General features: G+C 35.9%; 4 protein-coding genes, 1 non-coding gene and 2 pseudogenes across 10 annotated transcripts in view; 3 read left to right on the forward strand and 4 right to left on the reverse strand.

The window, feature by feature from the left end:
- Positions 1-19,557: 19,557 nt before the first annotated feature.
- Positions 19,558-19,935, reverse strand: LOC110267246 (uncharacterized; annotated as a pseudogene).
- Positions 19,936-26,280: 6,345 nt separating this feature from the next.
- LOC148563476 (uncharacterized) lies at positions 26,281-26,658 on the reverse strand. Its single transcript, XM_088486646.1, has one exon. It carries the CDS (start codon positions 26,656-26,658, stop codon positions 26,281-26,283), a length of 378 nt encoding a protein of 125 aa, XP_088342772.1.
- Positions 26,659-33,005: 6,347 nt separating this feature from the next.
- LOC148563477 (small nucleolar RNA R71) lies at positions 33,006-33,113 on the reverse strand. The gene has a single exon (XR_015885051.1). It is a non-coding gene; the product is annotated as a small nucleolar RNA R71 (small nucleolar RNA).
- Positions 33,114-41,851: 8,738 nt separating this feature from the next.
- On the forward strand, positions 41,852-44,169 carry LOC148563478 (protein FAR1-RELATED SEQUENCE 5-like; annotated as a pseudogene).
- A 1,853-nt stretch (positions 44,170-46,022) lies between these two features.
- On the reverse strand, positions 46,023-47,180 carry LOC110271932 (uncharacterized). The gene is made up of 4 exons (XM_021123635.2): positions 47,074-47,180; positions 46,904-46,982; positions 46,370-46,813; positions 46,023-46,262 (listed from the first exon to the last, which is right to left on the reverse strand). Exons 1-4 carry the CDS (start codon positions 47,178-47,180, stop codon positions 46,023-46,025), a joined length of 870 nt encoding a protein of 289 aa, XP_020979294.2.
- A 5,942-nt stretch (positions 47,181-53,122) lies between these two features.
- Positions 53,123-53,530, forward strand: LOC148563479 (uncharacterized). Its single transcript, XM_088486823.1, has one exon. It carries the CDS (start codon positions 53,123-53,125, stop codon positions 53,528-53,530), a length of 408 nt encoding a protein of 135 aa, XP_088342949.1.
- Positions 53,531-60,516: 6,986 nt separating this feature from the next.
- Positions 60,517-72,089, forward strand: part of LOC107643113 (myosin heavy chain-like protein) — a 14,300-nt gene continuing 2,727 nt past the window's right edge. The window contains exons 1-5 of one of the 6 annotated variants that reach the window (XM_088488021.1): positions 60,517-60,778; positions 61,258-61,337; positions 61,783-61,921; positions 62,069-63,723; positions 65,879-67,034. In XM_088488021.1, coding sequence (XP_088344147.1) covers positions 61,828-61,921; positions 62,069-63,702 — 1,728 coding nt within the window. In that variant the 5' untranslated portion in view covers positions 60,517-60,778; positions 61,258-61,337; positions 61,783-61,827 and the 3' untranslated portion in view covers positions 63,703-63,723; positions 65,879-67,034. Of the gene's footprint in view, positions 60,779-61,257; positions 61,338-61,782; positions 61,922-62,068; positions 63,803-65,878; positions 67,035-72,089 lie in introns of those variants that run through there. The other 5 variants (XM_088488022.1, XM_088488023.1, XM_088488024.1 and 2 more) reach the window with 5 other exon arrangements.

The raw sequence follows: 72,089 nt of genomic DNA on the forward strand, positions 1-72,089 counted from the left end.
TGACATAATTCTGAATAATGAAACCATCAGTGATTCTCTGAAATACACTAATGTTGGTACATGTGCCTATAAATCTGATAAGTGGGATGAAGGGGTAGGTCTCTCTTTCAATGATACTCTGGCCTATATATGTAAACATATTTTTTTGATTGATGGCATCACTCCAACTCACAAAGTCTTAGATTACACTCGTGCTCAGTTGCACCGCATAGTGAACCATATCATCCTTTCTCGGAGTGGCTTATATCAAAGGGTGTCTTACACGGATACTCTAGTTTTGTATGCTATTCTCACAAAATAGAAATCTCTTTTGCATATTTAATGGTAAGATATATGTTTGATTGTGTTAGAAGTGAGAAGAAGGATAAAGCTCTTCCTTATGGCTTGTTCTTAACCTGTATTTTTGAACATTTTGGTGTTGACTTGTCAAATGAGTCATATGAAAATAGACACTCTTATCTAAAAGGAGGTGGTTTAGTGAAATAGCAGAAAAAGGGATCCACTCGTTCTGAAAGGGTGGTTTTTGATGATGATGATGATGATGATGATGATGATGACTATGAATCAGAAGACACTCCTTCTCCTTCTACCACGGGTACTTCAGCCTCCATTGGACACAAATCTGCTTTATATGAGGTTGTTAAAGATGTGGTGCAAGAGTTTGTCTCTCAGTTAAACCATCTGATTGCTATAAGTAAGGAGCAAAGGAAACTAGCCACCAAGCATGTGAACTTCCTCAGGAAATCTAGAGATAGAGTGGTCATTTTCTTGAAATTTATTGATAATCTCCAAGAGGATGACAATGCTGCCACTGATTCTGAAGAAGATGCTGATTCTGATGAGGATGGTTCGGATGCCTGAATTTGTCTCATGTTGCTGCAGCCTTTTGTTCACTTTTGTCTCTTAAAACTATTGTTGTTTACTTTTGAACTATTCTATGTCTATTTCGGATGACTGTAATACTCTTAACAACTGATGCACTTCATTTTAGTTACTTACTTGTTTTGGACTTTCAACTAACATTTGTTGTAGGTTTTTAGTTCATTTTTATTCTACGCTTGATGAGAAAAAGGGGGAGTAGTAGCATATGAAAAATGTTGAACTTTTGTGAACTTTTGTTGCTGCTGTGTTTTGTTTGGCATGTGAATGTGAATTTGCCTTACATGATCTGTTGATGTTTTACCATTATTAGTCGTGATGCTCTGTTTTGTTTAAGATTGAGCAGTTTTGAACTGAATATTAGCATTATTGCTGATATGGTTTATTCAGTTTTGGGATGCACATTTAGGTGTTTGCACACTCCCTTGATTCAGCTTCATTAAATGATAAACTGTTTGAAAACCTTGCTGATTGATTCATCCATGGATAACATATTGTATATAGTCCATTATTGTGTTTTCTATGAGAATATGCAAACAGGAAAGAAGAGAAGAGCATAAATCTAGGGGGAGCAACTTTTGAAAAGGAAAGGGGGAGCAACACAAAAGCAAGTAACATCACTCAAAGGGAAGTTCTTTAACTATATTCAAATTCAATTCCTTTAATCAATGTTATAATTATGTTTGTCATCAAGGGGAAGATTGTTGAGTTAAGAAATTAACAAAGTTTAATTTGATGCTGACAAACATGATTTTGTTGGGTAAATCACCCAATTAGTTTTGATTGTGTTTGGTTAAGTGTTGCAGGCCAAAGAATCAGCAGCCCAATTTAGAAGAAAAAAAACAATTCTTTCCAGTAGATCTACAACCAACAAAGCCCATTGAAAGTAAGCAAAGAAATCAAACGGGCTAAATAGAAATAAGCCAACCCAAGCCCGAGTTGCTTACCCAAGTTGATTCCTCCAAGATGGTACTATCCAAAGCCAACGTTCACTTTTTTTCCTCGGTCAAACTCAGAGAAAGGAGAGAGATAGCTTCGTTCCTTGCTCATTTCACCATAGAAGAAAGAAAGAGAAAGCTTAATCCAAAAGGCAAAGGTCTAATCACCCAAACCAAACCATTTCAAGCTAAGTCAGAAGTTAAAGGTGATTTATTTCCATTTGCATGTATTTTACTTTCTTCACTCCTTCTCCAACTCTCTACTACTCCAATTTGGGATAAATGGAGAAAGTGATTTCTGATAATCACTGCTGTAAATCAAAGACCAAAATTATTTTTTGGAGACAAAACTGTAGCTCAAGGGTTCAGATCTGGGTTTACCATTAAACAACTTTTTCATTGCTTCTCTGAGGCCCTCGGTCAAGCAAAAAGGCTCAAATTCAAAGTTCCTAATTTAATGATTAATTGAAAATAGTGAAATGATAAGTTGGTAGCACACAGCTCGAGGAGTTGACTTGGAAGAAAGCAACTCAGCAACATGGAAGGAGATACACAAAAAGAAAATGTTTTTTCCTTCTGAAGACAAGGAGAAAGAACTAGAGTTAGAGTTTCATTGAGAGTTTCCTGAGAAGGTTCAACGTTTTGGACAGTGCTATCTAAAGAAAGAAGCATTCCGCCAAGATGAAGAACTTGATTCGTGTTTGCTCAACCCAGTTCAACTCATAGCAAAAGAGACTGTTGAAGCATCAATCTCCTTCAAGTTTTACATATTGTAATTTTCTTTTAATATATATCTTTCTGTCATTTCTAGAGTGGTAAAAGACTGAATGAGAGAATTCAAGAAAAAGCAAAGAGTGACAAAAGGTTGAGTGATACACTTAAGAGAAAAGTCTAGAGAAATTTCAGATTTCTTTAAGTTGTGTCAAATGTCTTGTTTCTTGTACCAGTGAGGTACCCCTTTCTAAGTTGGGTTAGCACTTAGAGTGAAGAGTTAGGTATTAGCATAACTAAGTCAAGTTAGGTTAGAACTTGAGAGGGAAAGGATTATGTCAATCCTTTGGAATTTGTGTATGTAATATTTTAACTATAGTAGAAATTCCACCACTGTTGTGGAAGAGACTGGATGTAGGTTGCATTACACAAGGCAACTGAACCAGGATACATGATGGTGTCAGCTTCTCTCTTCCCTTCTCTATTCTGTTTTCTGACATTCATGAGACAAAACGAAATTGTCTCATAAATTTTTCACTGCTAAGTTCAAACAGATTCAGATTGAAAGTTTGTAATTAAAGAGTTATTTCATTAAAGCAAAAGAAGGCCATAGATTCAACTCTCCTTCTCTAAGTCTTCTACAATCTTCAAATAATAAATTAAAAAAAATAATAATTATAAATATTTTCTATAAATTATTAAAAAATCTCATTATAAATGTTACCTTAAGTTAAACTTATTGAAAGTACTTAAAAAGAATACTAAAATATATTATTTTATATGTTATTTTTAATTTAATAAATAAATATTAATTTTTTTTATAAAAAGAGTATTCAAAAAATTGTTAAATTTTTATATGTTATTAAAATTTAATAAAAATGAGTAAATTTTTATATGTTATTTTTAATTTAATTTACTAATAGGAGTTGAAATTAATTTATATTTGACAATTTTATACTAAATTTAATTTTAATAAAATAAATATTATTTGAATAATATTAGTTAAAATTAATTTTAGTACAAAATTATCAAATATAAATTAATTTCAATTCCTATTAGTAAATTGAATAAAAAATAACATATAAAAATTTACTCATATTTATTAAATTTTAATAACATCTAAAAATTTAATAACTTTTTGAATACTCTTTTTATAATAAAAATTAATATTTATTTATTAAATTAAAAATAACATATAAAATAACATATTTTAGTACTCTTTTTAAGTATTCTCAATAAGTTTAATGTAAGGTGACATTCATAATGAGATTTTTTAATAATTTATAGGAAATATTTATAATTATTATATTTTTAATTTATTATTGAAGGTACTCTTTATTGTATTTATTTTATAATTATTATATTTTTAATTTATTATTGAATGTACTCTTTATTGTATTCATTATTGTATTTAGCCTCCAATTGGTTTATATATGCATTTTGTCCTAATTTTTATATACAAGTAATATTTTTTATTATAAAAATTATTATTATTATGTTATATATATTGTTTCTATTGTCAAAATTTTTTGAGTTCGTCGTTAATTTCTATTATTCATACATTCTATCTTAGTTAAATGGTTGAGGTTTTTTGAACAAGAGATTATGACCTTTTAAAATAATAATATGAAAGCTTGGAAATTGGGTGATGTTGCCTTAGTCTAGTCTATGCTGCCCAGAAAACTCAAGAAGTGAAGACAAGTTACTACCGAAGATGGTTCTGCCAAGTTTATACTTTATTTTTGTCAATGTTATATTTGTCATTCTAGTTATAAAAAACCTTAAAGTATATTTCATATTAATTCCATCGATAACCTAGGTCATTTCTCATGTACAACAGTAGCCATAGTTGGTAATTACCATTAGTTAGTTAGACAGCTTATCATAACTAATTCTATTAGTCAGTTCTTCTATTAGCAATTAGGAGAAGTAGTTAGAAGTTTCCAGAACAAGTAAAGTTGGTTAGGACAGTTATTTAAGTCTTGTAAACTATCTTCACTTTAGTAATTTAAAATTTTCTCATCTGGTGTTATGAGAAGTTAATCAAACTCTTTGATCCACTCCATTCATTGCTAACTCTCTTATTCATGGATGTTCAGATCATGATTTTTTACATGGTGCGGTGAACGTAGAGGAAGAACCTCACCACAAGTCCACAAGGAAGTCATGGAAAAGGAGCTCACATGATGTGCACCTTTTGTGGCAAGTAAGGACACGCTGAAGAAACCTGCTACAAAAAGCATGGTTATCCTCCCAATTTAAGGCAGAAGCAACAGCAATATAATTCAACCATCAAAAAGACTCTGGATTGTAAGGGGATTGTTTGAGTCAAATTTAATCCAGACAGGTCTATAGAGAATATATATATATAAGGCATGTTTGGTGGCAAAGGACTTTACACAAGTCCAAGGTGTTGATTATGGTGATATCTTCAGTCCCGTGGTCAAAATAACAATCATGAGGCTAATATTAGCAATTGCAGCAGCCAAAATTTGGCATCTCAAACAATTAGATGTAAATACTACATTTTTACATGGCAACTTGGATAAAGAAGTTTAAATGAAGGTTCCACCGGGTTTAGCAACTCACAAGTCAGGCCTTGTTTGCAAATTGCAAAAATTCATCTATGGATTAAAGTAAGTTAGTAGACAATGGAACATCAAGTTATCTCAAACGCTAGTTGAAGCTGGTTACAAGCAGTGTGTTGATAACCACTCTTTATTTATCAAACAAACGGATAAAGGCTTCAGTGCCATACTTGTGTATGTATATGACCTTGTGCTCACTGGTGATGACATTGAAGAAATCAACTCAATTCAACAGATTCTGGATGACAAATTTAAGATCAAAGACCTTGGAAATTTGAAATACCTTTTGGGTATGGAAGTGGTACGATCCAAGGTTGGGATTCACATTTACCAAAAGAAGTATGCTATTGACTTGCTTAAGAATTTTGGATACTTAGACTGCAAGCCACTCTCCACCCTAATTGACTACACTCAAAAGCTGACAAAGGAATCTGGCACTCCCTTAGAAGACTGCTCCCTCTATAGGCGACTCATAGGACCCCTCCTCTATCTCACAAATACCTGAACTGATATTTCTTATGTTGTGGGTCGCTTGAGTCAGTTTCTAAGATACATCAAAAGTCAACCCACCATAGGTCTCTTCTTCTCTTTTTCCTCCAACCTGCACATTTCAGGTTTCGTTCATGTTGATTGAGCTACGTGTGCCAATACCAAATGCTTGATTTCAGACTATTATTTCATACTTGGTGACTCCTTCATTAGTTGGAAGAGCAAGAAACAGACGACTGTGATCTTCCACACAGGTAGAATATAGGGCACTTGCCTTTGCTACTTGTGAAGCTAGATGGCTCTCATTTTTCATGTCATTCATTGGCTTTTCCTTGCAAAAGCCTATCACCATTTTCTGTGACAATCAGTCAGCAATCCATATAGACAATAATCTCATATTCCATGAATGAACCAAACATATTGAAGTGGACTGTCATACTGTAGGGGAGAAGCTACTCTCAGGCGTGATTCACTTAATGCCAGATTTTTCCAAAGACCTGCCGATTTTTTCACCAAGTCTCTACCACCAGGACCATTTTCTACTATCTTAACAAGCTTGGATTGTTAGCAGTAGCCATAGTTAGTAATTAGCATTAGTTAGTTAGACTGTTCATCATAACTAATTATGTTAGTTAGTTCTTAATTCTGTTAGCAATTTGGAGTAGTAGTTAGAAGCTTCCAGAACAAGTAAAGTTGGTTAGGACGGTTATTTAAGCCTTGTAAACTATCTTCACTTTAGTAATTCTGAATTTTCTCATTTGCTGTTATGAGAAGTTAATCAATCCACTCCATTCATTGCTAACTCTCTGATTCATGGATGTTTAGACGCCTTAGATCATGATTTTCTACACCAACTATGTTGATTTGGTAGAAATGAATAATTCATCAACTATTTTTTCCTGAAGAAACTCAGACAACTAATCTTAAGACCTTAGAAGCTGCTTACCAGGGAAGAAGAAGCAAAAATTGTCTTCTGGCGAGTGCGAGATTAGATTTTCGTATATAAATAAGAGCTGCAACAACTAAGTCATTTTTTTATCTTTGAAAATTCAGAACATAAGATATACTGTCACTATAGAATTGATGAATTGAACGTTAATGAATGTTATATTGAAATGAAGTTAGTTTACTTGTTACAAAGGCTGAAAAATACTGATGATGAAGAGAACAACTACACAGCACTAACCAATAACAGATTGACTTGCTAACTGATATAAAAATAATAACAATAATAACTAATTTAATTTCCTATAACAATCATAACTACCATAACTAACTCAACCTTCTATGCTCACATGTGATTATGGATGGGTTATTGTTAAACCCAAAACTGTTGGGTACAATTATTATGACTATAACTTAGTTCAGTAACGTCCTTAGAACATTTACTGCTATATCTAAGGCCCACAAATGTGAATATAAAAAAACAAATTTGCTTTTACCTGGTTTGGCAGATTATGCACTTATTATGTGCAATCATAGGAGGTATCATGTTTGAGGTTAAATGTGTGGAACTTAGAAGCAACAGTAAACAAAGGAGGAGGAAAATTGAACCTAACGAGTAGTTTGCAAGCTTGAAAAGAAAGTGGGAAGATTGGAAAAGAGTGTGAAATGAAGAAAAGGATGAAGAGTTGGTTGTGCTTAGAGAGAAGAGGAAAGTAATAAGACAGCTTTGTTTTCTAATTGAGTTTCAACAACATTGCTATTACGACTGTTTGGAAGATTTTGTCACAAAGGCAATAAGGGAAACTAATATTATACAAGTTGAGAATGTTCTGCTTCTTGTTGTCTACAATTCTTTTTGTCCATTATATATGGTTATGTTAGGTAATTAATGATTTTCTTGAACAATATGAACAAGAATTTTAAAATTGGCTCAATTCAAGTAAAACACACTACATTCCAAATTACTCACCTAAATCTTAATATTAGAATAACCATTTGCACACTTAGTGAATTGAACATCCGAACACCTAGTGAATTAAACATCCGATATATCCATTGTTCATATTGTTTAATATTTTTATTGTCTACTTATACTTTTCCTATCGTAAATTTGTAATCTTCTCTCCTATTTAAACTCTTATTATTTTTGCCCTTTAACTTTAGGTGTAAGATTATCGTCAACTAGTAGTCATACTGATGCAAACCCAAATCCAAACCAACAAGGCCCAGCTGAAGAGGAACCAATTGAAGATGAAAAAGAAGAGAGTCATGGGCCAGAGATGTTGGGTCCTAGAAGAAAGAAACGCCCGACTTGGCACCAAGATTATGTGATGTAACAAATTGCTTCTGGAATGCCTACGTGGCAAAGTTAGTTACGTTTGAGTATGAGAATTATTGATATGGGATAAAAGTAGCATCAGGAGAGAGTAGAGAATTATCATTTGGTCATTAGAGAATTGGCTCTGGAGTATAACCCTCACTCAAAGTAGGGAAACGTTTGTGTTCGTACTCCTTTTCATTCATGCTATTCACTAGTAATACAACACTAATTCATTATACTTTCTTTCCATTATACAAATTCATTACAAATCCTATTGCACATTTTCTAATCTATCATTGGTGCTCTCGTTGAGAGATGGTGGATACCGATGAACTCCGACAATTCCAAGCAGAAATTGTAGTCTTACAGTGGGGTCAGATTGAGATTAACAGCAAGGTCTCGGACACTAATGACCGCTTACATTCCATGGAAGAATTCCTGAAACAAATCAAAGGAATGTTAGCGGATTCCAAGAAGAAAAAGAAAATAATTAGAGAATAGGACTCTAATTCTGACGTTGAGAACAACAACAAGCATCATCATCATCATTCTAATCACTTCCACTCGGGAAATAGAGGTATGCGTGTTGAACTACCTATTTTTTATGGTGAAAGGGTTGAGGAGTGGGTTTTCAAGGTGCAAGAATATTTTGAATGGTTTAGTGTGCCTGAGGAGATGAGAATCATGATGCTTTCTTTCCATTTAACTGGTCCTGCCTATTCCTGGTATCGTTGGTTAGTAAAAAATGATATTTGACATACTTGTGACTCATTCTTGAATTCATTGTTAATTCGTTTTGGCCAGAATTATTTCTATGACCCAAAGGCAGCTCTTAAGGAGCTAAAACAAACTGATTCTACGGCAGAATATCATACCCAGTTTGAGGAATTATCAACCCAAGTGATTGGGTTGAGTGAGGATTAGTTGGTATCCATGTTTATTGCTGGCTTGCAGAAGTATCTCAAATACGAGTTGATGATAGCTAAACCTCAAGAGTATGATACCGCGGTAGCCTTAGCCAAATTGCATGAACAAAAGCATGCTGCGAACCCTACATACTCAATTAAAAGCCTGAAACCATACACAAACCCTAACAGTTGAAACACCACCATATACTTCAGCACCCCAACTCCACCAACTAACCGAATCCCAACAACAAAACACACACACAATCCTACAACAACCTTAGCAGCATCCAGCCCAACCACAACCCAAACACAACCTAAGCACATCCCAAACACCCCTTACAAACACTTATCAGCAGAGGAGGTTAAGCTAAAGAGGTCTAAAGGATTATGCTATTATTATGAGGATAAATGGTCACCTTCCCATCGCTGTAAAACCACACTGCATCTGTTAATTGGAGAGGATGCAATGCAGGAACTGTTGAGGGAACCACCAGCAGAGGAGGTAATTACTGAAGGACCAAAACAACCGATAATTATTGAACCGGTGCAACCTGAGATTAGCTTTAACGCTATGGTGGGGCAGTACTAGCCCACTACATTCAGGTTGAAGGGAACATATAATGGCCAGCCACTGATGGTGCTTATTGATGGGGGCAGTACCCATAATTTTATTAAAACCAGTGTGGCTCAGAGACTTGCAATTCCTATGCGTGATGTGACTCCTTTACAAGTACTAGTGGGAAATGGAGATAGTATTGGCTGTTAGGCACAGTGTGAGGAAATTGCCTTGATTCTCTAAGGCTACAAGTTTAACATCAGCACGTATGTGTTGGACTTGCAAGGTGCAGATTTGGTTCTAGGTGTCCAATGGCTTATGGGTCTTGGTTATGTCACCATTCATTATGGGTTGTTGACTATGGAGTTTGTAGTGCATAATTTAAAGGTAAAGTTACAAGGGGAAAGGCTATTGCAATCAGAAGGGCTCAGTAATAGAATGCTGCAGAAATTGGTGACAAATAAGGTAATTACTACGTTCTATCACCTGAGAATGATTGAAGGAGAGACCAACAGCAAACCAACAGTCCCTGTAGATATTTAGCAGCTTTTGGAAGAATTCCAACAGGTTTTTGAGGAACCTACATAGCTCCCTCCCACTAGGAAGATTGACCATAAAATTGAGCTCATACCGGGTGCCCAGCCGGTTAAGGTACGACCCTACAAGTATCCTTAATTTCAGAAAGATGAGATGGAGCGTTTGATCGTGGAAATGCTTGAAACTGGTGTGATTAGAGAAAGCCATAGTGCATTTTCTAGCTTGGTGCTTTTGGTAAGAAAGAAGGATGGTGGTTGGCACTTTTGCGTTGATTATAGGGCTCTCAACGCAATTACGGTTAAGGAAAAATTTCCTATACCAACTATAGAAGAGATACTTGATGAACTCTTTGGTGCCGAATATTTTTCTAAGATTGATCTGCGGTCGGGCTACCACCAAATCAGAATGAATGAAAATTCAGTGCACATCACAGCCTTTCAAACTCATTTGGGTCACTATGAGTTTGTGGTAATTCTATTCGGCCTTACTAATGCCCCTTCTACATTCCAAGCTACCATGAATCGGATTTTTCAACCTTACCTACGAAAATTCATTGCAGTTTTCTTTGATGACATTCTCATCTACAGCCGTACATGGGCGGATTATTTGGAGCATCTCAAAACTACTCTTGCTGTCCTACGTACTCATGATCTATATGCTAAAGCTTCTAAATGTTCTTTTGGTCAAAATCAGGTTGATTATTTGGGACATGTTGTGTGCTCTATGGGAATCAAGGTTGACTCTTCTAAAATTGAGGCAATACAAGCTTGGCCGAAGCCAACTTCCCTTAAGCAATTGAGGGGTTTCCTTGGGTTAACAGGCTATTATCGAAAATTTGTTTTGGCCTATGCCCAACTAGCTCATCCACTCACTGAATTGCTGAAGAAAAATAATTTTCATTGGGGTGCTGAAGCGGACATGGCATTTGACAAATTGAAGACAACCATGACTCACACACCTGTGCTATCCCTTCCGGATTTTTCTCAGAGGTTTACTGTTGAGACCGATGCATCTAACACCGGGATAGGTGCTGTCCAATCCCAGAATGGGCACCCTTTAGCCTACTTTAGCAAGAAGCTAAATCCGAAGTTGGCTATGTCTTCTGCCTATATTCGAGAGTTGTATGCCATTACTCAGGTGGTTGCCAAATGGCGTCATTATCTACTAGGCAAAAAATTCACCGTAAAAACTGATCATCGGGGTTTAAAAGAGCTGTTGACATAGGTGGTGTTGACCTCTGAACAACAATTTTATTTGCACAAATTATTGGGATATGATTTTGACATAGAATACCGACCGGGAAAACAAAATCAGGTGGCAGACGCACTGTCCAGGCATCCAGAGACAACTATGGCTCATGAATTCCTGGCTTTCACCTCAATCCATCTCACACTGATGCAGGATTTATTGGAAGGGAATCAGACTGATCCAGCCATGCTGCGCCTCCATGATAAGTTGAAAACAGGGGAATTGGGGCTAGATTATACAGTCAAGGAGGGTCTTTTGATGTATCAAGGGCGATTTTGGGTTCCCGATTTCAAAGGGTTGAGGGAATTATTATTGCAAGAGTTTCACTCATCACTTAGAGGCGGTCACGGGGGAATTCTCAAGACTTACAAGGCCCTTGGGGAGTCATTTTTTTGGCCTGGAATGCGAGGCCAAGTTCACAGGTTTGTTGAGCACTCTCAAGAGTGCCAAGTCACTAAGTACATTCCTGCCAAGTCCCAAGATTTTCTATAGCCCTTACCAATTCCGGTTAGACCATGGGCCGATATTTCCATGGATTTTATTGTGCAACTTCTTAAGTCGACTGGGTTTACAGGGATCTTAGTGGTGGTGGACCGTTTCAGCAAAGTGGGTCATTTCAGTGCTCTGAAACCTGGGTTTACAGCCAAGGATGTGGCACAGGTATTCATTAATTTATTAGTACGGTTACATGGCTTTCCTGTTACTATTATTTCAGATCGAGATCTGATTTTATTGAGTCGGTTTTGGAAGAGTTTTGTTTGAATTAAGTGGGACTAAGTTACTTTATAGCTCTGCATATTACCCTCAGAGTGATGGCCAAACAGAGGTGGTTAATCGAACACTTGAGCAATACCTACGCGTATTCACACACACCTATCCAAAATAATGGACCACCAATTTATCATGGGCAGATTTCTGTAATAATGGCTCCTACCATTCTACTATTAACATGACTCCACATAAAGCTTTATTTGGATTTCCCATGAATGTACTCCCTGGGTACTCCTCAGGTACTACGAGTGTTATAGAGGTGGATGAGATGTTAAAGGTGAGGGAAGTTCTGAATAAGGAACTGACTTACTTTATTCAAAGGCTCAAAATAAAATGAAGAAGCAAGCTGATTCACATAGAAGGGACATGGAATTTAATCTTGGGGATATGGTTTTACTCAAGATTAAACCCTATAGGCAGCACTCCCTATCCTTGGAGCCACATAATAAACTACGGAAGAGATATTATGGTCCCTACAAAGTCATTCAGAAGGTAGGGAAGGTGGCTTACCGGTTGGAGTTGCTGGAGTCGTGTGCCCTTCGTCCGGTCTTCCATGTATCAGTGCTGAAACCCTTCCACGGTCCTCCGCAAGTGTCAGTGCCATCTGCAGCTGAATTACAGTCTTCCCTGCAGCCACGCCCAGCAGCCATCATAGCAAGTCGTGTTGTCTCCACTCCGACAGGACCTCGAACTGAACTCCTTGTTGATTGGGAAGGAGTTCCTCGCCATGAGACCACATGAGTAGATATGGTTGAACTTAGCAGGGAGTTTCTAGATGTGGACCTTGAGGACAAGGTCATAGTGGAGAGGGGGATAATTGATGCAAACCCAAATCTAAACCAACAAGGCCCAGCTGAAGAGGAATCAATTGAAGATGAAAAAGAAGAGAGTCATGGGCCAGAGATGTTGGGTCCTAGAAGAAAGAAACGCCCAACTTGGCACCAAGATTATGTGATGTAACAAATTGCTTCTGGAATGCCTATGTGGCAAAGTTAGTTACGTTTGAGTATGAGAATGATTGATATGGGGTAAAAGTAGTATCAGGAGAGAGTAGAGAATTATCATTTGGTCATTAGAGAATTGGCTCTGGAGTATAACCCTCACTCGAAGCAGGGAAACGTTTGTGTTCATACTCCTTTTCATTCATGCTATTCACTAGTAATACAACACTAATTCAGTATACTTTCTTCCCATTATACAAATTCATTACAAATCTTATTGCATGTTTTCTAATCTATCACATACTCATACATATAACAAAAGAGGTGTCTTTCATCCCTCTGGTTTTCTTTTGGCTATGTGTGTGTATTGATCATATGAATAAATAACTAATTTAAAAAAATGATGATAGATTTATACATAATAGGATACTAAAAAGGCTCATAGATAGATTCAAAATTGATAAATTAAATCAAAATAGGCTTGCAATATATATTACACAAATATAAGCCACATCTTTTCACATGTGAATAACAACTTTATATAATGACACGTTATGAAAAATGGTACGCATTTTTTTTTGCAACACATGGTTGCTTTTTTCTTGCATACCACACATATTTCTGCATGTCACTTCGGCTACTATTTTGGTAAATTATACCAATTAAAAATTTATTTAAAAATATCATTTCTTTACTCAAAAGAAGGTGTGAAAATGATTTTCTAATTCAATTCGCTAAAAGAATTTAATTTCTTCTTCTCTTTTGAGTGTATGACAAACTCTCTTTTTCTGGTCAAATATATTCAAAGTGAATTGTGATGCAAATTTAAGGACTATGAACCATCTTAAAATTTTTAGATATTTAATTTGAGATATTAGTTGTTAAATTTTTGAGACTTCATTTCTAGTGATAACATTTTTAGATGTGAATTTTTTATTATTTAGCAATGACTCTTGTTGCCTTAAGAGTATGATTACAGATATGTTATTAAATGAATAGTTCAATTTTTTTTTCTAATTCAATAGGAAGCATCATTGATGTTTAGAGAAGATAAGGACTTTCTTATTAAGATTAAGATATTACTTAGAGAAATTAGACTGTCATTGTTACGTTTATGTAATGTTCCGCAAATATCGTTGCAGATTTTATGGCAAAGTAAGCTGTTGGGATGGTCTTCCTCAAATGAAATGACTTTATTCTTGGGATGAATTAGACTTAATTATCCAGCAAGAAATAATTTTGTCTCAGTTTTAACTCTATTATTCTGTTCTTGTGAGACAAAAAAATATCGAGTATCAGAATTATTAAGGTAAAATAACGCAACTAAAATTTATGAACAAAAAATGGATGAAATTAAACAAAAATTCAGACAATAATAAAAATAATATAACTAAATGGTGAGATTACAATTTCTCAAAATATACAGAGAAATCTATATACTCTCTTATATATTTTGAAAATAACATTCATACAAGGGGCTTATATACATGAGAAAAACCTTACTATTTTTGTCCTTAATTTTCACTCGCTAAAATTTTCCAAACTTGCATACCCAATATCACAACCAAACATTCCTATTTATAATGAGTACATGGAAGTTAAAGAGAGTTAACACTCAAATTGACTTCTAAAAAATACCTCAAATCTTAAATTGTCTCAATTTAGATCTTGAATTTTCACTTTTTAATTCACATTATCTCTTCAAATAATTTTCGTTAACATCAAGTTGACGTGGCATGCTGACGTCAATGCCACGTATCAGAACAACATTCGATCACAGAGAATGAAGTGATGACGTATTTATTAGTGACACGAAACATGCTAATATGGATGATAATGTCACGTGTCATATCGCAATTTGTTCACGTATTAGTTATGTGTGATGTGTTACACCATAATTTTTTTATGTATCATTAATATGTTATCATTCTAAGTAATTTAAATTAGTCTCTGAATTTTCAATCATAACTCATTTTAGTTCCTAAAATAAAAAACGCAAATCAAATTAGTCGATAAAATAAATTTTTTATTTTTTATTTTATAAATTAAAAAATATTAATATCTTTTAAATCTTCTAATTTTTCGTATATTTTTCACAGGCAAATTAAATAAAATTTTTATTACACAATAAAAAAATTTATTTTGAAAAGCATACAATACAACACATTATTTTATAAAAAGGGATAAGTACTGTTTTGGTCCCTAACATTGAGGGTCAGAATCGAAACCGTCCCTGATGTAATTTTTGACTTAAAATCGTCCTTAATGTTGCATTTCATTTTAAAATCGTCCTTTCTAAAAAAATTTTAATTTATTCCTAAATTACCCCTACTTTAATAAAAAAGTTATAAAATTTAAAAAAAAATAAAAGAAAACTCGTTGGGAGAGGAGTAGGAAAAGGGTATACGAAGGGGAGGGGGAAAAGGGGGAAGGGGGAAAAGGGAGGGGGCGGGGGGATGGCTCCAGCAGCAAAGTTTGGAGCCGTCGTCGCCGTCAGGAAACCCAGCGCCAACCCATTACCCCATTTCTCCCTGAACCGCTGGCACCCCACCAGATCGGTGAATGGCTCCTATGCGGCAGTGGTGGGAGTGAATCGAGCGCTTCTACTGGTGGTGGTGGTGATGGAGGAGAAGGAGGGGAAGTGGAAGAAGCTGGAGAAGAAGAGGAAGAAAATGAAGAGGGGAGGGAGAAGGGGAGGGGGAAGGGGAAAGGACGCGTGGGTGGGGGTGGGGGGAAAGGGAGAGGGGGAGGGGGAAGGGGAAAGGGGGGAGGCGACGGCGGCGGCGGCGAAGCTTGGAGCCACCGTCGCCGTCGTCGTGGCCGTCGTCCTTGGGGATCGCGAGGGAGAGAGGAGACGCGAGTCACTGCCGCCGCCTCGCAACCTCGCCGCCTCATCTGCATCGCTTTCTGCTTCTGCATCTTGCTTCTATTTTCTTGTTTTCTGTTTTCTTGCTTTTGCTTTCTTGCTTTCTGTTTTTTTGCTTTCTGTTTCTGCTTCTTAGTTTGGTGTTGTCTGGTGTTGTTGCTATTGTTTGGTATTCCTAGTGTTAGTGTTGGTTGGTGTTGGTGGTGGTGGTGGTGGTGTTGGTGTTGGTGTTAGTGTTGGTGGTGGTGGTGCAGCTGGTGGTGGTGGTGGTGGTGGTGTTGCTGGTTGTGGTGGTGGTGTTGGTGTTGGTGGTGGTGGTGGTGGTGGAGGAGAAAATTGTGCTGGTAGTGGTGAGGGTATTTTTGTCCAAAAAAATTAAAAAGACGATTTTAATACGAAAAAAAAAAGTTAAAGATTATTCTAAATCGGAAATTACGTTGGGGACGGTTTCGATTCTGACCCTTAACGTTAGGGACCAAAACAATACTTATCCCTTATAAAAACAATAACTACCTAACTTATATATTAATTAGAAAATTCTCATTTATCTTCAATAAAATATAATACATAATCATCGATTGAATCCAACTAAACTTAAAATATAAAACTAGGAGTTCATGATAAAAGATTATTTAGCATTTTGTTTGTTTTGTTTGTTTGTTTCAATCGTTTTTCAATTCCGACAACATATAGTTTTTTAAAGAAGGCATGTGAGGAAAATTGAGAAAAAGCATAAGGTTATTAATATTTATATAAAAGATAAATTTAACCATTCACTTTATATATTTTTCAAACAAAATATCTTGTGATAATTTTTATATAAGTAATATTTTTTATTAATTAATTAATTTTAATGGTAACAAGCATAATTTAGACCAAAATAAAAAATATATATTTTAGTCAATCATACATTTATTTTATTAAAATAATATAATTGTATATTATACAGTTTATCAATATTAAATTATTATAAAAAATAAAAAATATTTATAAGAAGTTTTATATTATGCAATATGCAAAAATATAGAAAAAAAATTAATGAATTCAAGCAATATTAATAATTTTGAATTTATAAAATAAAAATGAGAAAAATTATTTAAAAGACTAATTTGATTTGCATTCTTTAATTTCAAGAGTTAACATGAGTTATTAATAAAAATTCAGAGGCCAATTTGAATCATTTAAAAGATAATATACTAGTGATACATAGATAACAAATATGGAAGCGAATTGCGTTATGTCATACAATACTACAATCTATATTATTATGTCATTGACAGATATGTCATCACTTTATTCCACATAGTTGATTAGTGTTCTGACACATCAGCATACCACGTCAATACGGTATTAACAAAAATCATTTGAGGAACTAATGTGAGTAATTGGAATTGAGGCAATTTATATTTCAAGAGTCAATTTAAAGTTCAAAATAAAATTTAAGTATTAACTCAGGTTAAAAAAGAGAAGAATTTTTTATATATGGTTATAAAAAGAGGTAAATACTAAATTAGTATTTGAAAGATTCTAGTGCTGATAAAATGGTACATAGTCTTTGTGTAACACCCTCACTATCAGAAGTCACGCTTCCGGCTGCGCTACTCTGATAGTAAGAAGTATTAAAACTACTTTACATATTAAATACTAAAATAGGAACCTGTGACTCGACACTGTATCGCTGATTTTTTAGAAAACCGAAAATAAATACTTTATCTTAAGAAAAAATACAAGCAGGCATAGATTCATATACAAGACTCCTTACATAATAACTCAATATATTATACATATAAAACATACAATTCCTATCCCTCTTACAAAATTTTAATAACAAATACGAGGAAAGAAAATAATCTAATTAATACAACAACATATAAACCAAACGCAGTATAACTCTTCTTAATGCTTCATCCGGTTCCTGAAAAGATAAAGCTGTAGAGGGGTGAGAACCTAACCACACGGTCTCACCACGCAGTTTCAAAGTTGTCATAAGAAGATATTTAATAAGAAAATTGTTTTCAAGCTCAGTGATTATCATTGCCTTATGAATCTTTTAAAAAAACAGTAGGTAATCGTTCAAAACCTTTTTAAAGAAACGTGTAATTATTCAAAAATCCGAAACATTTCCTTCCTTATAAGAAAAATCTCAATTAGAAACCAACCATGCAATCAAACAACACAATCATTAATTCAGCACCAAAGTTTATTCTCAAATGTAGCACGCCAGGACAAACACAGGCAAGACAAACAAGGAAAGCACAAGTAGGTAGCAGTTACAGTAAATAGTTCAAGTAGCAGTTAAGAACAGTTTAGCAATTAGGCAAACCAAAACAAGTTCAAACCCAAATAAAGCATACAAATGCATATGATGCATGCCTGTCCTATGGCTGATGAGGCTCATCTGTCGGTTATCCAGCCAACACGACAAGTCTGAATTGTCCTTAGACTGTCCCCCGACGTGCATCCCCAAGAGTCTATGCATAGTTTTTTCTCAAATAATCAATATTGCTCAATGGGGGTAACATTTCCGGGAATTTATATAGTGCCCGGTCACACTTACGTCGTAGGGTCAACAGAGTATCGAGTTTTCAACCTGGTACACGTGGTGGCAAGCCACGGCACTTAATCCAGGGAACCTCGTATCTCGGATATTTTAAATTCATAAGCCACAAATAATTCATTCATCATTCATCAATATCTAAGCCATTCTCAATATCATCATCATTCGTCAATCCATATCCTTCCAAATTCATTCAAAAATCATACTTCAAATCAATCCTCATCATCCTTCTTTCTGTTAATCAACAATCTCAATTCAAAACATAATTCTTACTTTTCTAAATAAATCAATCCAAAACAAATAACGTTTAAGAACTAAATCTTTTTAAACAATTACTTCAAACAAAACTTCCAGTTTTATAAAATTTCGGCAGCATCTCCTCTAAAACTCGGATTCTGCCACCCTGTTCGGGTCCCAACCAAACCAAACCAAACACCCGTTAATCAGTCAAATCACTTCCAACAGCCATTATCATAACAACAGTACTCAACCCAAAGAAATTACAAAATCCAGAATTCAATCAACCAATCCTATAAATCACAATTTAAACCGACTTCAACCAACAGCATCAATCAATAGTTAAGAATTCTCGGTCTTCTCAAACAGTTTCAAACCAAACCATTCCCTCAAACACTTTTCGAATCATTTCCAAAAATAGCAAATCATTCTCAATAAATAACCCGTTTTCAAATATCAAGTCTTTTTCCAAGTTTATTTTAAAATCAAATTCCAATATCAAATCGGGTTTAATATCAAATCAAATTAATGATCTCATTCAACCAAAACAAGTCAATTCAATTCATAAGACTCACGAAATCACAAAAATGTATTTTACGCGTTAATATCGATTTATAACAACCCTGTAATGTAAAATATATTTAAGAAAAACCCCTACCTCGATTGCGATCTAACTACGAGACTAAACTCTTTTTCTTTTGGCTCGCATTCAGCGGCAGCTGCATCCGCAGTTCCGTTTACTTTCACAACAAAAAAAACGGCTTTTACTCCAACCATGTGATTACCGAAACTCGACCCTAGAACGTCAATATCACGAAATTCTCAATAATTCATAGGAAAACAATAGCAATAAGGATATCAAGGTTAAAATAACTTACTGCAGCTATAGAAAACAGAACGACAGAGCAGCAAAGAACATAATCAGGGACCTATGCATCTGTCCTGATGGCAGTAACATATTCCAATTGGTAAGGCAGCAGGGATATCAATAAAATCAGAATAGCGGAGCAAAATAGAAATAGAACAGATTCAAGAAAGGAGGAAGCAGTTACCGGTAAATCTGGCCTAGTTCCGACAACAACGTAGAGCCGAGTAACTTGCAACAACCAAAACCCAAGAAGATAGAGGCTTCAGATACGGTCTCCGACGGCCACGGACACGGTTGCGTGACTCAAAACAGAACCAGGTAGAGCGGCGGTAGCCTCCAGCAGCTCCGGTGAGCTTCTTCAACGACGGTGATGGCAGGAGCTTCGGCGGTGCTAACTGAGGCTGGACGGCGGCAGGAACGGCGGCGGAAGCTTCACGCAGCATGGCGGCGCCTATCCTTTCCCCCACCGCGAGCTCTCTGTCTCTCTCTCACCCTCTGTTCCGATGACAGCGACGATGGCTCCCTTCGGCGACGACGACAGCGCGAACAGTAACGGCTGCGGCGACGAACTTCATCTGCGGCGGCGAGCTTCATCTACAGCGAGGAACAGCGTAATAGTATCGTTCTTCTTCTCCTCTGGCTCGTGGTCGGCGGCGACGGGCGCGAGGTCACTGGCGATCCGCGATGGTGGCGACGAGCTGGAGGACGAACGGCGGCAACTGTGGCAGCGGTCTTCCTCTCCCACCAACGCACTCTCTCTCTCTTTCTTGGATCTCCCCTTCTCTCGATTAGCAGCGGCGGCGGCGGTGGCAGTGACACCCACCGCGCCGCCTCCCTCTTCTCCCCCCTCTCCCTCCTTCCTCGGTCCCCCTTCCTTCTTTCCTTTTCTTTTCTTTCTTTCTTCGATGAGTGGGGTTATTGAAGTGAAAGTAATTGGCGGCTGAAGGAGGTAAGGGGCAGCTAGGGTTTCATTTGGGATAAAGGGAAAATTATGTGTTAATTAAGATTAGGGTTTTGTGTGTTTGATTTTAGGATTAGGGTTCAATTTGGGGCAAATGTGAAATTAGGGATTTTTGGACAATTTGGAATTTTGTTAAATTTTAATAAAATTAAGAGATATTATATTAAATTAAATATAAAATATCCATCTTGAAAATACCTTTCAATTACAAATTTATAAATTAGTTTCGATTAAATGCTAATTAAATAAAAATTGGAGACAAATAAATTAATTCTCCTTCATTTATAAAATAAGGTTAAAAATATAAATATTTAAAATTAAGGCATATAAAATATTCCCTATTTTTCAATTATAAGAACTCTAAATCAAAAATAAGAGTTTACTCAACTTTTATATAAAAATCTCCAAAATACAGTCTTAAAAAAATATAATGCATCGTAAATGATTAATTAATAACTTTTAAAAAATTAGAGGTCTTACATCCTACCCCACTTATAAAAATTTTCGTCCTCGAAAATTAACTTAATACACATCATTCTAAAATAGTTTTGAATACTTTAGAAAAGCAGAGATCTTAGCAGATATATGTATTAATTTTCCAAATATCGAATAGTTTGTAAAACTTAGGCGTATGGAAAAAGTGTGGTCTGAAGCAAAAGTTACACGGGGGTTTAAAACAAGAATGTCACATGGGTCTGAAGCAACAGTACTTTACTTTCTAAATGCGTTTTAGATAAGCAAGAAAGTTTAGCATATTTATGTATATAGATGTTCAAATACTGAATAACTATAAGATTTATATATAAGGGTAAAGTATGGTATAAGGCAGGAGATACAAGATAGGCGTTCACAATGCAAAGTTATAGTTAATGTGGCAAAATGGCTACAAAGCAAGCTGGTATTTAAACAACAGGTAAAACGTTCATTCACCAACGTTGTATTCACTTCAGAACTTCAATTTGCAACTCCATCAATTACTTCGCAACCCAAAAAAAGTTGGTTACAAGCCTATCATCCACAAATTTTCACATGGAAATAAAACTACCACAGCCCCTTATTACGTCACACACTTACTACTTCATCTTTTCACGCTCACGAGCAGCATTCTAAGGAGACTAACGTTTCATTTGATATGCCCAAAGGTCATACGTGCCTCTAAAGCAATTCCCGAGTTATTTAGAAGGTTACAAGGCATGAGATAAGGTCAGGTGACAAGGACGATGTTCACAAGAATTTAAAAGACAACCTTGAGGATTAGACAACAACACAACGGTTTGAAATGAATTCAAGGTCAAGGAGTATGAGGTTTATAAAAAAAGAAAATCTAAGGCCAAAGATAATTCACAAGATTCGAGTATCAATGAAACTCTTTCGAATGCATCATTTACCAAAATCGAAACTTAAGAAAATCATTTTTCCTTTCAAAAGAAAAGTATACAACAACATATTTGAAAAAGAATAACGAAAACATAGATGTGACATTTCTTGAATACAATTTCAGGTTGTAAGAGATTATGTAAAGTTTGAAAAGGTATGAGTAAAAGTATTTAAGCGCTTCACTAACCAAACGCATGCATAAAACTGACATATAGTCAAAAGAAAATCCAGTTATACTTCATCAAAACATTTTCCAAGTTTAAAAACGGAATGGGAGAGTTTCAAGAAGTGAAAGCCATAACCAATCCCCAGTATTCCAAGGTCTAGTTCAATCTCAATCAAGGTTTTAAACTCATTCATTGTTATGCGACAATCTAAACAATCGGTCTTAGTTCGAAAACTTAGCGACCTGACACGTGCTCAAACACACCAGTACAAAATTAAATGCCATAACCTGCGACATTTTCAAACTCACCAAATTTACTTCCTGCATCAATAAGCTGTGTACTAAAAAACTAGCATATTGTTACCCATGTCTAGGGGTTGCACATGACACCGAAGCACTCGAGTTTACTTAGAGGGATAAAATACCTAGGAAGAGCAAATCAAATGACAAGGGCAACGTTTGCATGAAGTCAAAAGGATGAATAGAGTCGCAATTTAACAAGAATGCGCAATAACAATGAAATATTCCAGAAGGAGAGTCAATTTACATTTTTTTTCCTAGGAGATCTGAATCAAAGAACTTCAATAGGAATCATCAGAAAAGTTAACATATTTAGCCGAAACAAATTTAGGCCGAATAAAGGACATACAAAGTTTGCAAAAGAGAAGATAACATGATTTAAGACAATGTTTACAAGTATTTGAAGAAATGGTTTGAGTCACCAACAAACAAGAATGGTCAAAAATCATAAAGTGTGCCGGACAGAAAAATCGAAGTACAAATAGAAAAAAATTTTGATTTCAAAGATCTTCAATAGAAACCATAGAGTAGAATAGGGTAATTGTTTACAAAATTCAAGAAAGTCAATTAAAAACGTAAATATTGCGTCTTGTTAAAACAAATTCAAGTCGAGCTAGATTATGCGAGATTTATGAAATAAAAATTAGTTAGGCTAAGGATAAAACATTTTCCTGAAAATCTTGGTAGAAAATCAAATTGTAGTCCTAAGAAGAAACTTGAATTTAAGAACTCCTGTAGGAACGATCAAGAAGAAGAACAGTGCATTTATTTAAATCGGATTTGAGCTAAGTCGAAAATAATACTAAAAGTCATTGGTAGCGTTAACAAAGAATGGATAATCTCAAAAAGGAACGAATTCACTTTCTCAAAAGAAACATGAAATGTTTAAATAAGATTTTGCATTAAAACAACTCAGATTAAAATAAAATATGCAAAATTTATAAAATAAACTTAATTAAGCTATGAGCAAAAATATTCTTTCAAGAATCTTGAAAAATATTCAAGAGGAGAATCAAACCAGAATTACTTTGAAGACCCAAAACAAAAATTACAAGAGGGCTTTATAAGATAGGATGTATTACGGCAAAACAGGTTCAGATTTCATCGATAAATTACATCGTTTAAGTAGAAGAATACAGAACCTAAAGCTGTGATGTCAAGAATCTATAGAGTAAGTAGGTGCATGTTAAGAGAAGAATACGCATATGGTGCAAAGCATAGAGGCAAGATATCAAATCATAACTTAAGGAGAGAATCTAAATCAGAAAATTTTGCTATGAACAACAAGAAGAAAGATAATATATTGATCGAAGCAAATTCCAATTAAATTAGAGTACAAAGTTCTTATAAGAGAACGTCAAATTGAGGACCATAACATTAAGAATCCAGGGGATAGTCAGAAATATAATTTGACAAAGAATCAAACCGTATCTCAAGAAAGGCATTGAATCAAGGATTTCCAATGCAAATGATAAAGGTAAAAGTAACACCTATCACAGATAAGGATCACATGTCAACCAACTTCAAGAATTAATTTCTAACGCTCCCAAAACCCGCAACTCGCGTTATCTATGACTTGCATATTGTCTATCATAACCCATTGGTGCTTCCATATACATAATTTACTAGTGTTAAGCCGGCCAAACTTAATACCAGGAATTATGCAATGCAAGACTAATGGCATTAATCAATAGACCGTCATGTGTATAAAACTCTAATTCTCATTATCTGAACGAGACCTATTACATGACAGACGCTCAGAGTATGCAATTGAAGCATAATCAGTCCATTCCTCAGGCTCTACAGGAAGGACCGCTCTGATACCATAATGTAACACCCTCACTATCAGAAGTCACGCTTCCGGCTGCGCTACTCTGATAGTAAGAAGTATTAAAACTACTTTACATATTAAATACTAAAATAGGAACCTGTGACTCGACACTGTATCGCTGATTTTTTAGAAAACCGAAAATAAATACTTTATACAAGCAGGCATAGATTCATATACAAGACTCCTTACATAATAACTCAATATATTATACATATAAAACATACAATTCCTATCCCTCTTACAAAATTTTAATAACAAAGACGAGGGAAGAAAATAATCTAATTAATACAACAACATATAAACCGAACGCAGTATAACTCTTCTTAATGCTTCATCCGGTTCCTGAAAAGATAAAGCTGTAGGGGGTGAGAACCTAACCACACGGTCTCACCACGCAGTTTCAAAGTTGTCATAAGAAGATATTTAATAAGAAAATTGTTTTCAAGCTCAGTGATTATCATTGCCTTATGAATCTTTTAAAAAAACAGTAGGTAATCGTTCAAAACCTTTTTAAAGAAACGTGTAATTATTCAAAAATCTGAAACATTTCCTTCTTTATAAGAAAAATCTCAATTAGAAACCAATCATGCAATCAAACAACACAATCATTAATTCAGCACCAAAGTTTATTCTCAAATGTAGCACGCCAGGACAAACACAGGCAAGACAAACAAGGAAAGCACAAGTAGGTAGCAGTTACAGCAAATAGTTCAAGTAGCAGTTAAGAACAGTTTAGCAATTAGGCAAACCAAAACAAGTTCAAACCCAAACAAAGCATACAAATGCATATGATGCATGCCTGTCCTATGGCTGATGAGGCTCATCTGTCGGTTATCCAGCCAACCCGACAAGTCTGAATTGTCCTTAGACTGTCCCCCGACGTGCATCCCTAAGAGTCTATGCATAGTTTTTTCTCAAATAATCAATATTGCTCAATGGGGGTAACATTCCCGGGAATTTATATAGTTCCCGGTCACACTTACGTCGTAGGGTCAACAGAGTATCGAGTTTTCAACCTGGTACACGTGGTGGCAAGCCACGGCACTTAATCCAGGGAACCTCGTATCTCGGATATTTTAAATTCATAAGCCACAAATAATTCATTCATCATTCATCAATATCTAAGCCATTCTCAATATCATCATCATTCGTCAATCCATATCCTTCCAAATTCATTCAAAAATCATACTTCAAATCAATCCTCATCATCCTTCTTTCTGTTAATCAACAATCTCAATTCAAAACATAATTCTTACTTTTCTAAATAAATCAATCCAAAACAAATAATGTTTAAGAACTAAATCTTTTTAAACAATTACTTCAAACAAAACTTCCAGTTTTATAAAATTTCGGCAGCATCTCCTCTAAAACTCAGATTCTGCCACTCTGTTCGGGTCCCAACCAAACCAAACCAAACACCCGTTAATCAGTCAAATCACTTCCAACAGCCATTATCATAACAACAGTACTCAACCCAAAGAAATTACAAAATCCAGAATTCAATCAACCAATCCTATAAATCACAATTTAAACCGACTTCAACCAACAGCATCAATCAATAGTTAAGAATTCTCGGTCTTCTCAAACAGTTTCAAACCAAACCATTCCCTCAAACACTTTTCGAATCATTTCCAAAAATAGCAAATCATTCTCAATAAATAACCCGTTTTCAAATATCAAGTCTTTTTCCAAGTTTATTTTAAAATCAAATTCCAATATCAAATCGGGTTTAATATCAAATCAAATTAATGATCTCATTCAACCAAAACAAGTCAATTCAATTCATAAGACTCACGAAATCACAAAAATGTATTTTACGCGTTAATATCGATTTATAACAACCCTGTAATGTAAAATATATTTAAGAAAAACCCCTACCTCGATTGCGATCTAACTACGAGACTAAACTCTTTTTCTTTTGGCTCGCATTTAGCGGCAGCTGCATCCGCAGTTCCGTTTACTTTCACAACAAAAAAAACGGCTTTTACTCCAACCATGTGATTACCGAAACTCGACCCTAGAACGTCAATTTCACCAAATTCTCAATAATTCATAGGAAAACAATAGCAATAAGGATATCAAGGTTAAAATAACTTACTGCAGCTATAGAAAACAGAACGACAGAGCAGCAAAGAACATAATCAGGGACCTATGCATCTGTCCTGATGGCAGTAACATATTCCAATTGGTAAGGCAGCAGGGATATCAATAAAATCAGAATAGCGGAGCAAAATAGAAATAGAACAGATTCAAGAAAGGAGGAAGCAGTTACCGGTAAATCTGACCTAGTTCCGACAACAACGTAGAGCCGAGTAACTTGCAACAACCAAAACCCAAGAAGATAGAGGCTTCAGATACGGTCTCCGACGGCCACGGACACGGTTGCGCGACTCAAAACAGAACCAGGTAGAGCGGCGGTAGCCTCCAGCAGCTCCGGTGAGCTTCTTTAACGACGGTGATGGCAGGAGCTTCGGCGGTGCTAACTGAGGCTGGACGGCGGCAGGAACGGCGGCGGAAGCTTCACGCAGCACGGCGGCGCCTATCCTTTCCCCCACCGCGAGCTCTCTGTCTCTCTCTCGCCCTCTGTTCCGATGACAGCGACGATGGCTCCCTTCGGCGACGACGACAGCGCGAACAGTAACGGCTGCGGCGGCGAACTTCATCTGCGGCGGCGAGCTTCATCTACAGCGAGGAACAGCGTAATAGTATCGTTCTTCTTCTCCTCTGGCTCGTGGTTGGCGGCGACGGGCGCGAGGTCACTGGCGATCCGCGATGGTGGCGACGAGCTGGAGGACGAACGGCGGCAACTGTGGCAGCGGTCTTCCTCTCCCACCAACGCACACTCTCTCTCTTTCTTGGATCTCCCCTTCTCTCGATTAGCAGCGGCGGCGGCGGTGGCAGTGACACCCACCGCGCCGCCTCCCTCTTCTCCCCCCTCTCCCTCCTTCCTCGGTCCCCCTTCCTTCTTTCCTTTTCTTTTCTTTCTTTCTTCGATGAGTGGGGTTATTGAAGTGAAAGTAATTGGCGGCTGAAGGAGGTAAGGGGCAGCTAGGGTTTCATTTGGGATAAAGGGAAAATTATGTGTTAATTAAGATTAGGGTTTTGTGTGTTTGATTTTAGGATTAGGGTTCAATTTGGGGCAAATGTGAAATTAGGGATTTTTGGACAATTTGGAATTTTGTTAAATTTTAATAAAATTAAGAGATATTATATTAAATTAAATATAAAATATCCATCTTGAAAATACCTTTCAATTACAAATTTATAAATTAGTTTCGATTAAATGCTAATTAAATAAAAATTGGAGACAAATAAATTAATTCTCCTTCATTTATAAAATAAGGTTAAAAATATAAATATTTAAAATTAAGGCATATAAAATATTCCCTATTTTTCAATTATAAGAACTCTAAATCAAAAATAAGAGTTTACTCAACTTTTATATAAAAATCTCCGAAATATAGTCTTAAAAAAATATAATGCATCGTAAATGATTAATTAATAACTTTTAAAAAGTTAGAGGTCTTACACTTTGTTATTGATAAAATAATCTCTAAAAGATTTTAAAATTTAACAAAAGTTACCAACCGTCAATTGAGTTACTTGGAGTTAAAATTTAGGGATAACATATCAGTTAACAATTATCATAATTACAAAAAGTTGCCCACTTTTAGTTTTTATAATTTTAAAAATATAATTTCACTTTTCTAAAACCTTAATTCTTTTTTTCTCTTCTTCTTCCCTAAGCATCTTCATACACCCCACTCTACTTTCAAATATCAGAAGGATCTCATAATAGAAAACCGAAAAAATCTTCTGTCCAAACTCTTTCTTGCATTGAGCTATGGTAGCCATTTCATTGAGGCACCATGTGGAGGCAGCATAATCACTTGAGAGACAACGATAGAAATGGAAGAATTTTCTGGTGGCCTGCATGAGTTAGAATGAGATAGATTTTTCTTTTTGAAGCCTCTTGTTGTCCTTGAAGGCAAAAACTCCTTTCCTGATAAGGTTATAATAAAGATGATCGGTGAAATTGTTGTGGGTGTCACTGCCTCTGAAACTCAGAAACACATCATGCTTGTATAGTTGTCCATTCTTGTTGGGATCTATTGACTAATGAGTGAAACTGAAAGCTAAATCTTGCGACTTCGAATTCATGGGAGGAAGAGGAGGTGGAGAAGGAGAAAGAAGAGGAGTAGGAGTAGCTATAGCTTATGAATCTTGCAAGATTGCAAATGTTGTCAGCTCTAGAGAAAAAAGTTCAGAGCATAAGAAAAGAACAATCGAAATTGAAACCCACACTACTCGATTCACAGTAAGGGAAAGGAAGGAACCGATAGAAATGGAGATAGAGATAAACCTAAAAGATTCGAAGGAAAGAGATCTGGGACGAGTAACGAAGGGAAAAGAAAAGGGGATTAGACTTTTTTAGAAAATTGAAATTGAGGTGTTTTTAAAATTATAAGAATTAAAAGTGGGTAATTTTTGTAATTATTATAATTGTTAATTGACACGTCACTCCTAAATCTTAACTCCAGATAACTCAACTAACGGTGGGTCATCACTTTTGTCAAATTTTTAAAGCTTTTAGGAATCATCTTGTCAATAACAAAAATTAGACATCATTTTATCAATGCCATAATTTTTCTGGTAAGTATATCAAATTATGACTTTCTTATCCATTTGTATTTATTCTTGTTTTGATTTTTGTCAAAAATTTCAATTACATATTTTTTATGTTCTTTTTTCTTTTTCATTTTTCTTTTGTTTTATTCCACTTAAAGTTGAGATGTACTTATATATTTAATGTTTTGACAAGCTAAATAAATAATAACAGTAACTTGACAATTCTGACTAAGTCAAAATTATAACTTTATCTTAGCTTGCATGCATGGTGATGATCGGATAATTTATACGCTTTTTGACATTGTTTTTAGTATGTTTTTAGTAGGATCTAGTTACTTTTAGGGATGTTTTCATTAGTTTTTATGTTAAATTCACATTTCTGGACTTTACTATGAGTTTGTGTGTTTTTCTGTGATTTCAGGTATTTTCTGGCTGAAATTGAGGGACTTGAGCAGAAATCAGATTCAGAGGATGAAGAAGGACTGCTGATGCTGTTGGATTCTGACCTCCCTGCACTTAAAGTGGATTTTCTGGAGCTACAAAACTCGAAATGGCGCGCTTCCAATTGCGTTGGAAAGTAGACATCCAGGGCTTTCAAGCAATATATAATAGTTCATACTTTGGCCAAGAATAGATGACGTAAACTGGCGTTCAACGCCAGCTTTCTACCCAAATCTGGCGTCCAGCGCCAGAAAAGGAGCCAAAACCAGAGTTGAACGCCCAAACTGGCACAAAAGTTGGCGTTCAACTCCAAGAAGGACCTCTACACGTGCAACACTCAAGCTCAGCCCAAACACACACCAAGTGGGCCCAGGAAGTGGATTTATGCATCAATTACTTACTCATGTAAACCCTAGTAGCTAGTTTATTATAAATAGGACCTTTTACTATTGTATTAGGCATCTATGGTCTCAGTTGTAATCCATTGTTCATCTTAGGAGACTATTGATCACGTTTTAGGGGGCTGGCCATCTTGGCCATGCCTGGACCTTCACTTATGTATTTTCATACGGTAGAGTTTCTACACTCCATAGATTAAGGTGTGGAGCTCTGCTGTATCTCAAAGATTAATGCAAAGTACTTCTGTTTTCTATTCAATTCATCTTATTTCGCTTCTAAGATATCCATTCGCACCCAAGAACGTGATGAAGGTGATGATTATGTGTGACGCTCATCACGTGCCTGACAAACACTTCCGTTCTACATGAAATAAGCTAAAATGAATATCTCTTAGATCTCCTAACCAGAATCTTCGTGGCGTAAGCTAGAATGATGGCGGCATTCAAGAGAATCCGGAAAGTCTAAACCTTGTCTGTGGTATTCCGAGTAGGATTCAATGATTGAATGACTGTGACGAGCTTCAAACTCGCGAGTGCTGGGCGTTAGTGACAGACGCAAAAGGAGGGTGAATCCTATTCCAGCATGATCGGGAACCGACAGATGAATAGCCGTGCCGTGACAGGGTGCGTGAGCATATTATTCACTGAGAGGAGGGGATGTAGCCACTGACAACGGTGATGCCCTTGCATAAAGCCAGCCATGGAAAGGAGTAAGACTGATTGGATGAAGATAGCAGGAAAGCAGAGGTTCAGAGGAACAAAAGCATCTCCATTCGCTTATCTGAAATTCCTACCAATGATTTACATAAGTATCTCTATCCCTATTTTATTATATAATATTCTAAAACACTATTATCACTTTATATCCGCCTGACTGAGATTTGCAAGGTGACCATAGCTTGCTTCATACCAACAATCTCCGTGGGATTCGACCCTTACTCACGTAAGGTATTACTTGGACGACCCAGTGCACTTGCTGGTTAGTTGTATCGAAGTTGTGACAAATTATGAATGTGTAATCACGATTACGCGTACCAAATTGCTCACGTACCAAAGCCTGGACATCACAACTTCTTGCACCAAGTTTTTGGCGCCGTTGCCGGGGATTGTTTGAGTTTGGACAACTTATGGCTCATCTTGTTGCTCAGATTAGGTAATTTTCTTTTCGTTTTGTTTTCAAAAAAATCTTTCAAAAAATTTTTTTTTCAAAAATCTCTCATCTGTTTTCGAAAAAAAAAATAAAAATGTTTTCAAAAATTTTATTCGAGATTTTTAAGAATGAATTCTAGTGTTTCATGAAGCATGTGAAGCCTGGCTGGCTGTAAAGCCATGTCTAAATTCTTTTGGACTGAGGCTTCCAAACCATCAGAGGTAAGTTACATACTTGATAAATGATGAGCAGCAATTTGTTATCAAGAGCAATATACTCTGGTGTTAAATGCTGAAGCTTGGCTGGCCATTGGCCATGTCTAGTGTTTTGGAATGGAGCTTTCTTTGAAAGCTTGGCTGGCTAGTGAGCCATGTCTAATTCCTGGACTGAAGCTTTAGACTAACATGGCAAGATTCCTGGAATTCATATTAAAAATTTTGGAACCCTTATTTTTCTTTTTCATATAATTTTCGAAAAAAATCCAAAAAAATTTAGAAAATCATAAAAAACAAAAAAAATATTTTGTGTTTCTTGTTTGAGTCTTGAGTCATATCATAAGTTTGGTGTCACTTGCATATGCATTTTGCATTTTTCGAAAATATCATGCATTCATAGTGTTCTTCATGATCTTCAAGTTGTTCTTGGTAAGTCTTCTTGTTTGATCTTGATGATTTTTTATTTTGTGTCTTTTTTTATCATATGCATTCTTGAATTCTTAGTGTCTAAGCATTAAAGAATTCTAAGTTTGGTGTCTTGCATGTTTTCTTTGCATTAAAATTTTTTCAAAAATGTGTTCTTGATATTCATCATGATCTTCATAATGTTCTTGGTGTTCATCTTGACATTCATAGCATTATTGCATGCATTCATTGTTTTGATCTAAAAATTTCATGCATTGCATAATTTTCATGTTTTTCATAAAAATTTCAAAAAAAATAAAAAAAAATATCTTTCCCTTTTTCTCTCATCAAATTCGAAAATTTGAGTTGACTTTTTCAAAATTTTTTTAAAATCAAGTTGTTTCTTATGAGTCAAATCAAATTTTCAATTTGAAAATCTTATCTTTTTCAAAATCTTTTTCAAAAATCAAATCTTTTTCAAAATTCTTAGTTATTTTCGAAAATTCCAAAAATATTTTTCAAAAATCTTTTTCTTATTTTTATATCAAATTTTCGAAAATAACATAATCAATTAATGTTTTGATTCAAAAATTTGAAGTTTGTTACTTGCTTGTTAAGAAAGATTCAAACTTTAAGTTCTAGAATCATATCTTGTGATTTCTTGTGAATCAAGTCATTAATTGAGATTTTAAAAATCAAATCTTTTTCAAAATTAATTTCCAAAATATCTTCTTATCTTATCTTTTTCAAAAAGTTGGTTTCAAAATATCTTCTCTAACTTCCTAACTTCCTATCTTTTCAAAATTTGTTTCAACTAACTAACTAACTTTTTGTTTGTTTCTTAACTTTTTCAAAACTACCTAACTAACTCTCTCTCTCTCATTTTCGAAAATATCTTCCCCCTTTTTCAAAATTTCTTTTTTAATTTATTAATTATTTTATCTTTTAAATCTTAATTTTTCGAAAAAATACTAACAATTTTCAAAAACCATTTTCGAAAATCACTAACTCTTTTTCAAAATAATTTTCGAAAATTATCCCTCCCCCATCTTATTCTATTTATTCATTTATATCCTAACATCTCATCTCACATCTCTGCCATCCTCACAGTTGTGTTTCTTCCATTATATTACATTCTTTGTCTCCCCCTCTTCTTCTACTCACACAGGGATCCCTATACTGTGGTATAAAGGATCTCTATTATTATTATTATTTTTCTGTGCCTTCTTCTTTGTCATATGAGCAGGAGCAAGGATAAGAACATTCTTGTGGAAGCAGATCCAGAACCTGAAAGGACTCTGAAGAAAAAATTAAGAGAAGCTAAAATTCAACAATCCAGAGATAACCTTTCAGAAATTTTCGAACAGGAGAAGGAGATGGCAGCCAAAAATAATAATAATGTAAGGAAGATGCTTGGTGACTTCACTGCACCTAATTCCAATTTACATGGAAGAAGCATCTCCATTCCTGCCATTGGAGCAAACAACTTTGAGCTGAAACCTCAATTAGTTTCTCTGATGCAGCAGAACTGCAAGTTTCATGGACTTCCATCTGAAGATCCTTTTCAGTTCTTAACTGAATTCTTGCAGATATGTGATACTGTTAAGACTAATGGAGTAGATCCTGAAGTCTACAGGCTCATGCTTTTCCCTTTTGCTGTAAGAGACAGAGCTAGAATATGGTTGGACTCTCAACCTAAAGATAGCCTGAACTCTTGGGATAAGCTGGTCACGGCTTTCTTAGCCAAGTACTTTCCTCCTCAAAAGTTGAGCAAGCTTAGAGCTAATGTTCAAACCTTCAGACAGAAAGAAGGCGAATCCCTCTATGAAGCTTGGGAAAGATACAAACAATTGACCAAAAAGTGTCCTTCTGACATGCTTTCAGAATGGACCATCCTGGATATATTCTATGATGGTTTATCTGAGCTATCAAAGATGTCACTGGACACTTCTGCAGGTGGATCCATTCACCTAAAGAAAACGCCTGCAGAAGCTCAAGAACTCATTGACATGGTTGCTAATAACCAGTTCATGTACACTTCTGAAAGGAATCCTGTGAGTAATGGGACGCCTATGAAGAAGGGAGTTCTTGAAGTTGATACTCTGAATGCCATATTGGCTCAGAATAAAATATTGACTCAGCAAGTCAATATGATCTCTCAGAGTCTGCATGGAAGGCAAGCTGCATCCAACAGTACTCAAGAGGCTTCTCATGAAGAAGAAGCTTATGATCCTGAGAACCCTGCAATAGCAGAGGTGAATTACTTAGGTGAACCTTATGGAAACACCTATAACTCATCATGGAGAAATCATCCAAATTTCTCATGGAAGGATCAAAAGCCTCAACAAGGCTTTAACAATGGTGGACGAAACAGGTTTAACAATAATAAACCTTTTCCATCATCCACTCAGCAACAGACAGAGAACTCTGAACAAAATACTTCTAATTTAGCAAACTTAGTCTCTGATCTGTCTAAAGCCACTGTAAGTTTCATGAATAAAACAAGATCTTCCATTAGAAATCTGGAAGCACAAGTGGGCCAGCTGAGTAAAAGGATCACTGAAATCCCTCCCAGTACTCTCCCAAGCAATACAGAAAAGAATCCAAAAGGAGAGTGCAAGGCCATTGACATAAGCACCATGGCCGAACCCAAAGAGGGAGAGGAAGACGCAAATCCCAAGGAGGAAGACCTCCTGGGACGTCCAGTGATCAATAAGGAGCTTCCCTCTGAGGAACCAAAGGACTCTGAGGCTCATCTAGAGACCATAGAGATCCCATTGAACCTCCTTATGCCCTTCATGAGCTCTGATGAGTATTCCTCTTCTGAGGAGAATGAGGATGTTACTGAACAGCAAACTGCCAAGTTTCTTGGTGCAATCATGAAGTTGAATGCCAAATTATTTGGCATTGATACTTGGAAAGTTGAACCTCCCTTGTTCATCAATGAACTAAGTGATCTGGATCAACTGACATTGCCTCAGAAGAGACAGGATCCTGAAAAGTTCATAATACCCTGTACCATAGGCACCATGATCTTTAAGGCTCTGTGTGACCTTGGTTCAGGAATAAACCTCATGCCCCTCTCTGTGATAGAGAAACTGGGAATCTATGGGGTGCAAGCTGCTAAAATCTCATTAGAGATGGCAGACAGTTCAAGAAAACAGGCTTATGGACAAGTAGAGGACGTGTTAGTAAAGGTTGAAGGCCTTTACATCCCTACTGATTTCATAGTCCTGGATACTGGAAAGGAAGAGGATGAATCCATCATCCTAGGAAGACCTTTCCTGGCCACAGCAAGAGCTGTGATTGATGTTGACAGAGGAGAAATAATCCTTCAATGGAATAAGAACTCCCTTGTGTTTAAAACTCAAGGATCTCCCTCTGCAACCATGGAGAGGAAGCAGAAAAAGCTTCTCTCAAAGCAGAGTCAACCAGAGCCCCCACAGTCAAACTCTAAGTTTGGTGTTGGGAGGCCACAACCAAACTCTAAGTTTGGTGTTGAACTCCCATATCCAAACTCTAAGTTTGGTGTTGGAGAGTCTCAACAAAGCTCTGCACATCTGTGAGGCTCCATGAGAGCCCACTGTCAAGCTATTAACATTAAAGAAGCGCTTGTTGGGAGGCAACCCAATGTTTATCTAATTCTTATTTTTATTGTTTTTCATGTTTTCTTAGGTTCATGATCATGTGGAGTCACAAAATAAATATAAAAATTGAAAATGGAATCAAAAACAGCAGAAGAAAAATCACACCCTGGAGGAGTATCTGTCTGGCGTTCAGCGCCAGAACAGAGCATGGTTCTGGCGCTGAACGCCCAAAATGGGCAGCTTCTGGGCGCTGAACGCCAGAACAGGCATGGTTCTGGCGTTCAACGCCAGAAATGGCACACAAATGGGCGTTGAACGCCCAAAATGGCCACCAACCTGGCGCTGAACGCCCAGAGTTGGGCACAAAGGCATTTTTACATGCCTAATGGGTGCAGGGATGTAAATCCTTGAACACTTCAGGATCTGTGGACCCCACAGGATCCCCACCTACCTCCACTCACTTCTTCTCACCCCTCTTTCACACAACCCCATAAACACTCTTCCCCAAAAACCCTTCACCAATCACCTCAATCTCTCTTCTCCATCACCTCTTCACCACTCACATCCATCTACTCTTCCCCATAAACCTACCTCATAAACTCCACCTACCTTCAAAATTCAAAACCAATTTCCCACCCAAACCCACCCATATGGCCGAACCAATACCCCCCTCCCTTCCCTATATAAAGACCTCCATTCTTCATCAAATTCACACAACACATCCCTCTACACTCCTCTTGGCCGAAACCACATCTCCCTCTCCCTCTCCATATTTCTTCTTCTTCTTCTATTCTTTTGTTTATTGCTCGAGGGCGAGCAATATTCTAAGTTTGGTGTGGTAAAAGCATAGCTTTTTTGTTTTTCCATTACCATTGATGGCATCTAAGACCGGAGAATCCTCTAGAAGAGGGAAAGGGAAGACAAAAGCTTCCACATCCGAGTCATGGGAGATGGAAAGGTTCATCTCCAAAGCCCATCAAGACCACTTCTATGATGTTGTGGCCAAGAAGAAGGTGATCCCTGAGGTCCCTTTAAAACTCAAAAGAAATGAGTATCCGGAGATCCGACATGAAATTCAAAGAAGAGGTTGGGAAGTTCTAACAAATCCCATCCAACAAGTCGGTATCCTAATGGTTCAAGAGTTCTATGCCAATGCATGGATCACCAAGAACCATGATCAAAGTAAGAACCCGGATCCAAAGAACTATGTTACAATGGTTCGGGGGAAATACTTAGATTTTAGTCCGGAGAATGTGAGGTTGGCGTTCAACTTGCCATACATGGAAGAGAACGCACGCCCCTACACAAGGAGAGTCAACTTTGATCAAAGGTTGGACCAAGTCCTTATGGACATATGTGTAGAAGGAGCTCAATGGAAGATTGACTCCAAAGGCAAGCCGGTTCAACTAAGAAGATTGGACCTCAAGCTTATAGCTAGAGGATGGTTGGAGTTTATTCAATGCTCAATCATTCCCACTAGCAACCGGTCTGAAGTCACTATAGACCGGGCCATCATGATCCATAGCATCATGATTGGAGAAGAGGTGGAAGTTCATGAAATTATACCTCAAGAACTCTACAAGGTGGCTGACAAGTCCTCCACTATGGCAAGGTTAGCCTTCCCTCACCTCATTTGCCATCTATGTTACTCAGCTGGAGCTTTCATAGAAGGAGACATTCCTATTAAGGAAGAGAAGCCCATCACTAAGAAAAAGATGGAGCAAGCAAGAGAGCCCATTCATGGAGCTCAAGAGGCGCAGGAAGCTCATCACCATGAGATCCCGGAGATGCCTCAAATGCACTTTCCTCCACAAAACTATTGGGAGCAAATCAACACCTCCCTAGGAGAATTGAGTTCCAATATGGGACAACTAAGGGTGGAACATCAAGAGCACTCCATCATGCTTCATGAAATAAGAGAAGATCAAAAACCAATGAGGGAGGAGCAACAAAGACAAGGAAGAGACATAGAAGAGCTCAAGGACATCATTGGTTCCTCAAGAAGGAAACGCCACCATCACTAAGGTGGATTCATTCCTTGTTCTTATTTCTTCTGTTTTTCGTTTTCTATGTTATGTGCCTATCTATGTTTGTGTCTTCATTACATGATCATTAGTAGTTAGTAACTTTGTCTTAAAGTTATGAATGTCCTATGAATCCATCACCTCTCTTAAATGAAAAATGTTTTAGTTCAAAAGAACAAGAAGTACATGAGTTTCGAATTTATCCTTGAACTTAGCTTAATTATATTGATGTGGTGACAATGCTTCTTGTTTTCTGAATGTATGCTTGAACAGTGCATATGTCTTTTGAAGTTGTTGTTTAAGAATGTTAAATATGTTGGCTCTTGAAAGAATGATGACTAGGAAATATGTTATTTGATAATCTGAAAAATCATAAAAATGATTCTTGAAGCAAGAAAAAGCAGCAAAGAACAAAGCTTGCAGAAAAAAAAAAGGGGCGAAAAAAATAGAAAAAAAAATAGAAAGAAAAAGAAAAAGCAAGCAGAAAAAGCCAATAACCCTTAAAACCAAAAGGCAAGGGAAAATAAAAAGGGTCCCAAGGCTTTGAGCATCAGTGGATAGGAGGGCCTAAAGGAATAAAATCCTGGTCTAAGCGGCTAAACCAAGCTGTCCCTAACCATGTGCTTGTGGCGTGTAGGTGTCAAGTGAAAACTTGAGACTGAGCGGTTAAAGTCAAGGTCCAAAGCAAAAGAAGAGTGTGCTTAAGAACCCTGGACACCTCTAATTGGGGACTTTAGCAAAGCTAAGTCACAATCTGAAAAGGTCCACCCAATTATGTGTCTGTGGCATTTATGTATCCGGTGGTAATACTGGAAAACAAAGTGCTTAGGGCCACGGCCAAGACTCATAAAGAAGCTGTGTTCAAGAATCATCATACTGAACTAGGAGAGTCAATAACACTATTCGAAATCTGAAGTTCCCATAGATGCCAATCATTCTGAACCTCAAATGGATAAAGTGAGATGCCAAAACTATTCAAGAGGCAAAAAGCTATAAGTCCCGCTCATATGATTGAAGCTCTGTTTCATTGATAGTTTGGAATTTATAGTATATTCTCTTCTTTTTATCCTATTTGATTTTCAGTTGCTTGGGGACAAGCAACAATTTAAGTTTGGTGTTGTGATGAGCGGATAATTTATACGCTTTTTGACATTGTTTTTAGTATGTTTTTAGTAGGATCTAGTTACTTTTAGGGATGTTTTCATTAGTTTTTACGTTAAATTCACATTTCTAGACTTTACTATGAGTTTGTGTGTTTTTCTGTAATTTCAGGTATTTTCTGGCTGAAATTTAGGGACTTGAGCAGAAATCAGATTCAGAGGATGAAGAAGGACTGCTGATGTTGTTGGATTCTGACCTCCCTGCACTCAAAGTGGATTTTCTGGAGCTACAGAACTCGAAATGGCACGCTTCCAATTGCGTTGGAAAGTAGACATCCAGGGATTTCCAGCAATATATAATAGTCCATACTTTGGCCAAGAATAGATGACATAAACTGGCGTTCAACGCCAGCTTTCTACCCAAATCTGGCGTCCAGCGCCAGAAAAGGAGCCAAAACCAGAGTTGAACGCCCAAACTGGCACAAAAGCTGGCGTTCAACTCCAAGAAGGACCTCTACACGTGCAACACTCAGGCTCAGCCCAAACACACACCAAGTGGGCCCAGGAAGTGGATTTATGCATCAATTACTTACTCATGTAAACCCTAGTAGCTAGTTTATTATAAATAGGACCTTTTACTATTGTATTAGGCATCTTTGGTCTCAGTTTTAATCCATTGTTCATCTTAGGAGACTATTGATCACATTTTAGGGGGCTGGCCATCTCGGCCATGCCTGGACCTTCACTTATGTATTTTCATACGGTAGAGTTTCTACACTCCATAGATTAAGGTGTGGAGCTCTGCTGTTCCTCAAAGATTAATGCAAGTACTACTGTTTTCTATTCAATTCATCTTATTTCGCTTCTAAGATATCCATTCGCACCCAAGAACGTGATGAAGGTGATGATTATGTGTGACGCTCATCACCATTCTCCCCTATGAACACGTGCCTGACAAACACTTCTGTTCTACATGAAATAAGCTAGAATGAATATCTCTTAGATCTCCTAACCGGAATCTTCGTGGCGTAAGCTAGAATGATGGCGGCATTCAAGAGAATCCGGAAGGTCTAAACCTTGTCTGTGGTATTCCGAGTAAGATTCAATGATTGAATGACTGTGACGAGCTCCTAACTCGCGATTGCAGGGCGTTAGTGACAGACGCAAAAGGATAGTAAATCCTATTCCAGCATGATCGAGAACCGACAGATGAATAGCCGTGCCGTGACAGGGTGCGTGAGCATATTATTCACTGAGAGGATAAGATGAAGCCATTGGCAAGGGTGATGCCTCCAGACGATTAGCCGTGCCGTGACAGGGCATTGGATCATTTTCCCGAGAGATGACCAAAAGTAGCCATTGACAGTGGTGATGTATCACATAAAGCCAGCCATGGAAAGGAGTAAGACTGATTGGATGAGGATAGCAGGAAAGCAGAGGTTCAGAGGAACGAAAAGCATCTCCATTCGCTTATCTGAAATTCCTACCAATGATTTACATAAGTACCTCTATCCCTATTCTATTATTTATTATTCGAAAACTCCATAATTATTTTATATCCGCCTGACTGAGATTTACAAGGTGACCATAGCTTGCTTCATACCAACAATCTCCGTGGGATTCGACCCTTACTCACGTAAGGTATTACTTGGACGACCCAGTGCACTTGCTGGTCAGTTGTATCGAAGTTGTGACAAATTATGAATGTGTAATCACGATTACGCGTACCAAGTTGCTCACGTGCCAGGAATAGTTTGAGCATGGACATCACAATTTCGTGCACCGCATGGTTCTTAATTGTTCTATAATTTTTTTAAAACTTCTACATGATATAATTAGGGGTGTTCATGGATCGGATCGTATCCGCAAATTTACGGTAAATATTTGCATCCGATTCAAAAATTGCGGATACGATCCAATCCAAAAATTGCGGATATATGATCGGATCGGATCGCGGATATCAGCTCTACATCCACGTATCTAATCTGCGGATCCGCAGATCCGCACAATACTAATTAAAAAAAGTAAATATATATAATATTTACTTGTTTGTATGTTTTAGTTAGTAGTTATTATTCATATATTATTTTATTTTATTTTTTTTATTTAGAAAAAAATTGATTAAAAATATTTTAAGAATAAATAGGTTTAAAAGTGTGAAAGAAACATTTTTATTGAATTTCTTTTACATAGAAATATGATTAAAAAGAAAATATTCAATTATGCAGGTATACCCGATATCCGATCCGATCCGCAAATTTGCAGATCGGATCGGATCTGACACTAAAAAATATGGATATCATATCCGATTCGATCCGATGGAAATTGTGCGGATCGGATCGAATTTTCAGCCATATCCGATCCGATCCGCGTACACCCCTAGATACGATTGATAGCTTTTGCAACACCCATAGTCAATGTTGTTGAATTTTTTTCCCAAGGAAAGAAGAATTTTACTGCTTCTTCGTACAAATAATAATTTCCTTATGGCGAAGTCTCTCGTGTAGAAATTGATGCGGCTTCTACACATGTAGAAATGATGTGGATAGGTGCAATGTGCGACAAGTGTGTGAGTGAAGGAGCAGATGTGACTTGCTGCAGGAAAGGCGTCCTCTTAATTCAGAAAGTACAACTCCCTCCACGTGATCTGGAAACAATATCAGGTTGTGTAATTAGGCTAAGTAAGGATAATTAGCATTAGTTGAACATGGGCCTCATGTTATTGGGCCTTTTTTGCACATGTTGAATGTTTCTTAAAATGTTGATGGGCTTGGGCTATGTGATTTACAGGAGTTAGAATAAAATCTTACAGGAGAAGGCAAAAAATATGTAAAGAAAAAGGTTAATTGGAGAAAGAAATTCAATTGGAGTTTTTTTCTATAAGGGTTTTCCCGCTGTGAATGTCGGACCCCTTGGAGTAGAGTTATTTGAGAAGAGGTAACTATATCAAGTGCAGTGGAGTTGCCCTTTCTTTGATGGTTGTCGAGTCAGCTAAGATTGGTGGGCGTGGTATAGGGTTTAGGGAGCTTGGCTGGTTAACGCGTTAGATTTACGGAAAATCTGCATGCCATCGGTGTAAAATCGACAGTGTTAAAGGTATGAGTGTGTGAACGAATTCTTAGTTGCTATTTATGCCTCTGATTTTAGACCTATATGACTGCTTGTGAAGTAATGCAGATATAAAGTATTGTTGAAAATTGATAAGGGTATAACTGGTTATCTGTTTTATAATTTAGCTGAGACATGTTGTTTATGGTTTTTATAATTTAGTTGAAAAATAATTTGTTTTATGAAATATCAGAATGAATAAAATAGTATAAAATTATTTGTTTGTATTATTTTTTTATTTCATAGTTGGAATTCATTTAGTTCAATGTAATTTAACATGATAAACTTATCTTTGTTATCATGAAGTAAAAAAATAAGAGTAAAATTGAAATGTTGTTGACGTTTAATGAAAAGAATATATATAAGAGTGAAAATCAGATGAACAACTTGTTCCAAACGAAATACATCATCATGACGGTTTATGTAAGTATTCAGTAGATGATTTGTGACTTGTGATAAACTGAAATCGATGATATTAGGCCTTGGGAATTTAACTTAGAAAATCTATTAGACCACTTGTTTTATGTAGTCATGGTAGTGTTATGTGAATTTTGACTAATTGTTATTTAATTTGGTATCTGCGATGAAGTATCTGGTGGATGCAAAGTTAGGAGTGGTTGTATTTGTGGAGTGATACTTGTTAGTGTGAATGTGCCTAGTACTGCCAGAGGGATTTGTAATGTGTGTCATAGAAGTATTAAGTAGTACCAATATTCTTTTCATACGGATCGGACTTGGAATACATTAGGGAGCGTGAGAAAATTAGATGACGAGTTATTTGTTGATTATTTTTTTTCAGATGGAATACACTGGTCATAGTGAGAAATTCTGCATGGAGGATGAAAGCGATTGTGTTGGTGACGTAGTCAGTTCAGATGCTGATGAATTTGATGTTGAGCAATTGGATCCAAGTGGGCAGGATGACGTGTCGGATGGAGATGTATTTGGTCTTACCGCAGCTGAAATAGAGAACAAGGTTTTCAGAACAGAGGAGCGTGCTTATGAATTCTATATGAGGTTTGGGAAGTGCCATGGGTTTGGTGTACGCAAGGGAGACTATGGGAAGGATGATGACGGAAATGTAATTAAGAGGAGATTCTTTTGCAACAGAGATGGGTTAAGGGATGAAAAGCACTATAATAGATTCGATAGAAAAAGATGTCATAAGCCTGAGACAGAAATGAACTGCCAGGCTAAGTTGTCGATATATCTTAACAAAGAAAGTTCGAACTGGAAGGTCCGGAAAGTCATCCTCGAGCACAACCATGAGTTAGTAGCTAGGTGTATGGTACACTTGATTCCAAAGTTCTATTGGGTGTCAGGTGCGGCAAAGGATCAGCTATTTGGTATGCAAAGTTATGGGCTACCTATGTCAAAGATACTTGGGTACATGGCAGGGATTGCCGGGGGGTATCCACTATTGGGTTTCACAAAGAAGGATGCTTATAACTACCTTGACCGGACTAAGCGCGCTAGGATCGTAGATGGGACGCAAATTCTGCCATTGTCTATTTGGAGGGAAAGGCTTCTGTGGACCCTGTAGCAATGGCGAGGTATAACCTGACTAAGGAGGGTATGTTGGCCAACTTGTTTTGGGCCGATGGAATGAACGGAGCTGATTACCAACACTTTGGTGATGTCATCGCGTTCGATTCGACGTACAAAAAGAACAAGTACAGGAGACCGCTTGTAATATTCTCGGGTGCAAACAACCACAAACAGACGACGATCTTTGGGTTCGGGTTAGTGTTGGACAAGACAATTGCTTCGTACAAGTGGATACTAGAAAATCTCCTTGAGGTGATGTGTAATAAATTGCCATCTGTTGTAGTCACAGACGGCGATGATGCCATTATTGCCGCAGTTACGGAAGTTTTTCCTAGTGCTACCCATCGCCTATGTGCTTGGCATCTACAAAAGAATGTTACATCTAATGGGAACGAGCAGATGTTCAGGGACTTGTTTTCGAGGTGGTTGTATGCGGATATGTCGATAGATGAATTTGAAGCCGAATGGGCTGAAGCAGCGGATGAATACGGGTTACATGATAAGTTGTGAGCAATGCAGATGTACGAAAAAAGAAAGATGTGGGCGAATGCATACCTTTGCAACAAGTTCTGTGCTGGGTTTAGTACCACATCGTGATGCGAGGGTATAAATTCGCATGTGAAGAAATTCCTTAGCTCGAAGCACACTATACTGGAGCTTGTGCAAAACCTTGAGCTAGTCCTTCGTGAATACCAGAACAATGAGATGGTTGCATAGTTCAACTCCATTTATAACGTCCCTGTTATGACGACGTGCCTCGATCCAATCGAAAAATGTGCTGCCATGGTATATACACGGGCCATTTTCACCAACGTGAAAAAGGAGATAGATGCAGTTGGAGCTCTAAACATTGTTAGTAAGCGGAGGGTGTCGACGATGGTAGTGTACACAATGGAGGAGTATGGTAATCCCGGGAAGCCAGTGGTTACTTTGATCAACATGAACACAACAAAGTTGGAGTGTAGATGTAACTTTTATGCTAGAGAGGGGATACCTTGCCGACATATGTTTTTTGTGAAGAAGCATGAGCACTTGAAGACAATTCCTCATCGGTTAATTTTGAAATGATGGTAAAAGGACGCTAAGGCCGTTGAAGACTACTCGGAGAAGAAGGACGTGGCCGATGATCAGGGATTCTTGCTTCGGCATGCTACCTTACATGCGGCAGCTCAGTGGTTGTTGTTTCTTGGTGCGCAGAGCCATGAGCTATTTAATGTAGCGATGAGGGGAATTTGTAGCATGTGTGTTGACATGGAGGGATTGCGCGGGGATGGCTATGATCAGACCAACACAAATACTGAAGTTGGTGTGCGTGATCCAACTGTCGTGCAGACGAAAGGGGCTCCTAGTACCCGGGGGGTAAATGGTAAGAAAAGAAGATGCATGACTTGCAGGCGAACTGGGCACACCAAGCGAAGATGCATTGAAGGATTCAAAAAGGCGTCTGTAAAGCTACACAACTTGGAAGATGATGCTAATGTGACACCACACAAAGAAAAGGTTGGTCTAAACATGTTTCATGTTGTTGTGTTGAAATGGGTATGTGGTTATGGTATATGGGTGGACTGAGAATTTAAAAGTTTTTCTCTTTGATTCTAATTTTTGTCGCTTATTTGAACTAGCTATATGTTTATTATTAAAACTGTTATGAGGTCTGGTTATAAGATAGAAGTTTCTAGAGTCTATTTTGTTATTTGTCTTTGTGTTTATCTTGTTCTTGATTCTCGGTTTGTGTCCTCTTTGTGAAAAGTTGGCGTTTTGATAACAGTGCATTTCCATTAAATTTGATTGGTCGTTTCTGATAAATACATGAAAATTAGCACTCTTTGAATTCTAGATTTAAATGTGGTTTGCTGATAATAAAATATGCTTTGAAATTGGATTTATGTAACCTGGTTTTGAAATTGGATTTTTGGTTTAAAAATATGGTTTTCGAGCAACGCAGAAATATCAAACCACCCATAGCGCCAACGGAATAGCTATGTAACATAAACCCACTGGCGGTCACAGTGCATATTGGATCTTCTATATCATACTGTATAGTGGAAGAAATGTTGGGGCATCAATGAATAACCCGACAGACATGATAAAAATTATGCAGCAACATAAGCAGGAAGATATCATCAATTAACTCTTAAACGATATGCAAAACAATTAAAATGCTTAAACAAAATATCATCAATAAAGGAAAATATAGCCTAACAGAAAAAAGGAGGAAAATTGGTTAAACAAATGGAAACCCTATTCATAAGGTAAAAAAAATTAACAACGCCCGCTTCTAGACATCATGGGCAACACCCTCAAACCACCCACAGCGCCAATGTAAAGGCTTTGAAAGATAAACCCACCGGCGCGGTCCTCATCGTTTGCTCATAGTACATAGTGCATACTGGGTCTTCTATATGATAGTCTATAGTGGAAGAAATGTTGGCGCCAACGAAAACCACAGCACAAATGAAACAAATTAAGCAGTACTGTAGGCAGGAAGATAGCATCACTTAACTTTTAAACAATATGCAACACAATATGCAACACAATTTTTAAACAGAAAAAAAACCCCAAAATAAATCCCTTTACTTTCATCCACTGCCTCTCTTGTCCAATTGTCCGTGCTCATCAGCATCTGAAGGTCTCATCCTGTCTCACTTATGAGATAGAAACAAGTGTCGTGATTGAAATATTAGGGTAACAATCATTCGGGCTACTGAACTTTTCCATCTAAAGGATTTAAGCCCAAACAAAATATCAGCAAAAAAAATAAAGCCTGACATAAAAAAGAAGAAAAATTGGTAAAAATAACGGAAGCCCCAACTGATGATAAAGTAAAAATATTAACAAAACTTGCAGAAATCATACAAAGCCATCATACCACCCACAGCGCCAAAGGAAAAACTTTGAAAGATAAAGGCACAGACACTCATCATGGTTTGCTCATAGTACATAATGCATAATGGATCTTCTATATCATGGGGTATAGTGGAAGAAAATGCAGGGGTGTCAATGAAAACCACAATACAAATAACATTCCACATAGTGCGACTCTGGCAGACTCCGCAATTGAAGATGGAGCCACTTGGCATATGCTCCATGCAACTAAAGTCACATTTTTTGGAGCCAAGCTTTCGTAATAACTGAGATCTCTAGAAACAGAGAACAAGGATGAGAAGATTGGTCTATTAGGATGGGTCGGTCCGTCAGTATGTCAGGTAACGGGTCGGTTTTGGTTGGGCCGGGTCAGTTATATGGGCTACGGCAAAGTCCAAAAAAAGGTATACCCAGAGAGAAAGTTCCGAGACGAGCTTGTTTTCACGGTGAAGGATCCTCACTAGTAACCAAGCTTAAGAGTTACCAAAAAATCTTGAATAAGGTTGGAAAAAAACTTTTCAAGCACAATATTGCAGCTCTCTTTTTCAAAGTAAAACTTACTTCTTATCTAGATCAGGCGCGAAGATATAAGCCACGACCACCAACTCTAAAGTCGACAAGTTCATTCCGGTAGGTGGATAGAAGGAAAGATCTAGCCACAGCAACAGGTCACATATCTCAACGAAACCCGGCGCCATGACATCAACATGTCCAAGTGACTTCAAGACTTCTTGTTGGATTTGGTTTGGGCCCAAACCACCCACAGCATCGTCCCCTAACCAGTAATCAAGTTTTCGCTGCACAAAATCGCCACATCAAAAAATAACTAGAACCGTAAGGACCTTAGAACCGCTGAATATTAACAAAAACTAATTGCCAATGGTACCAAGAAAACAAAACATACCTTAACCACCTTCAAAGGTTGCCTTGATGTCCCCTTCCTGGACACAACCTTGGACATTCTGGCATGCTTTTTTCCTTCTGCCGAGCATTTACTTGACTTCACAAGGTCTTTCGCCTCCCCTCTGATGTTACTTAAAATGGATTCAGCATTTCTAATAACAGCTTCCACCTCTCTAGTTGGCTGATCAACTTTTTTTGTCGTCCTCTGTTTGGTGTAACTCGCATTAGTAACATTACCCCTTCGTGCACTTGAACAAACCACAGCACGTTTCTTCTTTATGTCAACATCAGCAACCGTGGCTTCTCCTTTGCGCCTCGCCGCGTAGTCTTCCCACAACATGGCGATTACTTTGCAGTTCTCTGCCGCAAGCTCCAACAATCCTTTTATCTGCTTTCCTTGAGACTCCATGACTTTCCGCACAGCTCGATCGTTGTCCATCAACAGCTACAACAGAAATACGTGTAATGTCGACAACGATAAACCGAGTATGGAAACTTGCAACACTAGTACCATTAACAATATCACCGTACTGACCTCATGTATCTTGTTGAACACAGCCATGATCATGTCCTCCGGAGCAGATCCATCCTCTTCATGTGCATTCTTCTTCTCACTATTGATGCAAATAACAAATGACTGAGTACCTTCAAACATGAACCTTTCACACGGCTATGCATATGTTGACATGGAAAACAAAGACATACCTCACAATCTCATCTAACACGGATGCCTCCACCGATGCAAAGTTCGGAGGAACTTCTGTTGATCCTGGAGCTTCACCAATGCCATTCTTTTGATCACCCATTTTCATCCCTCAAGAATCCAACTTTACGCGCTAAATGGAACTTAGGACGATTACTGGGGTGTTCCTACTACCAGTACAACAGGACAAGTGACTTTATTAACCCAGGTGTCAATTCCTTTCTTTCACTAGGATAGGCCCTGCTTTGCACAAAGGGAATGAAATGCAACCAAAGGCCCAACCATTGAGGCCCAACAAAATTTCTCCCTTCTTTTGATGGTAATCTTCTGTTGCAAGATTTGTTACGAGTCACGAGGTGGTCACCGAGCCACTCACCCTAATCCTTCCAACTACTATCTGTCATGCTACTTGATAGATTGATTCGACATGGTTGATGGCTGTGAACACTTAAGTTAAATATTTATTTTTCAAAAGCAAATTACAAGTTTATATTCTTTTAGGGCATTGGAAACTTCTTCCCCGACCCCTTTATCCACGGCTTCACAGCTAAAATACACTAATCACCACCTATTTTGTTAAAATGGTCAAAGAATCACAAATTTGATTTCAAATTAACCATTAATTAATAGAATTGGGTTCACTTTAAACCAAAATATTGAGTAATCTTATCAACTAAATATTTAACCATTATTTACAACTACTTAGCTTATTCCACCTGTGTTCCTACCAAATAACAACGTACCCACTCGGCGCTTGCCGGATGTCAACAGGAAGAAGCAAAAAATCAGGACTCCAACACCATAAAATTAGCAACAAAATCACATTGTTAGTGTTTATACCAATATTCAAATACTGATTCAGAAATGGAAATCAAACCTTCATTTTCTTAATCATCCACCATATTCATCATAAGTAGAATATACATATCCATGTTACATTCAACTTCAACATGAATGCATACTACTCCACCAGAGATACTCACCCCAATGCTAGAAATGTTAGCAACCAGAACTTACCCTAATTTATCCTAAAGTAACAATATATTCAACTAGAGTAAAAACCTTAACCTTCAATAGCCACTGTCCTAAGCACACATACCTCAAACCCAAACCTAAATTGTAAAATGTACCACTACTCTTCTAGCATTTCATTTATCATCTCAACTTGATGCTGAAGATCAGCATTTTCCTCTTCTAGAAGACGAATCCGTTGTGCCATGGAAGCTAGACTGGCATCCTGAATCTCTCTCCAGCGTTCCTGCATGCGGGCAACTGTGCAGTAGTTGTAGTCGCATATGCTATATCCAGTTGCTGCTACCATTTTCTCCAACATTGCAAATGATACTTCCTGACGAGCCACTAGCACATCTGCTGAAGTGGGTCCGTGTGCAACGAGCTCCACACTCCTGCTGTTATAAGGCAGAACCACGGTGAACGCAAAGCGAACGGCCTCCTCACTAGACCTGTTCTCCTGGCATACGAAAATGGGAGCCCCGATGCTAAGGGATGACATGCACGCATTAGCAACAACTCCATGTCCTCCACGTGCAAGAAAGGTCCCACCTTCATCACACGGCCTTCGACACCACCTGCATCAGAAAACAAATTCATTTCCTTAATCCCTCAAACCAATCATACTCTAAAAGCTAACAAAAGCTTTTTAAATCAATTATTCACAGACCTTCTAAGGCATACAAGTTGCAGCTGCCACCGCAAACGTCCAGACTACTTGACGAGCTCCCACGGGTGTCTTCAGTTTCATGGGACGGCGGGCTTCCATACACTGGAAGTTGAATCAGATTCGGAAGGTCTTGCCCGAGGTCTCCCTGTTGATATTGCTCCCCTGCCTCGATAGCAAGCTGTTGAGGCTCCCCCCAAAATCTGCTGGTTCTGCAACGCCACCAAGCCACACCTTAGCCTCATCCAAGTCTTTGAAACCCTTGTAGTCATCGTTCTTAAACCCGGTTATCTGATGCTTGCACTCTAACCATGTGTCGTATATGCCAGGAACACGCCCCCTTCTCACCGCATAGTATTGATATCAGCCACCTTCCATTCTTGCTCGCTCTGTGATGTGAATTCTCTGATGAGTGTTCAACGGCAAATCTAGGCACTCCAGTGACTATATAATTCAGCTTCAGTATCTCACACAAAAGTATTCAATGTTGATGTGAAAACTCGGTGTGGGGTCCAACGAGTCTTGAAAAGCCTTTTTGAAAAAAGGCAAGCCTTCATGATGCGAATACCTTGGGAATATGGGAAGATACTGCACACCTCTAAACACTTTGACTACCTAATATGCCTGCTGCATATATATTATTAAAAGAAAATTCAAAACATATAAATTAACATTGAGACTACAAAATAACTCCTATATATTCATTTACTTGGTTAAGTACATAATGATTATATATTATTTATATTTATCAATATAACATAACTATATTTAATAGTTATTAATATAACATAATTATATTTCATTTTTAATACTTTAATTTTAATTTTCAGTTAACATAAATCCATTTATATATGTTGGTAGTCTTTTCATAATGGAAAAACTACCAAAAGTACCCATAAAGTTTACGAACGCTGGCAAAAATATCCATAAACTAAGGAAATTAACGTTGTACCCATGAAAGATGGATTCCGTATGACAAAAGTATCCAAATTCTAATTTTTTATTGATTTTTTAATAAAATTTCTAAACTACCCCACCCTAACCCCATTCTACCATCACTCCCTCTCTTCTCTTCTTCCTCTCTCCTCACTTATCCCTCAAAAACCCTCACAGAGTCACAGAAACTCTCCTCCTACCTCCTCATTGCTGTCCGCCACCCACCTACTCCATTACTGCCAATCTCTTCCCCTCTCACTGCTTCTCCCTCTCACTATTAAGGTGACTACAACACCTTCATCGCACACCTGTGACCCAACCTGAGGAGAATGCTGCCGTGGCACGCCTGTTGTAGCCAAGGAGAACGTCGTCGTGGCGCGTCTGACCCAGCCGAGGAGAACACCGTCGTCGCACACCTAAGAAGAGAAAGGGGTCGTGGTACTCTTGCATGCAGAAAGCGGGTTCGGTAAAGAGAAATCAGAGAAGAAAGGGAGGTGGCACTGTGGATGGAGGTTCTGCCATTGACGATGTTACAGTCGGTCGGCGACGAAAAAGGTATTTTTTTTAAAATATTTTTATTTTATTTTTCTTCTTTTCAGAAATTGATTTAGTTACTACTAAAATGACACTGTTATATTTTTTTTAACCTGCTTCTATTTTTTATGAAGGCTGATATTGATTTACAGAAGATTCAGTTGATGGCTACTTCTACTTCTAATTTTTGTTGAAATAAATTTCAAATTGGATGAATGGATTTGTTGATTTTTTATAGTTGATGGCTTTTTCTATTTCTAGTTTTGCTAAAGTGAATTGAAATTGGATGAATGGATTTGAAAATTTTTATATTTTGAGTATTTTTTGGTGTTTGATTAATTTAGTTTGGGAATGGATTATAAACTTATGAGTGAATCGGTTGAGGTCCGATCCTCTACCACCACCACTACTACCATTGATTTCGGACTGGTTTGTTGTAGGAGTAGTTTTGGATTCCATGACAAGAGTTGGTGCAAATTGAGTTATGAAAGGTTGAAAAAGTGAGTTGAGATTGAGTGTAGGGTAGTTTAGGAATTTTATTAAAAAATCAACAAAAAATTAAGATTTGGATACTTTTGTCATACGGAACCCATCTTTCATGGGTACAACGTTAATTTCCTTAATTTATGGGTACTTTTGTCAGCATTCGTAAACCTCATGGGTACTTTTGGTAGTTTTTCCTTTCATAATAAAAATTAATATCTATTTATTAATCTATAAAAAAACATATAAAACTTGATAATTTTTAAATATCTTGTTTATAATAAAAATTAATATATATTTATTAAATTATAAATAACACATAAGATAATATATATAGTTATTATGAATTTTGTTATTATGAAAAGAGTTGTAACATAAAATTTTTACTTATAATTTCTTATTTACCTTCTCCGACAAGGGTTATAATTTTGTTATTATAATTTTGTTATAATATACATTTTTTTTTGCAAGATTTATGGCTACGTGCATATTAAGTCGACAATGTTGTATTCGATTTACCAAAGCCACCATCTCTATAAATTAAATTGGCTTATTTCATTTAATTGTTGATTCGTGTCATAGTTATCAGAATCGAACTGGTGATCAAACCGGTCAAGCTACTAGTTCACTGATTTATTGGTTCAACCGATAAATCACTCGTTAAACTAATAAAACTGGTCTCACGTAAATATAAAATATAAAATAGTTAAAAACTTAAAATTAAAATTTGAAATATATATCTTCACTAACATTTTATGAAGAATCAAGTCTCAACTTCTAAAAATAACTAATATAAAAAAAACCATAAAATTTATCAGTAATACTACAATAGTATTTTAATTTGACACAATAAAAAATAATTAATTCACAAAGCCTATCATCTAACTATAATATCACTATATCAGTAGATTTTAACATTAATATCAAAACAAATAACCTTAATCACAATACTAGCAATAAAATAGATCAAGTAAATTAATAAATTTTTAGTGAAATTTATATTTATATTAATAATGGTATATAATTCAAATATAATTAATTTGAAAAATAAAAAAAATAAAAATTAAATTAAATTAGATATTTATGTATACTATATAATTAGTATTTGTCAAATATAATACTTGGAAGTGCAATGATTTGCTTAATTTTGCTTAATTAGTATTTCAATGATTTGCTTAATTAGTATTTCAATGATTTGCTTAATTTTGGCATGTATTTGGTTTATTCGAGTGTTTTACCTTTGGAATGATTCACAATTAACATAATTAGAATGAACGAAAACATTAATAATTGACAAGTCTAGTAATGCATTAAATACTGCTTCTTATATAGAATTATAAACATATCTTTCTAAATTAAGTTCATAACCGAGTGGTATGCATACTAGTCTATGACTGTTGGTTTTGTTTTTGGACATCATACTATATAGTTTATGATCCATCATCATTCTGAATCACTTAAACCGGAATCATTTACCATAGTCCAAAATCTTAAACTCTAAACTCTAAATATGAAACCTAATATCAAAATCCTAATTTTTGAAATTCTAACTTAATCACCTTCAAAAATACATTATCAACTACAACTTCATTCATTTCCTTTCTTTTAACGACTAATTTTTTAACTTAGACTCTTAATTATGATTTATACACTATGAAATTAATATATTCAACATAGCTACATATAAGTGCATAAAAATTAGCGGTATTTTTTTAATGGATAAATCTCATAATCCAATTCAATAATTTTCTCCCAAAGAAAAATACACCAGAATTTTATCATCGACAAAAGTCACCTCAAATACATTTAAACCGGGACAAATTTATTATACGTTAGATTCAAAGTTTTATGCAAAAATTTACATAATTGTTTCAATAATATTCACAAAAATCAATCAAAGTCTTATCTCTATATTTTTATTTCATTTTATTTTCTAAAATTATTATTAGTTGTTGACAACACAAACAAATCAAGTATCTACTTAATAAAAAAATGTTAAATTCTACAGATAAAATCAACTCATTTTATCTAATCGAGCTCTCACAAAGTTATATCAAAGTTATCTTGTCATATTTTCTTGGTAAGTTATTAGGCCTTAGCTCAATATTTTTATTATTATTTAAAAACACAGTCATGACACTATTAAATAATTTTCAAAAATAGTTGGACCTAGTGCCCAATTATATATTAAGAATACAAACGTCCAACAAAACAATAAATTAATTGGGCTGATTATTTAAAAACTCCTTAACTACTTCCCCAAAAAAAATAATCTCCTCACCTGCACTAGAATAAGGCGTACGTATAAGCCTACTAATTAACCCACACTAATTAGCTATAGCTTCCAAACATTAATAACTAACTAATCTAAACCAAGATATCCCATCACGTGAGAGACTATAGACAAGCTCAAGAATAAAATGAAGAAGCAAGCTGATTCACATAGAAGGGACATGAAATTTAACCTTGGGGATTGGGTTTTACTCAAGAATAAACCCTATAGGCAGCGCTCCCTATCCTTGGAACCACATAATAAACTGCGAAAGAGATATTATGGTCCCTACAAAGTCATTCAGAAGGTAGGGAAGGTGGCTTACCGGTTGGAGTTGCCGGAGTCGTGTGCCCTTTATCCGGTCTTTCATGTGTTAGTGCTGAAACCCTTCCACGGTCCTCCGCCAGTGTCAGTGCCATCTGCAGCTAAATTACCGTCTTCCCTGCAGCCACGCCCAGCAGCCATCATAGCAAGTCGTGTTGTCTCCACTCCGACAAGACCTCGAACTGAACTCCTTATTGATTGGGAAGGAGTTCCTCGCCATGAGACCACATGAGTAGATATGGTTGAACTTAGCAGGGAGTTTCTAAATGTAGACCTTGAAGACAAGGTCATAGTGGAGAGGGGGATAATTGATGCAAACCCAAATCCAAACCAACAAGGCCCAACTGAAGAGGAACCAATTGAAGATGAAAAAGAAGAGAGTCATGGGCAAAAGATGTTGGGTCCTAGAAGAAAGAAGCGCCCAACTTGGCACCAGATTATGTGATATAACAAATTGCTTCTAGAATGCCTACGTGGCAAAGCTAGTTACGTTTGAGTATGAGAATGATTGATATGGGGGTAAAAGTAGTATCAGGAGAGAGTAGAGAATTATCATTTGGTCATTAGAGAATTGGCTCTGGAGTATAACCCTCACTTGAAGCAGGAAAACGTTTGTGTGTACTCCTTTTCATTCATGCTATTCACTAGTAATATAACACTAATTCAGTATACTTTCTTCCCATTATACAAATTCATTACAAATCCTATTGCACGTTTTCTAATCTATCACATACTCATACATATAACGAAAGAGGTGTCTTTCATCCCTCTGGTTTTTTTTTTTTTTTGGCTATGTGTGTGTATTGATCATATGAATAAATAATATTATTTTTAAATAAAAAATTTGATACTAAATTAATTATTATATATTTATATACAAGTATAAATAAATAAATATTTTTGTTATTTTATATATTTTTAATATGTATTTTATAATTTAATATGTATTTTATATAAATAACTAATTTAAAAAAAAATGATGATAGATTTATACATAATAGGATACTAAAAAGGTTCATAGATAGATTTAAAATTGATAAATTAAATCAAAATAGACTTGCAATATATATTACACAAATATAAGCCACATCTTTTCACATGTGAATAACAACTTTATATAATGACACGTTATAAAAAATGGTACGCATTTTTTTTTTTTTTTGCAACACATAGTTGCTTTTTGCTTGCATACCACACATATTTCTACATGTCACTTAGGCTACTATTTTGGTAAATTATACCAATTAAAAATTTATTTAAAAATACCATTTTTTTACTCAAAAGAAGGTGTCAAAATGATTTTCTAATTCAATTCGCTAAAAAAATTTAATTTCTTCTTCTCTTTTGAGTGTATGACAAACTCTTTTTTTCTGGTCAAATATATTCAAAGTGAATTATGATGCAAATTTAAGGACTATGAACCATCTTAAAATTTTTGGGTATTTAATTTGAGATATTAGTTGTTAAATTTTTGAGACTTTATTTCTAGTGATAAAATTTTTAGATGTGAGTTTTTTATTATTTAGCAATGACTCTTGTTGCCTTAAGAGTATGATTACAGATATGTTATTAAATGAATAATTCAAATTTTTTTTTCTAATTCAACACGAAGCATCATTGATGTTTAGAGAAGATAAGGACTTTCTTATTAAGATTAAGATATTACTTAGAGAAATTAAACTGTGATTGTTACATTTATGTAATGTTCCGCAAATATCGTTGCAGATCTTATGGCGAAATAAGCTGTTAGGGATGGTTTTCCTCAAATGAAATGACTTTATTCTTGGGATGAATTAGACTTAATTATCCAGCAAGAAATAATTTTGTCTCAGTTTTAACTCTATTATTCTGTTCTTGTGAGACAAAAAATATCGAGTACCAGAATTATTAAGGTAAAATAATGCAACTAAAATTTATGAACAAAAAATGGATGAAATTAAACAAAAATTCAGACAATAATAAAAATAATATAACTAAATGGTGAGATTACAATTTTTCAAAAAATACAGAGAAATCTATAATACTCTCTTATATATTTTGGAAATAACATTCATACAAGAGGATTATATACATGAGAAAAATTTTGCCATTTTTTCCTTAATTTTCACTCGCTAAAATTTTCCAAACTTGAATACCCAATATCACAACCAAACATTCCTATTTATAATGAGTACATGGAAGTTAAAGAGAGTTAACACTCAAATTGACTTCTGAAAAATACCTCAAATCTTAAATTGTTTCAATTTAGATATTGAATTTTCACTTTTTAATTCACATTATCTCTTCAAATAATTTTCGTTAACATCAAGTTAACATGGCATGCTGACGTCAATGCCACGTATCAGAACAACATTCGATCACAGAGAATGAAGTGATGACGTATTTATTAGTGACACAAAACATGCTAATATGGATGATAATGTCACGTGTCATATCGCAATTTGTTCACGTATTAGTTATGTGTGATGTGTTACAACATAATTTATTTATGTATCATTAATATGTTATCATTCTAAGTAATTTAAATTAGTCTCTGAATTTTCACTCATAACTCATTTTAGTTCCTAAAATAAAAAACGCAAATCAAATTAGTCCATAAAATAATTTTTTTACTTTTTATTTTATAAATTAAAAAATATTAATATCTTTTAAATCTTCTAATTTTTCGTATATTTTTCACAGGAAAATTAAATAAAATTTTTATTACATAATAAAAAAAATTTATTTTGAAAAGCATACGATACAACACATTATTTTATAAAAAGGGATAAGTACTGTTTTAGTCCCTAACGTTGAGGGTCAGAATCAAAACCGTCCCTGATATAATTTTTGACTTAAAATCGTCCTTAATGTTGCATTTCATTTTAAAATCGTCCTTTCTAAAAAAAATTTAATTTATTCCTAAACTACCCCTACTTTAATAAAAAAAATTATAAAATTTTAAAAAAATAAAACAAAACTCGTTGGGAGGGGAGGAGGAAAAGGGTATATGAAGGTGGAGGGGAGGAAAAGGGGGAAGGGGGAGGGGGAGAGGGGACGGCTCCGGCGGCGAAGCTTGGAGCCGCCGTCGCCGTCAGGAAACCCAGCGCCAACCCATTACCCCATTTCTCCCTGAACCGCTGGCACCCCACCAGATCGGTGAATGGCTCCGATGCGGCAGCGGCAGGAGTGAATCGAGCGCTTCTACTGGTGGTGGTGGTGATAGAGGAGAGGGAGGAGGGGAAGTCGAAGAAGCCGGAGAAGAAGAGGAAGAAAATGAAGAGGAGAGGGAGAGGGGAGGGGGAAGGGGAAAGGACGCGGGGGTGGGGGTGGGGGGAATGGGAGAGGGGGAAGGGGACGGCGGCGGCGGTGAAGCTTGGAGTCACCGTCGCCGTCGATGTGGCCGTCGTCGTTGGGGATCGTGAGGGAGAGAGGAGACGCGAGACACTGCCGCCGCCTCTGCCTCACCGCCTCGCCGCCTCATCTGCATCGCTTTCTGCTTCTGCATCTTGCTTTTGCTTTTTTGCTTTCTGCTTTTTTGCTTCTGCTTTCTTGCTTTCTGTTTCTGCTTCTTGGTTTGGTGTTTTTTAGGTTGTTGTTGTTGTTTGGTGTTCTTGGTGGTGGTGTTGGTTGGTGTTGGTGGTGGTGGTGGTGGTGGTGTTGGTGTTGGTGTTGGTGTTGGTGTTGGTGCTGGCGTTGGTGCTGGTGTTGGTGCTGGTGTTGGTGCTAGTGATGGAGGAGGTAATTGTGCTGGTAGTGGTACGGGTATTTTTGTCCAAAAAAATTAAAAGGACGATTTTAATACAAAAAAAAAATGTTAAGGATGATTCTAAATCGGAAATTACGTTGGGGACGATTTCGATTCTGACCCTCAACGTTAGGGACCAAAACAATACTTATCCCTTATAAAAACAATAACTACCTAACTTATATATTAATTAGAAAATTCTCATTTATCTTCAATAAAATATAATACATAATCATCGATTGTATCCAACTAAACTAAAAATATAAAACTAGGAGTTCATGATAAAAGATTATTTAGCATTTTGTTTGTTTTGTTTGTTTGTTTCAATCGTTTTTCAATTCCGACAACATATAGTTTTTTAAAGAAGGCATGTGAGGAAAATTGAGAAAAAGCATAAGGTTATTAATATTTATATAAAAGATAAATTTAACCATTCACTTTATATATTTTTCAAACAAAATATTTTGTGATAATTTTTATATAAGTAATATTTTTTATTAATTAATTAATTTTAATGGTAACAAGCATAATTTAGACCAAAATAAAAAATATATATTTTAGTCAATCATACATTTATTTTATTAAAATAATATAATTGTATATTATACAATTTATCAATATTAAATTATTATAAAAAATAAAAAATATTTATAAGAAATTTTATATTATGCAATATGCAAAAATATAGAAAAAAATTAATGGATTCAAGCAATATTAATAATTTTGAATTTATAAAATAAAAATGAGAAAAATTATTTAAAAGACTAATTTAATTTGCGTTCTTTAATTTCAAGAGTTAACATGAGTTATTAATAAAATTTTAGAGGTCAATTTGAATCATTTAAAAGATAATATACTAGAGATTCATAGATAAAAAATATGGAGGTGAATTGCGTTATGTCATACAATACTACAATCTATATTATTATGTTATTGACAGATATGTCATTACTTTATTCCACATAGTTGATTAGTGTTCTGACACATCAGTATACCACGTCAATACGGTATTAACAAAAATCATTTGAGGAACTAATGTGAGTAACATAATAAAAATTTAGTATTGGAATTGAGGCAATTTATATTTCAAGAGTCAATTTAAAGTTCAAAATAAAATTTAAGTATTAACTCAGGTTAAAGAAGAGAAGAATTTTTTATATATGGTTATAAAAAGAGGTAAATACTAAATCGGTATTTAAAAGATTCTAGTGATGATTAAATGGTACCTAGTCTTTGTTATTGATAAAATAATCTTCAAAAAATTTTAAAATTTAACAAAAGTTACCGACCATCAATTGAGTTACTTGGAGTTAAAATTTAGGGATAACATATCAGTTAACAATTATCATAATTACAAAAAGTTGCCCACTTTTAGTTTTTATAATTTTAAAAACACAATTTCACTTTTTTAAAACCTTAATTCCTTTTTTCTCTTCTTCTTCCCTAAGCATCTTCATACACCCCACTCTACTTTCAAATATCAGAAACATCTCATAATAGAAAACCGAAAAAATCTTCTGTCTAAACTCTTTCTTGCATTGAGCTATGGTAGCCATTTCATTGAGGCACCATGTGGAGGCAACATAATCACTTGAGAGACAACGATAGAAATAGGAGAATTTTCTGGTGGCCTGCATGAGTTAGAATGAGATAGATTTTTCTTTTTGAAGCCTCTTGTTGTCCTTGAAGGCAAAAACTCCTTTTCTGATAAGGTTATAATAAAGTGATCGGTAAAATTGTTGTGGGTGTCACTTCCTCTGAAACTCAAAAACATATCATGCTTGTATAGTTGTCCATTCTTGTTGGGATCTATTGACTAATGAGTGGAACTGGAAGCTAAATCTTGCGACTTCGAATTCATGGGAGGAAGAGGAGGCGGAGAAGGAGAAAGAAGAGAAGTAGGAGTAGCTATAGCTTATGAATCTTGCAAGATTGCAAATGTTGTCAGCTCTAGAGAAAAAAGTTCAGAGCATAAGAAAAGAATAATCGAAATTGAAACCCACACTACTCGACTCACAATAAGGGAAAGAAAGGAACCGATAGAAATGGAGATAGAGATAAACCTAAAAGAATCGAAGGAAAGAGAACCGGGACGAGTAACGAAGGGAAAAGAAAAGGGAATTAGAGTTTTTTAGAAAATTGAAATTGAGGTGTTTTTTAAACTATAAGAATTAAAAGTGGGTAATTTTTGTAATTATTATAATTGTTAATTGACACGTCACCTCTAAACCTTAACTCTAGGTAACTCAACTAACGGTGGGTCACTTTGTCAAATTTTAAAATTTTATAGGAATCATCTTGACAATAACAAAAATTAGACATTATTTTATCAATGCCATAATTTTTCTGGCAAGTATATCAAATTATGACTTTCTTATGCATTTGTATTTATTCTTGTTTTGATTTTTGTCAAAAATTTCAATTACATATTTTTATGTTTTTTTTTTTTTTCTTTTATTTTATTCCACTTAAAGTTGAGTTGTACTTATATATTTAATATTTTGACAAGCTAAATAAATAATAACCGTAACTTGACAATTTTGACTAAGTCAAAATTATAACTTTATCTTAGCTTGCATGCATGGTTCTTAATTGTTTTATAATTTTTTTAAAACTTCTACATGATATAATTAGGGGTGTTCATGGATCGGGTTTGTGTAAATATTCGCATCCGATTTGAGAATTACGGAACGATCCAATCCGAAAATTGCGGATATATGATCGGATCGGATCGCGAATATCAGCTCTACATCCACGTATCCGATCTGCGAATCTGCACAATACTAATTAAAAAAAGTAAATATATATAATATTTACTTGTTTATGTTTTAGTTAGTAGTTATTATTCATATATTATTTTATTTTATTTTTGTTATTTAGAAAAAAATTGATTAAAAATATTTTAAAAATAAATAGGTTTAAAAGTGTGAAAGAAAAATTTTTATTGAATTTTTTTTACATAGAAATATGATTAGAAAGAAAATATTCAATTATGCGGGTAGACCGATATCCGATCTGATCCGCAAATTTACAGGTCGAATCGGATCGGATCGGATCTGACACTAAAAAATACGGATATCATATCCGATCCGATCCGATAAAAATTGTGCGGATCAAATCGAATTTTCAGTCATATCCGATCCAACCTGCATACACCCGTAGATACAATTGATAGCATTTGCAACACCCATAGTCAATGTTGTTGAATTTTTTTCCCAAGGAAAGAAGAATTTTACTGCTTCTTCGTACAAATAATAATTTCCTTATATGAGCCACAGCAATCTTTTCACAAACTTTATTTTGTCTACACGGTTAAGCAACCGGTGTGGAATTTGAAACGGGGTTCTGATGTGCCTGTGTGACAGTAACTTGTTAGCTAGAGACGGTAGGCACACGGGTATAACGGCAGTCACTACGCGAAGTTACGCGGCAGAAACTAAGGCCACAGTGGCATTATGGTAATAAATAATTCACCATGGTACGCAAGCAGAATGGACGAACACGTGAAAAGCTGTCAAAAAGTTCCATTTATGAAAATTTCGAGATACTACAAAATGCTGGCGTCTTTTGGACTTTGGAGCCCTCCAATCAAACAAAAACCGGTTTCAATTTTCAATTTCTTTTTCAAATCTTAATTATACAGGCAGTTCTTTCTCACTTCACTGGCTCACCGCTCACACTCTCTCCCTCACACTAAATTCTTCTCTCTTCTTTTCGATTTTCTCGAAGTTCATCATCTACTTCCAGCTCCAGGTAACCAACACCTTCGTTTCTACCGATTCTGTTTTATTTCAGATTATTTTTATTTCAATTCTCGTCCGCTTTGCTTTGACTTTTGATCTTCCGACGAAAGAGGCTTTTACATACTCTCGTATTTCAATCAGATCGAGTTTTGTTTACCTTGAAGCTGAACTCATGCGTGCTTTGATTTCTTTATCTCGTCTCGACCTCTGTTAGTTCTGTTTTGAAGCTCATCTCATGTTGATTTATTGATTATTTATCTAAATTATCTTTTTCTGCTATTAATTTTCCATGATGACGATTTGTGAAGGATTAACAGTTGGTTTCAGTAAATTTGCTGAGATATGTTTCAATAAAAAGAAAACTAGTGCATGTATTCAATTTCAGTGGATTTAGTAATTTCATTGTCACCGGTAGCTTGTAGGCTATATATATGCTCTTCGATTTTTGTGTTGTTACTTGTTAATATTAGTTTCCTCCTCTATCTGTAGGTTTCGCCGCGATTTTGCTTTTAGAGCATAACCAAAAACTGAGAGAAAATAGTGGAAGAGAAAGGAAAAGAATACCCAAGGTACGCCATCGGATTTTATTGGCGAGTAATGTTAACTTCTAAGTTACTGATTAAGATAACTACTCTATTAGAAATTCAAATTCGAACTCTTTGAGTAGTGAATGCGGTGCGTGTCTCATACATTGATCTCCATGGCATAATGTTCTCTGATTTTTTTTTTCCTCTTTCATGTAATTATCGATTAGAAGGACAAATACCTAAGAAATTGATGGCTGCTTATCATGTTTCGAGTCACAAGGAAATTCTCATCAATGTTGACGTAGCGCTTGATTGTAATTATTAGCTGCTAGTCCGAAGTTGGCTAGTGTTATAGGAAGCTATTGCATGCTAAATTTTATACAAAATATATAAATATTTAAAGCTTTGCAGTGCTCAAATGTAAAACAGCAGCACTAAATATTTAAGCTCCTAACATGCTGGGTTAAAAACTTAACATGGAGAACAGATTGTCTTGACGAGCTGCTAAGAAAGTTGAAGATCTGCGGAGAAGATGGTGAAACATCGGTTGAGAGATTCTATGAAATCTTTATTTAAAAGCTACATCGACCCTGAAAAGGAAGCGCAGCTGAAAGGAGCTAAAGGAGGTAAAGTCTTTAGCAAGATTAGCCATGACATGTGCAACAAAACAACATGGAATATACTGATGACCAATTTATTATTTGTATATCACCTTATGATGATAAATTGATAATATGACTGATGATTTGGTGTTTTCCTTATTTTTTTTACAGAAATTCAAGACAAGGTGAAAAGAATATTGAAACTTATTAAAGATGAACATCTTGAAGAGGATGATGCTCCATTAGAACTTTCTAAGAAGGAATCACTTGTTAAATTGATAGAGGATTTCCACATTCAATACCAATCACTCTATGCAAAGTATGATAATCTAACAGATGAGTTGAGGAAAAAGATCATTGGCAAGAAAGGAAAGGAGAGTTTTTCTTCCAGCTCAGACTCGGATTCTGATTATTCTTCAATGGACAAAGACAGCAAAAATGGACAACTGGAAAATGAATTTCAAAAGACAATTAATGGCATGAAGCAAGAACTTCAAACAGCACAGAGGGAAGTTGCGGAATTAAATCAGAAGTTGACAATGACAAGTGAAGAGAAACAGGATCTAATGAAGAAACTTGAAAGTACTGAGAATGAGTCGTCTTCTAAAATAGCAAATTTATCATCTCAAATAAACAATCTGCTGGCCGAAATGGGTAAACTACATGCTCAGAAAACTGAAACTGAGGAAGAGATGAACAAAGCTACAGCACAAATGATGGTGCTCACTACCCAAGTTGACAACCTGCAAAGAGACTTACTATTGTTGCAGAAAGAGAAAGAAGAAATGATACTCCACTGTGAAAGAGCTGCAAAAAGTTTTTTAATGTTAGAGGATGAGAGAAATGGGTTTGCAACCAAAGCTTTGGATCTTAACAGAGCATTGGAAGAACGAGAAGATGCATATGAGAAGTTAAATGAAGAGTATATGCAAGTAGATAATTGGTATAAGGAATGCAAGGCGAAACTAGAAGCTGCAGAGAAGAAGATCCAAGTAATGACAGAAGAATTTCATGAAGACATTGGCTCAAAGGACCAGATGATAGCAGATTTGGAACAAACAACAGAAGACTTGAAAAGAGACCTTGAAGAGAAAGGAGATGAAATTAATACTTTACATGAGAATATTAGCATCCTTGAGGTTAAGCTTCGTATGTCAAACCAAAAGCTCCGGGTTGCTGATCAATTGCTAAGTGAGAAAGAGGAGGGCTTCAGGAAAGCAGAAGAGAAGTTCCATAACGATCAGAGATCACTTGAAGAGAGGATTGCCAAATTGTCAGCAACTATTGCTATTCAGGAGGATGCTTATCAGGAAATTGTGTTTGGCATTAAAGAAAGTGTGAACAGTGTGATGACTGGAACCGAAAATATTGTGTGGAAATTTGAGGATGAGTGTAAAAATTATGAGAACTATATCTCAAACATGTCACATGAGCTTCACATTGCAAGGAACTATGTCAGGGAGATGAACAAGGAAAAAGTGCAACTGAAGGAGAAAATAAACCATTTGGAGGAGCAACTACAGGATAAAAAGAAGCAGGAGTTGGATTTGAGGCAGATGGTGAAGAAGTTAGATGAAAAGGCAAGAGAGGAGGAACTAGCGAAGAAGAATCTAAGGACAAATGTAGTTCAACTTGAGAACACTATTGGAGAGCTACAAAAATTGGTGAAAGAGAAAGACCAAGGTATGTTGCAGTTGGCTGAGGAGAAGAGGGAGGCCATTAGGCAGCTGTGTCTGGGAATCGATTATCATCGCAGTCGTTATAAGACTCTCATGGACGTTGTATCAAGGACTCGCAGAGGCTAGAGAGCAATATAATAAATCCAGGTAATTCTTTTACAAACCAATGCCAGATTTATGTTATATACCAATATTTGAACTTTAATCAGTTCGTTATTCCCCCAAATATTTGTGATCCGTTTGTAGAATGAGTCACCGTGTAGAAAGTTGGTGTTCTCGTTTTCTCCCTCTTTCATTGCCTCCGCAGTCCGTACTATTCAAAAGCATGGTGGCCAATTTTCTATATATAAATCGAAATCCCGTTAAACCATTGCCCTGATTTTTTTTAATAAAAAATTCTATTTGTAAATTAAAATTAGGCACTAACCATTTATCTTTTTAAACATATTAAATTTAATTTATTTTTAATATATATTTTATATTTTAATGTGTATTTTACATTAGTAGTTAATTTTAGTATATACTTATTATGATTTTTTAAATTTATTTTTTGATAAAGTATGATTTTTATTCTTAATATTTTAGATTTTTTTTCAAAAATATTTTTAATATTTAATTTCATTTGATTTTGTCTTTAACTTTTTTATTCATTTAAATTTATTCTTAATGTTTTATATTTGTGTCAAAGTTATTCTTGCGTGTTTTCAATTTTATTCCAAATATTTTAAATAAAATTAATATCCAAGAGTAATTTTGTTAGGAACAAAATCGAATGAAATTAAATGACAAGAATATTTTTGAAAAAAATTATAAAAATTAAAAATAAAAAAATATTTTTTAGACTTTATGTTAAAAAAAATCATGAAATCAATTAATAAAATCCCAGTAGGCAAGTGTCTCTTATTCATCAAGATTTTTTTGAATAAAGTAATTTGTTCTCGTAGACTTGTTTAGTCTTTATTGTTGAGAGCAATTTTTATTAACGAGTTAATATTTAAGATGTCTTGAAATTTGACTTTCGATTCAATTTAAGGTCGGAGTGATTTTTAAAAAAAGTATTTTTTTTATTTTTAAAAAAAAATTTTTTGTTAGACAAAAATTATTTTATATTTAGATAATTTTTTATAAAGAGTTTTTAATATTAAAAACGTGTTTTGTTTTGTTTTTTTTAAAATAAGGTGGTGTTAGTTTTTAGAAAAAATAAATAAATTTTTTTAATAAAAATATTTTTTTTAAAAGACATTTAAATAGATTTTAAATTAAATAAAATTTCTTAGTTTTTTTTAAAAAAACACTTTCTTCACTCAAAAAGGTTAATCCAAACCAACATTTAGTCTTTTAATTTTTAATTGATCCAAATTGTACCTAAAATTTAGTTAAAAAGGAACCAAATTAATTGAAATAATTTTTATGCTATGACAACCTGCCTAATAATTTGCTCGCATCAACTGACGATTTAAAGTTGAGATTAATTTGACCAATTTAAAGATTGGTTTAAAACTAAGACTAATTTAATCATTTGAAAAGCTAGTAAACAATTTGATTGTGATTACGTACTTATAGCCTCGTTTAAGAGAATGCTTTTCATCGTTAGTTGAAAAAATAAGGACAATTTAAAAAGGGAGCTTGTTACTTCTGAAACAATTAACGTAGCACAAGCTACCTTCTTTTTTTTTTTTTTCCGAAAATGTTTTTATTTTCTTTAAAATTTTGAGTCATTTGTATAGAATTATTTAGGCTAATTAAACGAAAATAAGACAATTGCATTATGGCTCCTCTACCACAAAGTTAGTATTTACTCGAAAATGAAATTGTACAGTTCAGATATGCATGACTGCATGCAATTCATCACAGATGAACGATAATAAATTAATAATTCAACTATTCAAGACAATGCAACGAAGAGTTAAGAAATGGATGATGAGTTGTTGATTGATGCACAGCTGATTTACCGCGATTGAATCTTGAGTTTATTTATTTTTAGAGTAAAGTACTAATCTGTCCTATCCATTTTTCATATGCGATTATTGACCAAAAAAAGTTCTACTTCGACCCTTGTTCCTGATTTCTATCAGATAACGCGGCCCTCTGTCCCGTACTACTGTCATCGGTTAAAGAAAGTAGCTGACGTGTCACGTTAATAATGACTATTAAGTGCTAACATAAAATGGATATGAACCAACCCAAATTGGTTGGAGTCTTATTTATTTAGGGTCATTCTATGGTACAGATTGAAATTGGTACATATTTACAGATTTTTTATCCAAATTCATGAGATCGATATGTTGCTCTGCTGTTGCAGGCTTGTCTATTAGTTGATGTTAGGGTTGGCTGAGCCATTAGCCAAAATTTTTTGGTTGGACTGTCTGTTGGTAGACTTATTAAGGTGGGCTATGCCAAAAAAAATATTTAGGTATCTAAAGAAGATGGGTTTTGTTTTTTTCTTTGTGAATGGAAGGGAGAAAAAAACCCCAGTCGCATACCCTGATGCATCAAAGGAGGGCGAAGCACTGACGAAGATGTTATGCCCAAAATTGATGTCCTAGGTTCGAGAGCCAGGGAGACAGCCGCTGAAGGTGTTGCCGCGGCAGAGGTCAAAGGCTTGAAACCAACTCCAGTGTAGGTTGCTGGTTCCTCTCGTATCCGGTGCTGACTGCGGCTGGCGTGAGATGCTATCGTTGCGGGCGCGGGCGGAAACTAGTGCGGCGCTACTTCCCGGATCGGTGCAGGTATGAAATAGGCTGGTTTTTGAAGACAACGCATTGCACCAAGGTGGTTTGTCCCCACGGCTGCCGCAATTCAACACTCGCAGCGCGACCCTCCGATTCATCATCACGTGTGGAGTCAAGCCCTTTATGAGGTTGACTTGGCCCCCCACAGTCGTAGACCCGGTGTTGACGAGGTCTATGGCCGGTCCCTTAATGATTCCTTGGTTTGTCCACCGATTTACTTCCGCTCGTCCACTGCTGCTACTTCAACCATGGAGTCAATACTAACTACCGAATTCACCTGACGTTGCTGGTATACCCCGCACTTTTATTCGGTGCTGATGGTTGCTGTGCCTAGCGTGAAGTATGGGGCTATCTTCTTATGTCATTTTGTTTCTAGTCCACTCATGGCCAAAAACTAAAAACTAAAGCAAAGGCCCAGCTCACTCATGGCCAAAAACAAACAACTAAAGCAAAGGCTCAGCCAAAAACTAACAACTAAAGCAAAGGCAAGCCCACTGACTAAATCCACTTTCAGATTTGTTACATCGGCTCCAGCTTCCATTATCCGGCTCCACCTTCATCGGCCAAGGCAGACAATGTTATAAAGCCCTGCCAAGCCTGTCCCATAACACCATCATCTTTGCCATTTGTCAACACCTCCTTAAATCTGTACGAATAAATCTGTATCTTATAACTGCCTATTTATTTTTATTCATTTAAATAAAATACCATAATTTTGATGTCAAATTGGTCAAAAGTCCATTTGCAGAGATTTATTTATTTTAAAAGAAATTATACTATTTTATTTTCAAATTTTTTTATTGTTATAATATATATTAATATTTTTTTAATAAATTATTAAATATATGGTATAATAAATATAAACTAATTAACAAATTATTCAAATTTAAAAATAAAAACTAAATAATAGTTAATTTAATAATATTATGAAATTATAATTAGAATTTGGAATCTCTACCACTCTTTTGTAATAATTATATATAATAGTAATTGATACATTATTAGACATTAAATAAATATATTTTTAATATCAAAATAATGAAATATATTAACTTCAATCTATTTTTCCTTTTTTATTATTTTTTTTATGTAAAAACACTCAAAACCTACTCAAAAGAATTTTCAAAATTACAAGATAAGAAACCATAAGGATTAACATTAAATGTTATTGATTAGCACATTATCACGGTCTTAGATACACTCTAATACTACTATATTGGCACTTAAACTTATTTGACCTTTTAAGATAAGAGTAAGTCAGCTTAACATTTAATATTTAACAAGAAAGCTAAGAACACAAAAGAACATAAGAGAAATGAAGCTTTAGTGGAAATAACACTTTATTACTCAAATATTTGTTACAAAATGACTCATATACCCAAACTCTAACTCTTAACCCCCTATTTATAACCATCCACCTCCTCAATGGATAGTTATGATTATATCTAATCATCAATCTAGATCAAGTGTCCATAATCTTCATTATAAATATTTAACCTACCATATTTTTCTAAATATTTTTAGATTATTCCATACTACTATTCATACTTCTATATACATTCACATTCTTCTAGAATACTCTATGACTTTTCAGAGTCTTCTAGAACCTTTTAGGGTATTCCGAGACATTCTAGGACATTCTACAATGTTTCGGAACTATTTAGAGCATTCTCAAATATTCCAGAAAACTATACAAACACCGTTAAATCTAACCTAAAATTTACCGTGACATTCTTTCACACCTATTGTGCAGATATCCTTGTCGCGTTCTGTTCATGATAGCGCTCTGGGTGTTCTTGAAATTGCCATAGATCTTCACGACCTTCCCAGCTAACCTCTGTTATTGGGAGTTCTTTCCACTTGACCAAGTATTGGGTACTTGATGGTACTTTTCTTTGTCGTACAATCCAATTAGCTAGGATCTCATCAATCTCTTTGTCGAATGATCTAATTACCACGAGTGGAGCTTGATTCGAGTCACCTCTGCTTGGTTTCTCTCATTCTCTATGATATAGATTAAGCATACTTACATGGAAGAGTGGATGTATCTTCATAGAGGGATGGAGTTGTATTTTGTAAGCAACATTCTCAACACACCCAATGATCTCAAATGACCCTTTGTATTTGCAGATCAAACCCTTATGAACCTTGAGAAAAACTTTGAATTGTTGTGGAAGAAGTTTAATCATTACATTATCTCTCACTTGATAACTAGCATGTCTCCTCTTCTTGCCTATCCACTTCTTCATCCTCTTTGCGGCTTTGTCAAGGTAAGAACGAGTGACATCTGCTTGTTTTTTCCAAGACTTGACTATGTGTTAATCTCCAGGAGTCTTTCCTGAGTAAGAGGAAGAAAGAGAGTGTGGTGTAAGCGACTGTTGTCCAGTCACAATCTCGAACAGACTCTTTCCTGTTGGCTCACTCTTTTGCAGATTGTATGAGAACTAGGCAATATCGAAAAGTTTTGTCCAATCCTTCTGAATAGCGCTTACAAAATTCCTCAAGTAACACTCGAGTAAAGTATTCACTCTCTCTGTATGTCCATCAGTTTGAGGATGAAAGCTTGTCGAGAAGTAAAGCTCCAATCCAAACAATTTGAACAATTATGTCCATAGTCGTCCTGTGAAGCGTGGATCTCAATCACTGATGATGCTTTTAGGTAATTCCCAGTACTTCACCACATTCTTGAAGAATAGTCGTGTTGCTTCCTTTGCAGTACAATTAGTAGGAGCAGGTATAAAGATAGCATACCTCGAAAATTGATCCACTATTACAAGAATAGATCCAAACCCTTCGAACTTTGGTAAGGCAGAGATGAAATCCAAAGACACACTTTTCTACGGTCACTCCGGTAGAGGTAGAGGTTCCAACAACCCACTTGGTGTATTGTTTTCATTCTTATCTTGTTGGCACATAAGACAAGTCTTCACATAGCTCTCCACTTCATCTCTAATTTGAGGCCAATAATAGGAAGATTTAATGAGTCCTAAGGTCCTTCGTTGCCCTTGATGACCAGCCCACTTAGTGTTGTGGCATTCCTTCACTAACTTTCTCCTTAGATTTTTTCACTTAGGGACGTATAGTCTTCTTCCTTTGGTGTAGAGAAGGTCATCTTATAGTCAAAATCTTTTGGTCTTACCTTCTTTAGCTAACTCCACGAACTTTTGGATATTGGATCATGATGCAACCCTTCTTTAATGGTATGCACAATATCTCCTTCAACTATGAAAATGGCTTCCAACTCAGCCTTAAGATTCAATCATAAACCACTTTGCCTCGATTGTATGTAAACCCTCCACCCTTCACCCCTACCCTCTAAAATGGTAAAGAATGGCTCTTTTGGGTATATATCTATAGATTTCTATCTGACTGGACAAAGAAATAGGAAGGGATGGTTCTTTCATTGCATTGATAGAAGTCTAACTAGAAAAAGATCTCTCTATTAAGAAGAGAATCGTAGGTTTGATCGACGAACTACGTGGGAAAATGGACCTTTTTTCTTTGATTTTCAGCAAGCATTTTTTGAAAGTCATAATTCTATTCAGTTTGGTTTCGGAAAACTTGCTAGTCGCGGATTAGTGCGATTCTTACTATGCCAACTCAACCTTGCAGCTTAGCACATCTGCTATCACATTAGTCTTGTCTGGCTTGTACTCAAATTCAAAATCAAACTCAGCTAAGAAGTCTTGCCACCTAGCTTGTTTGGGGCTAAGCTTCTTCTGAGTTTAGAAGTAGTTAGTAGCCACATTGTCTGTCTTGACGATGAAATGTGAACCAAGCAATAGTGGCACCAAGTTTTTAAACAATGCACCACATCAGTCATCTCTTTCTCTTGGATAGTGTATCACCTCTATGTGTCATTCAACTTGCGATAAAATGTGAACCAAGCAAGTAGTGGTACCATGTTCTTAAACAACGCATCACTACAGTCATCTCCTTCTCTTGGACAGTGTATCGCTTCTATGTATTATTTAACTTACGACTCTCAAAGGCAATAGGATGTTAGAACCCCTCCAACAGCATAGTTAGAAGCATCGGTATGGACTTCAAATACCTTTGAGTAGTCGGGCAATGTTAGTACTGGTCCTTATATGATAGCAGCCTTTAACTCATCAAAGGCCTTTTGACACCCTTTGAGTTTTTGACCATTTTTAAGATTGATTCTTCTTGAAAAGATTAGTTAATGGTGCAGCCTTAGTGGAATATCTATTGATAAACCTCCAATAGTAGTTAGTCAACCCAAAGAGTGATTCAATTCAGATACCTTGGTTGACATTTCCCATTTTTTTATAGCATTCACCTTTCCTTGATCCATGTAGAAAGTTCCATCTTTTATGATGTGTCCTAAGAAATGGACCTCGTCCCTTGTAAAAGAACACTTTTCTTTCTTCACATATAGATTATATTCTCATAAGATCTTAAACACGGTTCGTAAGTGTTCTATATGTTCCTCCAAGGTATTGCTATAGACAATAATGCCATCTAAGTAGACCACTATAAACCGATCAAGATAAGGACAAAATATCTCGTTCATTAAGATACAGAAGATCGCATGAGCATTGGTTAAGTCAAAAGGCATCACCAACCACTCATACGATCAATATCTCGTGACACACGTGGTCTTAGGCTCATCACTATCAGCAATCATCACTTGGTGATATCTTGATCTCAAATTTAGCTTTAAAAACCACTTGGATCTACCAAGTTGATCAAACAAATTGGCTATCAAAGAAATATGGTGTTTGTTCTTGATGGTTATCTTGTTAAGTGCTTAATAGTCGATGCATAGTTTCAACGAACCATCATGCTTCTTTTGGAATAAGACTAGTGCGTCATATGGTACCTTTGATGGACGGATGAATTGAACATATAGTAGATCCTTGAGTTGCTTCTTCAACTCCTCAAGTTCTGGCGGTGCCATCCTGTATGGTGCTAAAGCAAGTGGCTTCGCCCCTATTCCAATTCAATCTTGTGGTTCATCTTTCTCCTAGGTAGTAGTTGCTTTAGCAATTCGGGAGGCCTCACATCCTTATTTTCTTCAAGTGCTTCGTTAATTTTAGGGGGAACATATTCTCTTTTAGATGTTGACTCCTCTTGTAATAGAGTCAAATACGTCATCTCTCCCTTCTTGAATATTTTCTTGAGTTGCATAGCAGAGAGTATCGGTGGTCCTCCAACTTTAGAGACTGTAGGGACCATGCATGGAGACCCTTTATCCATGACGCATGTTATGTGGTAGTATGACATATATATTATATTTTTCTTCTTTTGCAAGTCGAGTCCAATGACTATCTTGAAATCATCTATGGGTGCTACTGAGAAATCCACATGACCCTTCCAAGAACTAAGAGTCATCTCAACCCCTTTTGTTACTCTCTTAAGGAGTTCACCCTTGGTATTCACGGGTTTGAACCAGCCACTTTCTTTTTGTGATCTTCAACCCAAACCTCTTTGTTTCATCAGACGTGATGAAGTTGTGTATAATACCAGTATCGATTATAATCATGGCAGATTTTTTATTGATAAAGTCTTTGATATACATCAAGCATTTTTTTCTGCAGTGCTTTCCTCTTTGCCCTTCACAGCATTCATGAGTTGGACAGATCCAACACATTCAGTCACTTGCGATTGAGCCTCTCGTTCCTTGACGATAGATACTAGAGTCCCTAGCTTGGGACAATCCTTCATTTGGTGTGGTCCCTTGTATACAAAGCATCTTTCTTTGGGCACAAAAGCTTTCTTCTTTTTCTCGTCTTCTTTCTTTGAAGAGTACTTCCCTTC

The sequence above is a fragment of the Arachis ipaensis genome, chromosome B5, assembly GCF_059453495.1.
Source record: "Arachis ipaensis isolate K30076 ecotype BB chromosome B5, ASM5945349v1, whole genome shotgun sequence".
Classification (NCBI taxonomy): domain Eukaryota; kingdom Viridiplantae; phylum Streptophyta; class Magnoliopsida; order Fabales; family Fabaceae; genus Arachis; species Arachis ipaensis.

Coding starts and splice junctions, on each gene's coding strand:
- LOC148563476 (XM_088486646.1), bottom strand. CDS start 26,658: ATGAAGTTCGCCGCCGCAGCCGTTACTGTTCGCGCTGTCGTCGTCGCC.
- LOC110271932 (XM_021123635.2), bottom strand. CDS start 47,180: ATGAAAATGGGTGATCAAAAGAATGGCATTGGTGAAGCTCCAGGATCA. Junction 46,983..47,073: donor GTGTTAGATGAGATTGTGAG/GTATGTCTTTGT, acceptor TTGCATCAATAG/TGAGAAGAAGAATGCACATG. Junction 46,814..46,903: donor TGTTCAACAAGATACATGAG/GTCAGTACGGTG, acceptor TTTCTGTTGTAG/CTGTTGATGGACAACGATCG.
- LOC148563479 (XM_088486823.1), top strand. CDS start 53,123: ATGAAGAAGCAAGCTGATTCACATAGAAGGGACATGAAATTTAACCTT.